The sequence below is a fragment of the Arachis ipaensis genome, chromosome B1 (assembly GCF_059453495.1).
Source record: "Arachis ipaensis isolate K30076 ecotype BB chromosome B1, ASM5945349v1, whole genome shotgun sequence".
Taxonomy (NCBI): domain Eukaryota; kingdom Viridiplantae; phylum Streptophyta; class Magnoliopsida; order Fabales; family Fabaceae; genus Arachis; species Arachis ipaensis.
In genome coordinates this window covers 70,821,104-70,893,192 of record NC_142436.1, presented here as the reverse complement: position 1 = coordinate 70,893,192, position 72,089 = coordinate 70,821,104, and the positions used below count along the sequence as shown (strand labels likewise).

At 38.3% G+C, this 72,089-nt stretch overlaps 1 pseudogene; it reads left to right on the top strand.

Moving 5' to 3' along the window:
• Nucleotides 1-45,015: 45,015 nt before the first annotated feature.
• LOC107608046 (uncharacterized) lies at nucleotides 45,016-46,228 on the top strand (annotated as a pseudogene).
• Nucleotides 46,229-72,089: the final 25,861 nt, after the last annotated feature.

Genomic DNA, 72,089 nt, shown 5'->3' with positions numbered 1-72,089 from the left:
AGTGAACTCCCTTCTTGCTATCTTTTGGTCATGCCATCTGTTTGTGTTTTCTTTGTAGATTTTTGCATTCTCATATGCTTGATTTCTAAACTCCTCCAGCTCATTGAGTTATATTAATCTCTTTTCTCCAGCAGTTTGCTCATCATAGTTTAACATTTTTAGAGCCCAAAATGCTCTATACTCAAGTTCAACTGGTAAGTGTCAAGCCTTGCCATATACCAGTTGGTATAGAGACATCCCAATGGGAGTCTTATAGGCTGTTTTGTAGGCCCACAGTGCATCATCCAGCTTCTTAGAGCAATCCTTTCTTGAGCTTCCAACAGTTTTTTCAAGGATTCTTTTTAGCTCTCTGTTGGAGATTTCAACTTGCCCGTTGGTCTGTGGGTGGTATGGAGTTGCCACTTTGTGCTTTACTCCATATCTGAGGAGGAGTGTCTCGAGTTGTTTGTTGCAGAAGTGTGTCCCTCCATCACTAATGAGAGCTCTGGGAACTCCAAATCTGCTGAAGATGTTCCTTTTCAAGAAACTTATCACAATTTTGTTGTCATTTGTTGCAGTAGCTATGGCTTCTACCCACCTTGAGACATAATCAACAGCCACTAATATGTAGCTATTTGAGTAGGAGGTTGGGAAGGGTCCCATGAAATCAATCCCCCATGCATCAAATAGCTCCAGCTCTAGTATGAATTGCTGTGGCATCTCATTTCTCTTGGTTAGATTACCAGCTCTTTGGCATTCATCACACCTTGACACTATTTCCTTGGCATCCTTAAACATTGTTGGCCAGTAAAATCCGGATTGAAGCACTTTTGCTGCTGTTCTTTCTCCACTGAAGTGACCTCCATATGCGGATCCATGGCACTGCCATAACACTTCCTGCCCTTCTTCATGGGATATACACCTTCTTAGGATTCCATCAGCACACTTTTTGAACAAATAGGGGTCATCCCAGATGTAGTGTTTGGCATCCTTGATTAGCTTCTTCCTCATGTGCTTATTGATGTTAGTTGGTAGTTCCCCAATAGCCTTGAAGTTAGCTATGTCTGCAAACCAAGGGGCTACTCGAATCATCATCAATTGCTCATCAGGAAAGCTTTCATTTACTGCTACTTGCTGCATTTCTTCTTGTTGTGGGATCCTTGAGAGGTGGTCAGCTACCTTGTTCTCTACTCCGCTCCTATCTTTAATCTCAATATCAAATTCTTGAAGCAGCAGAATCCACCTTATTAGTCTGGGCTTAGATTCTTGTTTGGTAAGAAAGTATGAGTGCTACATGATCAGTGAACACAATTACTTTTGAGCCAATAAGATATGATCTAAACTTATCAAAAGCAAAAACTATGGCTAAAAATTCTTTCTCCGTGGTGGTATAGTTCCTTTGATTCTCATTAAGGACCTTGCTAACATAGTAAATAACATGTACTAGCTTGTCTTTCCTCTGTCCTAGAACAGCACCAACAGCAAAATCAAATGCATCACACATTAGTTCAAAGGGAAGATCCCAGCTTGGTGGTGCTATAATAGGTGCAGAGGAAAGTTTCTTTTTAAGTTCATCAAAAGCTACCATGCACTCTCTATCAAAAAGAAATGGAGTATTTGAGACAAGTAGGTTGCTAAGGGATTTTGTAATCCTTGAGAAATCTTTGATAAACCTCCTATAGAACCCAGCGTGTCCCAAAAAACTTCTGATTGCTTTGACATTGCATGGTGGAGGTAATTTTTCAATTACTTCCACTTTTGCTTTGTCCACTTCTATGCCATCTTTTAAAATCTTGTGACCAAGAACCACCCCTTCAGTTACCATAAAATGGCACTTCTCCCAGTTTAAAACCAGGTTGGTTTCTTGACACCTTTTTAGCACAAGAGCAAGATGGTATAGGCAATCAGAATATGAGTTTCCAAACACAGGGAAGTCGTCCATGAATACTTCTATGAACTTCTCAATCATGTCAAAAAAAATGGAGAGCATGCACCTTTGAAATGTTGCAGGTGCATTGCACAATCCAAAGGGCATTCTCCTATAAGCAAAGACACCATATGGACAAGTAAATGAAGTTTTTTCCTGATCCTTGGGGTCTACAACAATTTGATTGTAGCCCGAATACCCATCTAGGAAGCAATAATACTCATGTCCTGCCAATCTTTCAAGCATCTGGTCTATGAAAGGTAGGGGAAAGTGATCCTTCCAGGTGGCTTCATTAAGTTTCCGGTAGTCAATGCACATACGCCATCCGGTCACTGTCCTTGTGGATATCAATTCATTCTTCTCATTTGTCACAACAGTGATCCCTCCCTTTTTAGGGACTACTTGCACCGGGCTTACCCAAGGGCTGTCTGAGATGGGGTAGATCACCCCTGCTTGCCACAATTTCAACACTTCTTTCTGAACCACTTCATTCATAGTTGGGTTCAGCCTCTTTTATTGTTGTCTTGAAGGTTTGGCATCTTATTCAAGTAAGATTTTATGCATACACATTGAAGGACTAATCCCTTTCAAATCTGCAAGTGTCCAGCCTATGGCATCCTTGTGTTGTCTCAGCACTTGGATAAGCTCCTCTTCTTGTTCCTTACTCAGACTTGAATTTATTATCACTGGGTGAGTGTTGTTAGCACCCAGATATGCATATTTCAAGCTGGGTGGTAAGGTTTTCAGCTCTAGTTTTGGTGGCTCTGCATCTTTATTGTCTGTAGTGGTTGGCATGATTGAGTTTCTCATGGTTGCTTGTGGTGGTTCTCCATCTGGTGCTTGTTCCAGCTCAATGGTTCCTCCATATTGTTCTTCTTCCAAGACTTCTTAAACTATCTATTCCATGGTGTCTACCAGTATGCATTCTCCTATGGATTCCTTGGGGTAACTCATTGCTTTAAAGACGTTGAAGACCATTTTCTCTTCATGCAACCTCAAGACTAGTTTCCCTTTTTGCACATCAATGATGGCTCCAGAAGTAGCTAGAAATGGTCTTCCTAAGATAATTGACGTGTTGGCCTCTTCTTCCATGTCCAGCACAATGAAATCAGCAGGGAAAATGAATTCTCCTACTTTCACTAGCAAGTCTTCCACCACCCCATATGAAAACTTAAATGTTCTGTCAGCCAATTGGAGTGCCATTCTTGTTGGCTTGGCTTCCTCAATCTATATCCTTCTCATCATGGTTAAGGACATAAGATTTATGCTAGCTCCCAAATCACACAAAGCTTTCTCAATAGTGATATCCCCTATGATGCAGGGGACTTGAAAACTCCCTGGGTCTTTCAGCTTTTGAGGCAGCTTCTTCTGTATAATGGTGCTGCATTCCTCAGTCAATACTATGGCTTTTTTGCCTCCCAGTTCCTCTTTTTGGTTATAAGCTCCTTCAAAAATTTGGCATAGAGTGGCATTTGTTCTAGTGCCTCAGCAAATAGTATGTTGATTTGGAGCTTTTTGAAGATCTCTAGGAACTTAGAGAATTGGCCATCCTTCCCACCTTTTTCCAGTCTTTGCGGGTATGGTGCTTTTGGCACATAAGGCTTCAAGACTGGTTTTTGTGGAGGTGGAGTAGGGATCTCTTCTTCATCCTTAGTCCCATGCTTTTCTGCAACTTCTTCATGATTGTCTTTGCTTGGGGTTCCTTCCTCCACAACCTTCCCACTTCTTAGAGTAATGGCTTTGCATTCCCCTCTTGGGTTAGCCATGGTATCACTGGGAAATGTGTGTGTGGAAAGTGGGATTTGCTTGGATAAAATCTCTACTTGTGCTTCCAACTTTGAGATTGATGTGCCTTGATTTTTCAGATTGACCTGTATTCTTCTTGATTAGCGTCTATCCTTCTTTCAGTTTGTGCTTGTCTGTCCATGAGGGTGGAGACTGCCCCTGTAATCTGTGATGACAGTTGTGCTATTGCAGCCTCCATCCTCTCAAAGTTGCTCTTGATTTCACATGGTTGCATAGTTGAGGATGGTGCATCTTGATTGAGGTTGTTGTGTATGGGTTGGTTGCTATGGTATGATGTGTTTTGTGAGTTATGGTAGGGTCTATGGTTCCCTGTTTGATGGTTGAGGTTGTGATTGAAATGCTGATTTGATGAATAAGGTTTGTTGTGGTCCTGGTTGTGGTTTTGTTGATTTCCCCACCCAAAATTTGGGTGGTTCTTCCAACCTGGGTTGTATGTCTTAGAATGTGGGTCATATGGTGGTCTGGATGAATTGTTCACATAATTAGCTTGTTTCCAGTCACCTTCAGATTCTGGTGCATTTCCTTGTTGTTGATGGGTTTGGTCTTGAATAACTGAGGCTTGATTAGCCTCCATCCTCTTGGTTAAAGCTGCTATTTGAGCTGCAATTGCCTTGTTCTGAGCTAACAAAGCATCAACAGAGTTGAGTTCTAGCACTCCCTTCTTCTGAGTCCTTTCTGAAGCATAGAAATACTCATTTTCAGCTACAGTCTCTATGACATCTATGGCTTCTTCAATGGTTTTCTTTTTGTTGAGTGATCCTCCTGAAGAATGATCCACTGCCTTCTTTGCTTCATAGGATAGCCCCTCGTAAAAGATATGTAGTTGTACCCACTCATTGAATATTTCTGGTAGGCATCTTCTTGTCAGATCTTTGAATCTCTCCCATGCCTCATAGAGTGTTTCTCCATCTTGTTGTCTGAAGGTTTGCACCTCAGCTCTCAGCCTGTTGATTCTTTGTGGAGGGTAAAATCTTGCAAGGAATCTGTTCACGACCTCCTCCCATGTAGTTAGGCTATCCTTGGGGAATGATTCCAACCACTTTGCTGCCTTATCTCTGAGTGAGAAAGGGAACAAGAGTAGTTTGTAGATGTCAGGGTATACCCCGTTGGACTTTACAGTATCACATATCCTCAAGAATGTGTTGAGATGTTGATTAGGGTCTTCTTGGGCACTTCCTCCATATGAGCAATTATTCTGAACAAGTGTGATGAGCTGAGGCTTCAGCTCAAAATTATTGGCATGAATTGTTGGCTTTAGGATGCTGCTGCCACAATTTCCTGGGTTTGGATTGATGTAGGAGCCTAAGACTCTCCTTTCTTGCCCAGTGATGACAAGTCATCTTAGCCTAGTTTCACTAGCCTTTTTCTTTTGTTTTCAATTGAATTATGCACTTTTCTTGAGCCAAAAGCAAGCCAATTGGGTAGATTTTCATGTTTCCTTTGATTTAATCAACTATGTATGAATTCATGCTATTTCATGAGGTTTTATGCTATAATTATCATATATTATGAAAGAATGAATATCTCATGATTTTGAGCATAGCTTTAATGTGTTTGGTTGATTAATGATAGGTGAAGAAAGCTTGGAGAAAGGTTGATGCAATGGCTAGGAGGAATGACTTGAGTCTTGGATAAATTATGAACCAGGAAGCAAAAGCTGGAGCAAAAGTTAGCCCCTAACTTTTTGGCTAATTTTTGGGCAAAAGCTGGAGCAAAAGTTAGCCCCTAACTTTTTGGCTAACTTTTGGGCAAAAGCTGGAGCAAAAGTTAGCCCCTAACTTTTTGGCTAACTTTTGGCATGAAAAACACTCCCTGGATGCACCAAAAGTTTGTGCCAACGTTAGCCCCTAACTTTTTGGCTAACGTTGGCGCTTGAAAAACTCCCTGGGCTAGCAAAAGTTTGCGCCAACGTTAGCCCCTAACTTTCTAGCTAACGTTGGCGCCATGAAGAACTAAGGGGAGGCCAACGTTGAAGCAAAAGTTAGACCCCTAACTTTTGCCCCAACGTTGGTATCAGCAAAACAAGGGTGCTGATGTGAAAAGTTGGAGCAAAAGTTAGACCCTAACTTTTACTCCAACTTTCACTCAAGCTTTCATGATTCCAACCCGGTTCAATTCGGTTCATCTCCAAACTCCAAGAGCAATCAACCAAGGCCTCTCTCAACCCAATTCCACCAAGAGCAAAAGCCCAATTGAAGGCTTGAAGACCACTTGAAGAAAGTGTATAAATAGATTAGAATTTAAGTTTTGAAGAGAGCTTCGCTTTTAGTTTTGCAGAAGAACTTTCTTTTCGGTTTTGGCTTGGAGCTCACTTTTATTTTTCTTAGCATTGTTGTTTTAATTCAAGAGAATTTGGGAGGAGAATTGATCTCTCTTCTTCCTTGTTCTTGCCCAGCACTCTTTACTTTTCTTGTCTTGGATTTTGGATGGAGAGTTGAAGAAATTCTGTTTCAATCTCACCTTGGGATCTTGTTTAATTTTCTACTTAATTAAATTTCAGTTTCGGTTAATTGTTCTTCATCTACTTTCTTTGCAATTTACAATTTCCTTTGCAATTGTTCTTGTTGGATCTAGGAAGGCATTGAGATCTAGACTTGGTGTTCTAGTCTCTTGGGTCCTGAGATCCGGATTTCCCATTTCCCATTCCCTGTTTACTGTTTTCATGCTCATTTACAATTCTGTTTCTAGATCTGATTCAATCCAAGTGTTCTTTTATTCCTCTGCTTGTTGCAATTTTACATTTCCTTGTTTAATTTCTGCAAATCCAACTCCCCATTCCCTTTACAATTCAAGCCATTTACATTTCTTGCACTTTAAGATTTTGCAATTTACATTTCTTGCGTTCTAAGTTTCTGCCATTTAATTTCTTGTTCTTTAAGATTCAGCACTATAATTTTCAGTTCTCTTTACTTTCATGCCAATTACCCATTCCCTTTACTTTCCAAGCAATTTACATTCTGCAAATCACAAATCACTCAACTAAATCTTGATTCGCTTGACTAAATCAACCACTAAACTAAAATTGCTCAATCCTTCAATCCCTGTGGGATCGACCTCACTCCTGTGAGTTATTATTACTTGATGCGACCCGGTGCACTTGCCGGTTAAGTTTGGGTGTTTTGGAGAAATTCGTTTTTCCGCGAAAATATCCCATCACCCAACATGATTCCCAGCCTCCTCTTCAACATGGTTATGTGCTTCTTCTTCCATAGTGGTTTCTAGATTTTTCTCCACTAGTTCCTCTCCAATTATGCCTTTGCCTCTTGCTTCCCTCCTTCGCCTAAGGAGGGTCCTCTCAATTTCACTATAAAAGGGAGATGAAGTCTCTCCTCTTCTACCTGTCATACAAGTGGCAAATAACCAGCAGAGAACAAGTGTATTGGGGAAAACCTTGTTGAGATTAGTGGTTAGCTTTGTTGGTGCAATTAATCGAACAGTTAGAAGAGTGAAAATATGGATGATGAATAAAAATAATCAAAGAAGAAAGAAATAGAACTCAAAATAAAAGGCGCTAAATAAAATAAAATGACAAGGAATCTAAATTGCTTAATCTAGCTCTCCAATCAATTTAATCACTGTCAAATTTAAGCAAATCCCCGGAAATGGTGCCATAAAACTTGTTGACTAAAATTCACACCCCATTCAAAAATTGGTGAATTAGTTCTTTTGGCAAGCGCACCAAAATTATTGTCAAGTAATAACCCACAATGGAGTGGGATCGTATCCACAGAGATTGGCAAATTCGAGCAGTTTTAATTAATTGATGAATTAGTCAAGCGGATCAATAAGATTGTGAAGTGCAGAATGTGACATAAATGTAAATGACTAGAATATAAAGAAAAGAAATAAACTGCGAAAATAGAAATGGCACAATGTAAAGTGCAGAATCATAAATGACTTGAATGTAAATGGGAATGGGGAATTGCTGAATGTAAAATTAAGCTATAAAGAAAGGGATAGATAAGAATGGGAAAATTCATTGAGATTGGGAGATGTTATCTCTTTGGATCAAATCTAGCTTATATCCTCTTCAATCATGCAACTCATTGACCTCTTGGAAATCATGATTGATTGAGCCCCAATCCCTTGGTGACTCAATCTCTCAGATCTTGATCAATAGCCAATTCCTTGGTCTAGTTGTTCATGAAGAGAGATATGCTTGGTCCCTGATTATACCACACACCATTATAGGTCCAAGTAGAGGGAGGATTATATGTCACATATCCAAACACCAAACCCAGATTTTACCCAAGTGTGAGAAGGGATTTCAAGCATGGTTTCATGTTTCCTTTCCCAAGGTTCCCATGAAACCCAATTGCATTCAATCTCTTTCCCAAGATAATTGAACACTAAGCATTAAGAACGAAATTCCTTCTAGCAAATCAAAGAGAAGATGAAGAGAAGAAGAATTTCACTATTATCAATCCATCAAGTACAACAGAGCTCCCTCTCTCAATGAGAGGGAAGTTAGCTACTCATAGCTCAAAAAGTACTCAAAAGTGAAGTGTAAAAGTGGATCTAAAACTAACTGCTCAACCCCCTCTTCAGTACTCCTTGGAGGTATTTATACTACTCCTAGTAAAATAAAAGAATTACAAAAGTGAAAAAGTAAAATTACATTTTGGAGGGAAAAAGAAGCTCAATAAGTGTGACCTTCCAGCTGGCGTGTGATTGGCGCTCTAGTGGTGTGTCACGTGCTCTTCAATTTTAGCTTGGCGTGCCATGCCCAGCCCTTCAAGTGGAACGCTCATCTTCATTAACAACCTTGGCATGCCACGCCTTCGAGCTCAAATGGCACGCCCTAGTCTTTTTTCACTTCTCTTTGCCTCTAGAAACTTGAACTAGCGTGGCACGCTCAGGGTTTGGCGTGCCACGCCCTTGTTCTATGCTGGGCTAAGCTTCTCTAGAAAGTGGAACTAGTGTGGCACGCCCAGGGTCTGGCATGCCACGCCCTTTTGTGAGTGAGTGGTTCCTCTATTTGGCGTGCCACGCCCCGAACTCAAGTGGCACGCCCCAATGCTTCTTTGCTCTCTGAATGGCACTGGCGTGCCACGCCTGGGATTCAAGTGGCACGCCTAAGTAGAGAATAGTGATTGACGTGCCATGCCTTCGATACCAAGTGGCACGCCCCATGTAATTGGCCTCCTTCATCCTTTCTGGAAACTTATACCAGCGTGCCACGCCTAAAGGCTGGCGTGCGACGCTCATGATCTGGCCTTGGTTCCAATAGTTGGCATGCCACGCCTCAGCCTTCAAGTGGCACACCATAGTGAGATGCTTGGGTTAGCGTGCCATGCCTTCGATACCAAGTGGCACGCCCAGTCCTTGCTTTTGGTCTCTTTGTGCACTGGCGTGCCACGCCTGGTTGCTTAACTGGCACGCCTCAGTGAGGTTGAGAGGTTGGCATGCCACGCCTTCGACTTCAAGTGGCACGCCCAGTCTTCAATTTCCTTCAGCCCCTTCTCTGGAATATTGTACCAGCGTGCCACGCCATGCTGTTCAAGTGGCACGCCCATGGATTTGTGAACTCTTCAAGCTTGGCGTGCCACGCCTGGGTTCTCAAGTGGCACGCCCAAGTGACTTCTTGGAGCTGGCGTTCCACGCCTTCGATACCAAGTGGCACGCCATAGTGGGGTTCTTCTTGGAATGGTGGGTTGGCGTGCCACGCCCCTTTGCTCAACTGGCACGCCCATAGTAGTTGATGGATTAGGCGTGCCACGCCCCTTTTGTGTCCTCCATTGTTGCTCTCTGAAATTTTATACTGGCGTGCCACTCCCAGTCCCTGGTGTGCCACGCCCACATGCATGCTTGGACTTCCCTTCTGGAATTTAGTACTGACGTGCCACGCCTAGCTCCTGGCATGCCACGCCAGTGTATTTTTGTGGCGTTTGCTCCCAAGTGGCACGCCAGTTTCACACGCCCAGCTTCTTGTTTGTCTTCTACCCATTTTTGATGCCTTTTTCACCTAAAATTTAGCACAACTCATCTCAAAGTAGTGTACCATAATATTCATCAAATAATGCATGAATTGTACCGATCAAATGAGATTTATGCTCTTTTATGGTCTTCTTTATGCAAGAAAGAAGGGTAGATGATGCAAGTCATCAGACATTCATCAGTATAATGACTATAATCAGCACAGATTCCGCATACTCTTTGGGGAACTAACTGTTGGCTCTGTTGTGGTGGGTGAGCTTGTTGTTGTTGGTTCAACTGCATTTGCTTCAGTAGGTTGATCATTTCACATATACTCTAGGTAAGAGCAGTAGTTTCAATGCTAGAGGAAACCTCTGCAATAGCTTTTGAGTGGCTGCGCCTCTACCTGTGATTCCTGGTGGACTCAGCTAAGTCACTGATCAGTTGCCATGCTTCATCTGCAGTCCTGTACTTTTTCATAGAACCATTACTAGCACCATCCAATGTAGTCTTATCCTGGGGGTTCATGCCTTGAGTGAAGTAGCTAATCAACACTAGTCTGTCAATCATGTGATAGGGGCATGCGACTAGAAGGTTCTTAAAGTGCTCCTAGTATTCATAGAGAGTCTCTGAGTCTCCTTGAACAATGCAGGAGATCTTTTTCCTCAGTCTATCTGTGACTTTAGCTGGAAAGTATTTTTCCAAAAATTTTTTTCTGAGTGTATCCCAGTTGGTAACAGTTGCTTCAGATTGGGAGTAGTACCACTCTCTTGCCTTTCCCTCAAGAGAAAATGGGAAGGCAGTTAACAGAATAGAAGTTTCATCTACACCATTATGCCTAACAGTAGAATAGGCTGTTTGAAAATCCCTAAGGTGCTTAATAGGCTCTTGAGCAGGTAAGCCATGAAACTTGGGCATCAAGTTGATTAGTGTAGTCTTCAGTTCAAAATCTGCAGCCAGATTTGGATGATGCACTTGATAAGGTTGCAGTGTAAAATCTGGGGCTCCAGCTTCCTGGAGAGTAATTCTCCTAGGTTCTGCCATGTTACCTACACGTAAATCAACTGGATCAGTAGTAAAGGAGCTTGTCTCGCTCTCAGATGGCGGTTCATATTCGCCCTCAGATGAGACTGGTGAATTGATAACAATCACTTCACCACACTCAGAGGCTAACCGACGTCGAGCTCGCCTAATATGTGAAAGAGTTCTTTCAATTTCAGGATCAAAAGCGGCTAAGCTCGGATCAGGCAATGAACGCGTCATTCAATGAGAGAGACATATAGCTCATGGTAACAAAATAAAAATAAAATATGTAAATAAATAAAAATATGTACACAAATTAATAATCTAGCACACTATTGCAACTCCCCGGCAACGGCGCCAAAAATTGATAGTGGTAGAAGTTGACCAGTTAAGAAATTAATAAACGAAATGCGTTGCAAGTACAGTTCTTAACCAGTTAAAACCCACTTCTCAATTTAAAAGGGTTGTCACAAAAATTAGAATTAAAAATACTGAGAGTATGAGTCCCAGGTCGTCTCCCAACGAGTTGCAGGAAAGAGTGCTAATTTATTAATCAGAAGTTTTCCAGAAAGTTTGAGTTGGATAATGAGTAATTAAAATAATTGTAAATTAAGGCAATGAAAATAAACTAAGAATAATTTTTAATATTAAAAGGGCTTGACTGGGGGGAATGATTAATTGGAAATTCTATCCTTGTTGGAATCTTCTCTAGTGTAATGTAAAGAGGTTGTTGTTTTCACTTAGTTAACCCTTACTAAATAAAGGAAAGTCAAGTGATTGAGCTAACTCTTATCCGCAAATCCTAGTCCTCTCCCTTGGAAAGGTCTAGCGTTAGTAGATACAGAATTAGCCAACAACGTCCAATTTAACTAAGCACTTGAGCATTCCAACTCAAGTGTCTCCTTCTAATCAACCCCCATGTCAAGTAGAAAATCTACTCCATTGACATGGATATAATACTCATAAAAATATAAGGAGACATAATAAATTAAATAAAATAAAATAGAGAATTAATAATTAATTAAAAGTAGAGGTAACTCTATATATTAATAAATCCAAAATGCAACATACTTATCTGAATAGGGTCAATAATCAACTAAAAAGAGTAAAGGAATAAAGAAACAAACTAAAGTGATGTCTTCAACGGAGGTAATGACTCTTCAACATCCAAAATCTAAAGCAAAAGCATAAACTATCAATGTAAAGCTAATCTAGATTCAGATTTAAAACTAAAAGTAATCCTAATATCCATGTATCTGAATGTGTGTGGATGCGTGTTGAGTCTCTGCATGTTCCCAAGCTTTAGTCTGTGTTTCTAGGCCAAAAACTAGGTCAAAACATGGCCCAAAATTGCCCCCAGCGTATTCTGTTATTTCTACAGATCGCGCAGGTCACGCGTACGCGTCGTCCACGCGTTCGCGTCATTTAGCGATTTCCCTTGTCACGCGAGTGCGTCGTCCACGCGTTTGCGTTATTCGTGCAGACTCCAATCCACGCGTTCACGTCAGGCACGCGTTCGCGTCAGGCACACGTTCGCGTCGCTGCAATTTTTTCATTTCGCACGCTTGCGTGAGCCATGCGCTCACGTCAGTGTTCGCTGGTCATCTCCTTAGTTTTTTGTGTTCCTTCTATTTTTGCAAGCTTTCTCTCCATTCTCTGATCCATTCCTGCCCTATGAGGACTAAAACACTTAACACACGGATCACGGCATTGAATGGTATAAAGGAGAGTTAAAATGTACTAATTATAGGTTTCTATGAAGCAAGTTTTCAACCACAAACAATACTATGAAGGAATATAAAATCATGCAATTCATATGAATAAGTAGGTAATGGCTTGATAAAAACCACTCAATTAAACACAATATAAATTATAAAATAGTGGTTTATCAACTGCACTTGTCTTAACAGATAAGAGGAGAGTGTCTGGCCCGCATTAGTACCCAAGATGCTGAGCCTCAGATGGTACACACTAATGAGGAACTAAATAAAGAAGAGACTCAAGAAGATGCTGGGAGCACATTGTTGCACACCCCTCTTATGGGAAGAAACCCTGAAGTACCACACCCTCAGATGCCCCAAAAGTGACTAAGGATAAGCAATTCTCACAATCCTTGGAAGGCTCTGAAAAGATGCAAATCAATATTCCTTTTGTTGAGGTTGTGGAACAATGGTCTCTATCTACTGGAAGAAACCTTTCTGATGCTAAGAGAGGCGAATTAGTGATGAGGTTACAGAAGGATTACATGGTTATCAAGTTCCTTCAACCTCCACTACCCCCTGACAAAGGAGGTACTTCCATGTAGAGTACAATATTAGAGCCTCCTTCCCTAGTGAAAACTCATACAGTTTCTCCAGACATCAAAGTTAAGTTTGGTGTTGGGCAATCATCACCCACCAAGGAGGAAGGTCCCAAGAGGAAAATGCATAGGGGATGGAGACACAATACAAGCCCTACCCTAACAAGCAAGGAGAATCAAGCTCACCATACTAAAAGAAAGCTTGTTAGGAGGAATTTAATTCTGAGAGCACTAATCTCCTCCTCTTCTCCCATGGAGTCATTTCTGTTAACCAACTGGAAGAAGAGGAAGAAAGTCAGCAATCGAGTGTCAAGTTAATGACATTAAAGAAGTGCTTGTTGGGGGCAACCCAACCATGAGTAGAGTATTTCTGTTCTTATTTCTTTTGTTTATTTTCATTTGAGTTTATTTTAGTTAACTTTTAGAGTTTTCCCTTACTTTTTAATGTTTGTGATCATGTGCAGTAGTTAGAACATAAATAAAAACAGACAGAGCTGAAAACAGAACATCCTGGAGCAGAGACCTTGCTGGCATTGCACGCCAGACAAGGAGCCAGAGTGGGCGTTCAACGCCCTCTAGGGAGCAAAAAGCTGGCGTTGAACGCCAACCAGGGAGCTAGGCTGGGCGTTCAACGCCCAAAAAGGCAGAAGACCTGGCGTTGAATGCCAGGAAGGAGGTTCCTCCTGGGCGTTCAACGCCACAAATGGGAGACAAGCTGGCGTTGAACACCAGCCATGGTGTACCAGTTGGGCGTTCAACACCCATATGCCAGATTGAGGATGAGGAGCGGGGTCATTTTTCAAGCACGAATAGAACGATCTAAAGGGGTGTGCAACCTAGAGAGATGGGCGTCTCTCTTTGATGAATGTGGTATCGAGGTTTGGTTCGTTTGGAAAAGAGGTCAATCTTAAGGGAGACCATGCAAATGGTTGAATTGAATACACGTTTTAACTTAAAGCGTTGAAAGAGAAATTCTTATACCAGTCTTTCTTTACTACTTAACTGAGCTTCTTTTAGAACGGGTAAAGGAAGGAGCTCTCCCTCCTAAGAGCTTTCCACCAAGCTTGTCATCAATTATCCTGGCCTCTCAGGACTAGTAGGTCCCACAGAATCCCCACCTACACCACCCTCTACTACTCTATTCTTCTCCATTGTTCATATTTGCTCGAGGACGAGAAAAACTCTTAAGTTTGGTGTTGCAAAAGCTTTGCTTTTTGACTTCTACCACTCCTAAAGGGCTATGAGGGAAGAACAACAGAGACAAGGAAGTGACATTGAAGAGATCAAGCACTACATTAGATCCTCAAGGAGGAGTAATAGCCGCCATCACTAAGGTAGATTCGTTCTCTTAATTCTCTTTTCCCATGTTACTTTTTTCTGTTTTCTATTATGTTTTATTGTCTGTTCTCTTGTTCTTGTTGCATGATCATCTATGTCTTAAGGCTATAAAATGTTCCATATATCTCGCACCTTACTTAAAAGAAAATTTTTTTTTGAAAAAAATTGAGAGATACATGAATTTCAAGTTTATAATAAGAACAGTTCAATTATCTTGATGTGGTGGCATTGTTTTTGTTTTCTGAATGTATGAATAAATAGTGCATATTTGAAGTTGGAATTTTAGAATATTGGCTCTTGAAGGAATGATGAAAAAGGAAAAGTATTATTGATAATCTAAAAAATCCAAAAATTGATTCTTGAAGCAAGAAAAAGCAGCAAAAAGAAAAAAAAAGCATGTTGCAAAAGAAAAATAAATAAATAAATATATATGTGTGTGTGTGTGTGTGTGTGTGTGTGTGTGTGTGTGTGTGTGTGTGTGTGTGTGTGTGTGTGTGTGTGTGTGCGCAAGTGAAAAAAGAAAAAATGGCGAAAAAAATAATAATAAATAAAGAGAAAAATCCATTACTGCTGAAAAATGCAGGAAAATGAGGATTGATTGAAAAAGCCAATAACCCTTTAAACCAAAAGGCAACGGTAAAAGGATCCAAGAATTTGAGCATCAATGGATAGGAGGGCCTAAAGGGATAAAATCCTGGCCTAAGCGGCTCAACCAAGCTGTCCCTAACCATGTGCTTGTGGCATGAAGGTGTCAAGTGAAAAGCTTGAGACTGAGTGGTTAAAGTCGTGATCCAAAGCAAAAAAAGTGTGCTTAAGAACTCTAGACACCTCTATCTGGCAATTCTAGTAAATCTGAATCACAATCTAAAAAGGTTCACCCAGTTAAAGTGTCTGTGGCATTTATGTATCCGATGGTAATATTGAAAAACAAAGTGTTTAGGGTCAAGGCCAAGACTCTGAAAGCTGTGTTCAAGAATAAAAAAGAACTGAACTAGGCGAATCATTAAAATCATCTGGATTCTAAGTTCCTAAAGAGACCAACATTTCTGAGTTTTAATGGATAGTGAGATGCCAAAACTATTCAGAAGCAAAAAGCTACTAAGTCCCGCTCATCTAATTGAAACTGAGCTTCATTGAAAACTTTGAAATTTATTGTATCTTACTTTCTTTTTATCCTATTTTGTTTTTAGTTTCTTGGGGACAAGAAACAGTTAAGTTTGGTGTTGTGATAAGCAGATATTTTATACGCTTTTTGGCATTATTTTCATATAGTTTTTAGCATGTTTTGTTTAGTTTTTATTAAGTTTTCATTGGTTTTAGTGTTAAATTCACATTTTTGGATTCTACTATGAGTTTGTGTTTTTGTGCAATTTTAGGTATTTTCTGTCCGAAATTGAGGAGCAGGAGCAAAAGTCTGATTCAGAGACAAAGAAAGCACTGTAGATGCTATCTGGATCTGACCGCCTTGCACTCGGAAGAGTTTCTCTGGAGCTACAAAAGTCCAAATGGAGTATTCTCAATGGCTTTGGAAAGCTGACTTCCAGAGATTTTCAAAAATGTATAATAGTTCATACTTTGCTTCAGATTAGAAGGCCCAAAATTGGCGTTCAACGCCGGCCTCCTACCCCCTTTCAGGCATCTAGCGCCCAAGGAGAAGAGACCAGCGTCCAAACGCCCAAAGAGGATCCCCTAGCCAGTGTTCAATGCCCTAGAGGCCTCATAGCATGTGGATCTCATCAAAGCTCAGCCCAAACACTCACCAAGTGGGCCCCAGAAGTGAATTTTAGCACTAAAAAGACTATTCTACCCTTACTAGTCATTAGTTTAGTATTTAAAGTAGAAGATCACTCTTTGTTAAGGATCTTCAGCCACTTTACACCAATATTTTGAGTTTTACATTGTATTTTCCTTTCAGTATGAGTTTTTAAACCTCCTAGGTTGAGGGGAGGAGCCCTGCTGAGTTTTATGGATTAATAAAAGTATTACTATTTCTGTTTAATCTGTGTTTAATCAATTCTAAGATGTATATTCATTCTTTATCAATATGAATGCATTGAACTGGCATAAGGTTACCACATTCTACATGGGTTCAGAGTCCGTCTTTTATGGGACAATGATGAACCATCAGCTTGATTATACATCTCTTAGACGGCTAATCCACGACTTCGTTGGGGACTTCTTGAGACACCAGTTCAGCCGAAGTATGGGGAGATTAGGGTCTCTGTGGTAGAGGCTAGAACCCAATACGCAGCATCCTCCGATCCGAAAGATTCGACCTTGTCTGTGGCGTTTTAAGTAGGATCACAAAGGAGAATGAACTACAGAAGCTTCACCCTTAATCAGAATGGATCCGCACTAACCCTGGGGTTCAGACATAGAGGAGTATTGGCGGCTGCTCAAACCAGCGTCAATCACATACAGCCTGCCATAGAATATATCATTCACACTTGAAGAAGACAGTAACACCAGAGTTTTTCTAGAAGGATAAAGCATCTCCAAACCTTAGCCAATTCCTTATCCTTGTTTACATTCATCTAGGTTTTAAGATTATCATTATAATTCCATCTTCCAAATCAAAATCAACAACTCTTCTATCTGCCTGACTAAGACCTACAAGATAACTATAGGGTTTTCAGATCACCAATGATACTTTTTCTTTTTCATCATTCTTTCAAGAGCCAGCATCCTTAATTTCAACTTCAAATATGCACTTTTATTCATACATTCAAAAAACTAAAGCAATGCCACCATATCAAAATAATTGACTATTCTTTACTGTAGAACTAAAAAATTTATGCATCTTTAATTCTTCTAGAAAAAATCCACTATTTTATTCATGTTTAGTGATGATAAGAGGAATACTCTATAGATAATTGGAAAATAAAAATTAATTAATACTAATGCTTTTTTAATTCTAAAAATTAAAAGACATAAAATAAATAAAGACTTAGATACTACTAATGATCATGTAAACCTAAATATGAGACATAGGAATTAGAATAACAAAAATATGAACAATAGGAACTAGAATAGCCACAGAGTTGAAACTTAACAACCTTCAGCTTGAGGGGCGCTGGGCTCTTCAGTTTGAGGGGCACTGTGCTCTTCAGGGGAGAGCTTCTGGCGCTTCAACTCCTTGATCTCACGCTCTTGCTTCTCTTGCTCCTTGATCAGCTTGCGAATCATGCTAGTCTGATCTTTTTGCTCCTCTTTGAGTTGATCTAAGGTACTTTGCAAATGTATCACAGATGCCTTCAGCTGGTCCTAATACTCAATTGGAGGGATCTCTTGGGGAGGCTCAGGTACCTTTCCTTTTGGGTTGATCCTCTTGTATCTTGGAACTCTCCATCACCTGCTTGGTGATTGGGCTTTTCACTGGAATAAAATTGTCCTTATGGATCAAAACCTTAGCCTATTGGCATAGGCGAAAGATGAGATTTGGATAAGCCAGCATCGCATTAGTAGACATCCTGTTTGCCAACTTGTAGATCTCATGGGGGATTATTTGGTGGACTTCTACCTCATTCCCCATCATGATGCAGTGAATCATCACAGCTCTTGGAATAGTAACTTCAGAGCGGTTACTTGTGGGGAGTATAGAACCCCCAATAAAATCTAGCCATCCTCTAGCAATTGGCTTGAGGCTCGCCTTTTTCAGCTGGTTTGGCTTGCCTTTTGCATTCTCAATCCATTGAGTTTCAGGTAGGCATATGTCCTATAGGACTTGATCCAGCTTTTGGTTGGCTACCACCCTTCTATTGTATGATTCAGGATCATCCCTTTGCAAGGGTAATTTGAAGATCTCTCTCACCCTATCCAGATGAAAATACATGATCTTTTCCCTGACCATAGTGTGAAAAGTATGGAATGATGTTCTATCTTTCTTTTGCTTATTTGTCATCCATAGATTTGCTTAGAATTCATGGATCATGTAGTATCCAATATTAAACTCGGGATTAGTTAGAATCTCCCAGCCTCTCCTTCGAATTTGCTCTTGGATCTCCGGATATTCTTCTTTTCCTAATTTGAATCCCACCTCAATGATTACTGGCCTTTTACTCATTATCTTATGATAATGTTCTTCATGTTGCTTGGTAAGGAATCGAACAGGTTTGAAAACAACTGTTGAGTTATCTTCTTTCTTGTTCTTTGGGGCGATCTTGCCACTCTTTGGAGCCATGGGATTTGAATTTTGATGAGAGACAGGGCTCCTTCCACACCAAACTTAGAAAAATTTCTCGTCCTCGAGCAAAAGGTAAGAAAGGAAGAAGAAGAAAAGTGAAGTAGAAGAGAGGAGGAGAATAGAATTCGAATGTAAGGTGGTGAGTGAGGGAGAGGGGTATGGGCACATATATATAGGGAGGGGGGAGGGATTTTCAAAAATAATCTTTGAAGAAAGATAAAGAAGTTTTGAAAAAGATAGAAAAGATAAGTTGTTAAATTTGAAAGATAAGAAAAAGATATGAACAAGATATAAAAGATATAAAAGATAAGATAAAAAAAGATTTTAAACTTTAATAAAAGATATGAACAAGAATTACTAAAGATAAGAAAAGATTTTGAAAGAATTTGAAAACAAGTTGAAAAAGATATGAATTTTTGAAAAAGATTTGAAAATATGTTAAATTTGAAATTAAATTGAAATATTTGAACAAGATTTGATTTAAAAATTAAACAATAATTAAAATTGAATTTGAAAAAGATAGATTAAATAAAGAAAATATAAGAATTTCGAAATTACCTCCATGTTGTCTTGCTGGCGTTTAAACGCCTAGAATGCCTGCATTCTAGCATTTAACGCCATATTGCTCCTCCTTCTTGGGGGTTAAACGCCCAGCTAGGGCTCCCTGACTAGCGTTTAACGCCGGGCTTGCTGCCTCCACGGGCGTTTGAACGCCCAATTACCACCTCTTTCTGGTGTTTAACGCCATAGATATCCCTTTCTCTAGGATATTCTGTTTGCTGTTCTGCATCATTCTGTCTCTGTTTAAGCACTGTTCATGATCACTAACATTAAAATTAACCTAATTAAAACATAATAAAAAACTAATTAAAAGGAAAACTAATTAAAACAGAAATAATTAATAATATATGAGTGATCATTGGGTTGCCTCCTAGCAAGTGCTTCTTTAATGTCTTTAGCTGGACTTCACTGTACTTAACTTAGTAACAGTGTTGAGCCTCCTGGCTCTATATCTCCTTCAAGGTAATGCTTAACCCTCTATCCATTGACAGTGAACCTGTTTTCTTTACCTTGAAGTTCTATGTGCCTGTAAGGTGATACACTGGTAATCACAAACGGTCCGGTCCAACGGGGTTTGAGTTTCACAGGGAATAGTTTGAGCCTTGAGTTGAAGAGCAGGACCTTGTATCCTGGTTTAAAGACTCTGGAAGATATCTTCCTATCATTCCACCTCTTTGCATTTTTTTATAGATCTTTGCATTTTCAAATGCATCTAAGCAGAATTCGTCCAACTCATTTAGTTGGAGAAGTCATTTTTCTCCTGCTGCTTTAGTATCAGGGTTAAGGAATCTAGTAGCCCTATAGGCCTTGTGTTCTAGTTCCACTAGCATATGACAGGATTTTCCATATACTAGCTGATATAGTGAGGTTCCAATGGGGGTTTTGAAAGCTGTTCAGTATGCCCATAGAGCATCATCAAGCTTTTTAGCCAATCCTTTCTAAAGGTGCTTACTGTCCTCTCTAGGATTCGCTTTATTTCTCTATTTGAGACTTCAGCTTGCCCATTTATTTGGAGATGATATGGTGTTGCTACTTTATGGCGAACTCCGTAGCGGCTTAGGGCAGAATCCAGCTGTTTGTTGTAGAAATGAGGACCTCCATCACTAATTAGTGTCCTAGGGACACCAAATCTGCTGAAGATGTTCTTTTAGAGGAACTTTATTACTACTCTGGTGTTATTAGTGGGTGTTGCTATTGCTTCAACCCACTTAGACACATAATCTACTGCCACAAAGATGTAGGTGTTAGAGTATGAAGGTGGGAAGGGTCCCATGAAATATATGCCCATATGTCAAACAACTCAATCTCTAGGATTCCTTGCTGAGGCATGCTGTGACCATGAGGGAGGTTGCCAACCCTTTGGCAACTATCACAGTTACGGACAAACTCTCTAGAGTCCTTGAAGAGGGTGGGCCAGTAGAAGCCACTTTGGAGAACCTTGGTGGCTGTCCGCTCACCTCCAAAGTGTCCTCCATAGTCTGAGCCATGGCAATGCCATAGGATTTTCTGTGCCTCTTCTTCAGACACATGTCAGTGGAGGGAGAAGAAGTCCCTGCTACTGGTTCAATCCTAGACAAGAGGTCAGCCACTTGATTTTCTGTGCCTTTTCTGTCTCTAATTTCTATATCAAACTCTTGCAGGAGTAATACCCATCTTATGAGTTTGGGCTTAGAGTCCTATTTAGTGAGCATATATTTTAGAGCGACATGGTCAGTATAGATGATGACTTTAGATCCTACTAAGTAGGATCTGAACTTGTTAATGGCATAAACCACTGCAAGTAGCTTTTTTTCTATAGTAGTGTAGTTTTTCTGCGCGTTATTTAGTACATGACTAGCATAATAAATGACATGCAGAAGCTTGTCATGTCTCTGCCCCAGAACTGCGCCAATAGCATGATTACTGGCATCACATTAGTTCAAATGGCAAGTCCCAATTGGGTGCAGAGATGATAGGACCAGTGACAAGCTTGGCTTTCAAGGTTTCAAAGGCATGCAGACATTCTTGGTCAAAGACAAATGGGACGTCAGTGGCCAAGAGATTACACAGGGGTTTTGCAATTTTCAAAAAATCTTTTATGAACCTCCTGTAGAATCCTGCATGTCCTAGAAAACTTCTGATTGCCTTGATATTAGTAGGTGGAGGCAATCGTTCGATCACTTCCACCTTAGCTTGATCTACTTCTATTCCGTTGCTTGAAATTTCATGCCCAAGAATAATGCCTTCAGCACCATGAAGTGGCATTTCTCCCAGTTTAGAACTAGGTTTGTCTCTTGGCATCTTTTCAGAACTAGGGCCAGATGATCAAGGCAAGAGTCAAATGAGTCTCCAAAAATAGAGAAGTCATCCATGAACACTTCAAGGAACTTCTCTACCATATCAGAAAAGATGGATAACATACATCTCTGAAAGGTGGCAGGTGCATTGCACAGGCCAAATGGCATTCGCCTATAGGCAAACACGCCAGATGGGCATGTGAATGCTGTCTTTTCTTGATCCTGTGGATCCACTGCTCTTTGATTGTACCCGGAATATCTATCCAAGAAACAATAAAAAGCATGCCCTGTTAGTCTTTCTAGCATTTGGTCAATAAATGGTAAAGGAAAATGATCCTTCCCGGTGGCGTCATTGAGTCTTCTATAGTCAATGAACATACGCCACCCTGTAACTGTCCTTTTAGGGATCAGCTCATTCTTTTCATTATGAACTACTGATGCCTCCCTTCTTGGGAATAACTTGGACAGGGCTCACCCAGGGGCTATCAGAAATGGGATAAATAATCCCAGCCTCTCAGAGCTTAGTGACTTTCTTCTGCACTACTTCCTTCATAGCCGGATTCAGTCGCCTTTATGGCTGCACCACTGGTTTGGCGTTATCCTCCAGCAAGATTTTATGCATGCATCGGGCTGGGCTAATGCCCTTAAGGTCACTTGTAGTCTATCCAAGGGCAGACTTGTATGTTTTGAGCACTTGAATTAGTGCTTCTTCTTCCTGTGGCTCTAAGGCAGAGCTTATGATTACAGGATAAGTATCTCCATCTCCCAAAAATGTATATTTTAGGGAAGATGGTAATGGCTTGAGCTCAAGCTTTGGAGGCTTCTCCTTTTCCTTTGGAATTTCCAAAGGATCTTCCAAGTTAGGTTGTTCATTAGTAAGGATGTCATTCAGCCCTTCCTTGAGATTCTTAGCCATGTTTTCTTCTTCCACTAGGGAATCAATGAGGTCAATGCTCATGCATTCCTCTGGGTTGTCTTGAGGCAGCATGGTGTTTACAGCATTCAGGACGAACTTTTCATCATTCACTCTCAGGGTTACTTCCCCTTTTTCAACATCAATGAGGGTCCGTCCTGTAACTAGGAAGGGTCTCCCTAGAATTAGGGATGCACTCTTGTGCCCTTCCATGTCCAACACCACAAAGTTAGTGGGAAAAGCAAAGGGTCCAACCCTGACAATCATGTCTTCGACTACTCCTGATGGTATTTTAATAGAACCATCAACAAGTTGAAGGCATATGCAGGTTGGTTTGACTTCCTCAGTCAAGCAAAGCTTCTTTATTAATGAAACAGGTATTAGGTTGATGCTTGCTCCAAGGTCACATAGAGCTGTCCTTGTACAAGCATCACCTAGAGTGCATGGTATCACAAAGCTTCTAGGATCCTTAAGTTTCTCTGGTAAGCTATTTTGAATGATTGCACTGCACTCTTCAGTGAGGAGGACTGTTTCTTTCTCTCTCCAATCCTTCTTATGACTCAAAATATCCTTCATGAACTTAGCATAAGAAGGTATCTGTTCAAGAGCCTCTGCAAAAGGGATTTTGATCTCTAATGTTCTGAGATAATCCGCAAAGCGGGCAAACTGTTTATCTTTTTCCTCTTGATAGAGTTTCTGAAGAAATGGCATCTTAGCTTTATACTCATCAATCTTGGTTAATGAAGGTTGAGTACCTTGTGAATTGGAAGGGGGGTTACTAGCTTGCTTAGGAGGGTTGTTATCAGTATATGACTGGCCTCCTTTGCTTGGGCGTTCAACGCCCATATTGCTGCCCCCTTCCTGGTGTTCAACGCCAGGGACATTATCCCCTGTTGGGCGTTCAACGCCAAGGATTGATTCCTTTTCTTGTCGTTGAATGCCATTGACATTCTTCTTTGGGCATTCAATGCCTTTAGAGATGTCTGGGACATCAGCCTGGTGTCCCTCTATTTGCTTTTCTTTCTTGTTGTACTGAGGTTGGGTGTTTAAAGATTTCCCATTCCTCAGTTGAATAGCTTGGCATTCCTCTGTTATCTGCTTAGATAACTGCTGCCTTGTTTGACTCAGCTAGGCTTCTACATTCCTGTTAGAAGCTTGAGTTTCTCGCAAAGCCTCTTACAATTTTAGTAGTTGTTGGGCAAGGGCGTTAGTTGCTGAGTCAATGGGCCATCATGTTCTGGAGGGTTAGGTCCAGTAGATATTACCTTAACCTCTCCTTTCATAGAAGTCTCAGCAAATGTGTACAGATGTTGATTAGTGGCAACTGTCTCAATAAGCTCTTGAGCTTCTTCAATGGTCTTTCTCATGTGTATGGAACCACTAGCAGAGTGGTCCAAAGACATTCTAGCCATGTCTAAAAGTTCATAGTAGAAGATGTCTAACTGTACCCATTCTAAAAATATTTCAGTGGGACATTTTCTTAGCATCCTCCTATACCTCTCCCAGGAATCATAAAGAGGTTCATTATCTCTTTGCTTGAAGCCTTGGATGTCCAGTCTCAACTGGGTTAGCTTCCTTGGAGGGAAGTATTGGTTTAAAAACTTGTCTACTAACTATTTCTAAGTTTTCAAGCTAAATTTGGGCTGGTTATCTAACCACCTCTTTGCTTGGGCCCTTACAACAAAAGGAAAGAGCAATAGTCTGTAGACATCTTGGTTTACTCCTTCATTGTGTACTGTGTCAACAATCTTTAAGAAATCTGCCAGGAACTCTGTAGGTTCTTCTATGAAAGTCCAGAATACTGGCAATTTTGCTGCACTAAAGTAATGAGTTGAAGGTTTAGTTCAAAGCTATTTGCTCTTATGTGAGGTATGCTAATACTTCTTTCATGGAAGTCAGCAGTGGGATTTGTATAGGACCCCAGAGTTCCTCTAAACTCTTCATTCCCATTTGGGTTCATGATGTAGAAAGGTAGGAAAAGAATAATTGAGGAATAAGATGTAAATTGTAATTAAATTTTTTTATTTAAATTTGAAAATTAAGGTTAATTAATTAAAAAGAATTGAAAATTAGTTAATTAATTTCGAAAAAGAGGAGAGAGAAATAGAAGAAGAAATTTCGAAAATAGAAGAGAGAGGAATTAATTAGGAAGTTTTGAAAAAGAAGAGAGAGAAAGTAAGTAACTAATTAGGAAAATTTTGATTTTAAAATTTGAGATTAGAAAAGATAAGATAAGGAGGTTAAGAGAAGAGAAGTTTTTAAATTAAAAAGATTTGAAATTTAAATTTTAAATTTGAAAATTAAATTTTGAATTAAAGTTTGAAATTTGAAACTTAAAATTTGAAATTTGAATTTTAAATTTTGGAATTTTAATTTGAAACAAGATAAGATAAAGATTTGAATTTTAAAGAAAGATAAAAAGATAAGATAAAATTTTGAAAAAGATAAGATTTTTGAAAAGATTTGATTTTAAAAACATTTGATTTTGAAATTTAAATCTAAGATAAGATAAGATAAAAATTTTGAAATTAAACTCTAAATTTTTATTTAAAATTTTCAAAAATTTAATTAAATTAAAGATAGAAAAGATAATTTTTTTATTTTTGAATTTAATGCGGAAAGAGAAAAACACACAAAAGACACCAAACTTAAAATTTTTAGATCTAAAGCACCTACTATGCGAAAATCAAGAAGAAAAACACAAAGAGACACTAAGCATAAAAATTTTAAGATTAAAATAAAAAGAAAACACAAGAGCACTTTGAAGATTAAAAATAACACCAATAACAAAACTCAAAGAACTCAAAGAGCAAAAGAACATGCAAAGAGCACCAAACTTAAAATTTTTTGAAAACCAAACACAAAATTTTCGAAAAATTAAAAGAAAAATACAAGAAGACACCAAACTTAAAGATTAACACAAGATTTGAACAAAGAAACTAATTTTGAAAATTTTTAGAAAGAAAGACTCAAACTTTTGGAAAAATTCAACAAGAACAAAAACAAAAGACTCAAACCAAAAACAAAGATTAAACAAAGTAAATAAAATTTTTTTGAAGAATATTTTTGATTTTTTCGAAGATAAGGAGAAGAAAAGAAAATAAAAGAACAGCTAACAAAATTAAAGATAATACTTGATCTAGGGAACAAGATAATCCGTCAGTCGTCCAAACTCGAACAATCCCCGGCAACGGCGCTAAAAACTTGGTGCACAAATTCCCACACTTCGTACAACTGTACCAGCAAGTACACCGGGTTGTCCAAGTAATACCTGAGCGAGTCAAGGTCGATCCCACGAGGATTGTGGTTTGAAGCAAGCTATGATTATCTTGCAGGTCTTAGTCAGGCGAATCAAGAAGTTGTTGGTTTGAATTTGGTTAAAACCATAAAAGAAATAGTGTATAAAATACTTTGTGAATTTGAATCAAATCAGTAATAGGAAGATGGTTATGGATTGGAGTTGCTTTGTCTTTCTGAATTAACTCTGGTATTACTGTCTACTTTGCTTGTGAATGACTTCTTCTATTGTAGGTGGTGCACGAAATTGTGATCTCAGGCAATGGCGCCAAAAACTTTGTATGCACGTCTTAATAAATCGTTTTTCATTCATAACTTCGATACAACTAACCAGCAAGTGCACTGGGTCGTCCAAGTAATAAACCTTACGTGAGTAAGGGTCGATCCCATGGAGATTGTTGGTATGAAGCAAGCTATGGTCATCTTGTAGATCTCAGTCAGGCGGATATCAAATGGTTATGGATTTTTCGAAAATAATAATAAATAAACAGAGAATAAAGATAGAAGTACTTATGTATATCATTGGTGAGGATTTCAGATAAAGGTATAGAGATGCTTTCGTCCCTCTGAACTTCTGCTTTCCTGCTGTCTTCGTCCAATCAGTCCTACTCCTTTCCATAGCTGGCTTTATGTAAGGACATCACCATTGTCAATGGCTACTTTTCATCTTCTCTGTGAAAATGGTCTGATGCGCTGTCACTGCATGGCTAACCATCTGGAGGCATCACCGTGGTCAATGGCTGCATCCTATCCTCTTGTGAAAATGGTCCAAATGCTCTGTCACAACACGGCTAATCATCTGAGGTTCTCGATCATATTGGAATAGGATTCACCCTCCTTTTGCGTCTGTCACTACACCCAGCACTTGCGAGTTTGAAGTTCGTCACAGTCATTCAATCCCAGAATCCTACTCAGAATACCACAGACAAGGTTTAGACTTTCCGGATTCTCATGAATGCCGCCATCAATCTAGCTTATACCACGAAGATTCTGATTAAGAGATCCAAGAGATAATCATCCAATCTAAGGTGGAATGGAAGTGGTTTTCAGGCACGCGTTCGTGGGGGAATGATGATGATTGTCACGTTCATCACATTCATGTTGAAGTGCGAATGAATATCTTAGAAGCGGAATAAGTTGAATTGAATAGAAAAACAATAGTACTTTGCATTAATTCATGAGGAACAGCAGAGCTCCACACCTTAATCTATGGAGTGTAGAAACTCTACCGTTGAAAATACATAAGTGAAAGGTCCAGGCATGGCCGAATGGCCAGCCCCCAAAATGTGATCACAGGATCAAAAATACAATCCCTGATGTCTAATACAATAGTAAAAAGTCCTATTTATACTAAACTAATTACTAGGGTTTACAGAAGTAAGTAATTGATGCATAAATCCACTTCTGGGGCCCCACTTGGTGTGTGCTTGGGCTGAGCTTGAAGTTTACACGTGCAGAGGCTTCTTCTGGAGTTGAACGCCAAGTTGTAACGTGTTTTTGGCGTTCAACTCTGGTTCGTGACGTGTTTCTGGCGTTTAACTCCAGACTGCAGCGTAGAACTGGCGTTCAACGCCCTTTTGCGTCATATAAACTCGGCCAAAGTATGGACTATTATATATTGCTAGAAAGCCCTGGATGTCTACTTTCCAACGCAATTGAAAGCGCGTCATGTTGAGTTCTGTAGCTCCAGAAAATGCACTTTGAGTGAAGGGAGGTCAGAATCCAACAGCATCAGCAGTCCTTCTTTAACCTCTGAATCTGATTTTTGCTCAAGTCCCTCAATTTCAGCCAGAAAATACTTGAAATCACAGAAAAACACACAAACTCATAGTAAAGTCCAGAAATGTGAATTTAACATAAAAACTAATGAAAACATCCCTAAAAAGTAACTAGATTCTACTAAAAACATACTAAAAACAATGCCAAAAAGCGTATAAATTATCCGCTCATCACAACACCAAACTTAAATTGTTGCTTGTCCCCAAGCAACTGAAAATCAAATAGGATAAAAAGAAGAGAATATACTATAAATTCCAAACTATCAATGAAACATAGCTCCAATCAGATGAGCGGGACTTGTAGCTTTTTGCCTCTTGAATAGTTTTGGCATCTCACTTTATCCATTGAGGTTCAGAATGATTGGCATCTATAGGAACTCAGAGTTTAGATAGTGTTATTGATTCTCCTAGTTCAGTATGTTGATTCTTGAACACAGCTACTTTATGAGTCTTGACCGTGGCCCTAAGCACTTTGTTTTCCAGTATTACCACCGGATACATAAATGCCACAGACACATAATTGGGTGAACTTTTTCAGATTGTGACTCAGCTTTGCTAAAGTCCCCAATTAGAGGTGTCCATGGTTCTTAAGCACACTCTTTTTTTGCTTTGGACCTTGACTTTAACCGCTCATTCTCAAGTTTTCACTTGACACCTTCACGCCACAAGCACATGGTTAGGGACAGCTTGGTTTAGCCACTTAGGCCAGGATTTTATTCCTTTAGGCCTTCCTATCCACTGATGCTCAAAGTCTTGGGATCCTTTTTATTACCCTTGCCTTTTGGTTTTAAGGGTTACTGGCTTTTTGCTCTTGCCTCTTGGTTTTAAGAGCTTTTGGCTTTTTCTGCTTGCTTTTTCTCCTTTTTTTTCTATTTTTTTTGCCATTTTTTTTCTGCAAGCTTTGTTTTTTGCTACTTTTTCTTGCTTCAAGAATCATTTTTATGATTTTTTAGATTATCAAATAACATGTCTCCTTGTCATCATTCTTTCAAGAGCCAACATATTTAACATTCTAAAACACCAACTTCAAAAGACATATGCACTGTTCAAGCATACATTCAGAAAACAAAAAGTATTGTCTCCACATCAAAATAATTAAACTAAGTTCAAGGATAAATTCGAAACTCATGTACTTCTTGTTCTTTTGAATTAAAGCAATTTTTCATTTAAGAGAGGTGATGGATTCATACGACATCCATAACTTTAAGACAAAGTTACTAAATACTAATGATCATGTAATAAGACACAAACATGGATAAGCACTTAACATAACGAAAAACAGAGAATTTAAGAACAAGGAATGAGTCCACCTTAGTGACGGTGGCATTTTCTCCTTGAGGAACCAATGATGTCCTTGAGCTCTTCTATGTCTCTTCCTTGTTTTTGTTGCTCCTCCCTCATTGCTTTTTGATCTTCTCTAATTTTATGAAGGATGATAGAGTGCTCTTGATGTTCCACCCTTAATTGTCCCATGTTGGAACTTAATTCTCCTAGAAAAGTGTTGATTTGCTCCCAATAGTTTTGTGGAGGAAAATGCATTTGAGGCGTCTCCGGAATCTCATGGTGATGAGCTTCATGCGTCTCTTGAGCTCCATGAATGGGCTCTCTTGTTTGCTCCATCCTTTTCTTAGTGATGGGCTTCTCTTCCTCAATGGGAATGTCTCCTTCTATGTCAATCCCAGCCGAATTGCATAGATGGCAAATGAGGTGAGGAAAAGCTAACCTTGCCATAGTGGAGGATTTGTCAGCCACCTTGTAGAGTTCTTGAGGTATAATCTCATGAACCTCCACCTCTTCTCCAATCATGATGCTATGGATCATGATGGCCCGATCTATAGTAACTTCAGACCGGTTGCTAGTGGGAATGATTGAGCGTTGAATGAACTCCAACCATCCTCTAGCTACAGGCTTAAGGTCCAGTCTTCTCAGTTGAACCAGGTTGCCTTTTGAGTCAATCTTCCATTGAGCTCCTTCCACACATATGTCCATGAGGACTTAGTCCAACCTTTGATCAAAGTTGACTCTCCTTGTGTAGGGGCGTGCGTTCTCTTCCATCATTGGCAAATTGAACGCCAACCTTACATTTTTCGGACTAAAATCTAAGTAATTCCCCCGAACCATGGTGAGATAATTCTTTGGGTTCGGGTTCTTACTTTGATCATGGTTCCTTGTGATCCATGCATTAGCATAGAACTCTTGAACCATTAGAATTCTGACTTGTTGGATGGGGTTTGTTAGAACTTCCCAACCTCTTCTATGGATCTCATGTCGGATCTCCGGATACTCATTTCTCTTGAGTTTGAAAGGGACCTCGGGGATCACCTTCTTCTTGGCCACAACATCATAGAAGTGGTCTTGATGAGCTTTGGAGATGAATCTTTCCATCTCCCATGACTCGGAGGTGGAAGTTTTTGTCTTCCCTTTCCCTTTTCTAGAGGATTCTCCGGTCTTAGGTGCCATCAATGGTAATGGAAAAACAAAAAGCTTATGCTTTTACCACACCAAACTTAGAATTTTGCTCGCCCTCGAGCAAGAGAAGAAAGAATAGATGAAGAAGAAGAAGAAAATATGGAGGAGATGAGGGAGAGGTGTATTCGGCCAAGAAGAGAAGAGAGGGTTGTGTTGTCTGAAAATGAGGAAGAATGGAGGGCTATATATAGGGAAGGGAGGGGGGTAAGGTTCGGCCATAAGGATGGATTTTGGATGGGAAATTGATTTTGAATTTTGAAGGTAGGTGGAGTTTATGAGGTAGGTTTATGGGGAAGAGTGGATGATGTGAGTGGTGAAGTAGTGATAGGGAATAGTGTTTATTGGGAAGAGAGGATGAACATTGAGAAGAGGGAAGAGAGTGAGTGGAGGTAGGTGGGGATCCTGTGGGGTCCACAGATGTTGAGTTGATCCTGTGGAGTCCACAGATCCTGAGGTGTCAAGGATTTGCATCCCTGCACCCATTAGACATGTAAAATGCCTTTGCATGCAATTCTGGCGTTTAAACGCCGAATTGATGCTTGTTCTGGGCGTTCAACGCCCAGATGCAGCATATTTCTGGCGTTGAACACCAGCCAGATGCTTGTTTCTGGCGTTCAGCACCAGCTCTTCTTCACTGCGCATTTCTAGCGTCTGGACGCCAGGATGCTGCTTGTTTCTGGCATTCAACGCCAGATCCATGCTTTGTTCTGGCGTTGAACGCCAGCCAGATGCTCCTTACTGGCGTTTAAACGCCAGTAAGATCCTCCTCCAGGGTGTGATTTTTCTTCTGCTGTTTTTGATTCCGTTTTCAATTTTTATATTTATTTTGTGACTCCACATTATCATGAACCTAATAAAACATGAAATAACAATAAAAAATAAAATTAGATAAATAAAAATTGGGTTGCCTCCCAACAAGTACTTCCTTAATGTCAATAGCTTGACAGTGGGCTCTCATGGAGCCTCACAGATGTTCAGAGCATTGTTGAGACTCCCTAACACCAAACTTAGAGTTTGGATATGGGAGTTCAACACCAAACTTAGAGTTTGGTTGTGGCCTCCCAACACCAAACTTAGAGTTTGACTGTGGGGGCTCTGGTTGACTCTGTTTTGAGAGGAGCTTACTGTGCCTCTTTTCCATGTTTACAGAAGGATGACCTTGAGTTTTAAACACAAGGGAGTCCTCATTCAATTGAAGGACTAGTTCGCCTCTATCAACATCAATCACAGCTCTTGCTGTGGCTAGGAAGGGTCTTCCAAGGATGATGGATTCATCCTCATCCTTCCCAGTATCTAGGACTATGAAATCAGCAGGGATGTAAAGGCCTTCAACCTTTACTAACACGTCCTCTACTTGTCCATAAGCCTGTTTTCTTGAATTGTCTGCCATCTCTAATGAGATTTTAGCAGCTTGCACCCCAAAGATTCCCAATTTCTCTATTACAGAGAAGGGCATGAGGTTTATCCCTGAACCAAGGTCACACAGAGCCTTTTCAAAGATCATGGTGCCTATGGTACAAGGTATTAGGAACTTTCCAAGATCCTGTTTCTTCTGAGGCAATGTCAATTGATCCAGATCACTTAGTTCATTGGTGAACAAGGGAGGTTCATCTTCCCAAGTCTCAATACCAAATAATTTGGCATTCAGCTTCATGATTGCACCAAGGTACTTGGTAACTTGCTCCTTAGTAACATCCTCATTCTCTTCAGAAGAGGAGTACTCATCAGAGCTCATGAATGGCATAAGGAGGTTCAATGGAATCTCTATGGTCTCTAGATGAGTCTCAGATTCCTTTGGTTCCTCAGAGGGAAGCTCCTTATTGATCACTGGACGTCCCAGGAGGTCTTCCTCCTTGGGATTCACGTCCTCCCCTTCCTCTTTGGATTCGGCCATGATGGTTATATCAATGGCCATGCACTCTCCTTTTGGATTTTCTTCTGTATTGCTTGGGAGAGTACTAGGAGGGATTTCAGTGATCCTTTTACTCAGCTGGCCCACTTGTGCCTCCAAGTATGGACTATTATATATTGCTGGAAAGCCCTGGATGTCTACTTTCCAACGCAATTAGAAGCGCGCCATTTTGAGTTCTGTAGCTCCAGAAAATCCACTTTGAGTGCAGGGAGGTCAGAATCCAACAGCATCAACAGTCCTTCTTCAACCTCTGAATCTGATTTTTGCTCAAGTCCCTCAATTTCAGCCAGAAAATACCTGAAATCACAGAAAAACACATAAACTCATAGTAAAGTCCAGAAATGTGAATTTAACATAAAAACTAATGAAAACATCCCTAAAAGTAACTAGATTCTACTAAAAATATACTAAAAACAATGCCAAAAAGCGTATAAATTATCCGCTCATCAGTAGGCTGTATGTGATCAACGCCGTATAGCCGCAGTCATTAATCTCCTCTGCTTCAGATCAAACGCTGGGTCAGCGGTCAGTCAATCTGAGTGGGGGAGAAGCTCTAGCAGTTCATACTCTTTGGTTATCCTACTCAAAATGCCACAAACAAGGTCGAATCTTCCGAATCAGAGAATGCTGCTCCTTTGGGTTCTAGCCTTTACCACAGAGACCTTAATATCCCCATAAATTGGCTAAACTAATGTCTCGAGAAGTCTCCAACAAAGTCGTGGATTAGCCGTCTGAGAGATGTATAATTAAGCTGGCAGTTCGATGCTTTCTAGTCACGTATTCACACGAACCCAAGAAGACACGGGTGGTTGTTAGGCACGCAGTCTTAGTATGATAAATGGAGCTGATTGTCACGGATTATCCCATTCACCATGTTGAAGAGCGAGTATACATCTAAAAATTAAATCAAACACGGATTGAAGAGAAATAGTAATACTTTTATTAATTCATAGAACTCAGCAGGGTTCCTCTGCTCAACCTAGGAGGTTTAGAAACTCATACTGATAGAGAATACAACAATAGAATTCAAAAAATACTAGAAGAGATCCTAAACAAGTGTGATCTTCTTCCTTAAATACTAAACTAATGACTAGTAAGGGTAAAACAGTCTTTTTAGTGCTAAAACCCACTTCTAGGCCCACTTGGTGAGTGTTTGGACTGAGCTTTGATGAGATCCATATGCTAGGAGGCCTTTAGGGCATTGAACGCTGGCTAGCAGGTTCTCTTTGGGCGTTTGGACGCTAGTCTCTTCTCCTTGGGCGCTGGACGCCTGAAAGGGGGCAGGAGGCTGGCGTTGGACGCCAGTTTTGGGCCTTTAAATCGGAAGCAAAGTATGAACTATTATATATTTCTGGAAAGCTCTGGAAGTTGGCTTTTTATAGCCATTGAGAATGCTCCATTTGAACTTTTGTAGCTCCAGAAACGCTCTTCCTAGTACAAGAAGTTCAGATCCGGACAACATCTGCAGTGCTTTCTCTGTCTCTGAATCAAACTTTTGCTCCAGCTCCTCAATTTCAGTCAGAAAATACCTGAAATTGCATAAAAACACACAAACTCAAAGTAGAATCCAAAAATGTGAATAAACACTAAAACCTATGAAAACTTAATAAAACTTAAATAAAACATACTAAAAACTATATGAAAATAATACCAAAAAGCGTATAAAATATCCGCTCATCAGTGATCACCGAGCATTCTTTAGAGGGATCAAGGAAAGAATTTTTCCCCAAGAGGCAATAATTTCAAGAGAAGTGGTTACATTCCACAATTCTACCAGGGTTAGAACAACTTTCGGAAGTTCAATAACAACAACAACCAAGGAAGAGGAAAGGGGAAGCAAGCTTAGGTTCCTCCCAACGACTTGACTTGCAGGAGATGTGGGAGTTACCCTCCGAACACTCCGTGTAAAGCTAGTTTGGGTTTGTGCTACTACTGTAGTGGAGCCGAGCATATGTCGTGGACTTGTTCAGAGAAGAAGAACCATGATGCTGGGAGAGCTCAGCAACGAGGTCGAGTTTTCACTATGATAACAGATGGTGTTGCTAGGTCTAACACACTTATCAGAGGTAAATGTGAACTCGGTAATAAAATCTTGGATGCTTTGTTTAATACTGGGGCATCACATTCATTCATATCATTTGAGAAAGCTAACGAATTAGGATTGAAAATCTCTGTTTTGGCATATGATTTACAAGTGCATACTCCTGCCTCCGAGGCTGTGGTAACTAGGTTAGGTTGTTAACAAGAATCATTTCGAATCAAGAATAGATAGTTTAACCATGACTTGATATATTTGCCAATGACTGTACTTGATTTAATTCTGGGTTTGGATTGGCTGTCGAAGCATCATGTACGATTAGACTATTTCGAATGATCAGTGCAGTTTATGTCTAAGGGGTCAAAAGGACCGATGGTAGCAGCGGGCTATTACTTGAATTTTGTTGTGGTGAACTGTAGCGGGAGTGAGTGTCTGGGTTTTGTGCTGTTAGCTGCAAGCTTGTTGGGAGAAGAATAGAATTTGGGTCAGATTTTAGTAGTGAATGAATTTCCTGAGGTATTCCCCAAAGATATACTAGAATTTCCTCCTTTTTGAGAAATCGAATTTGCGATAGAACTGGTGCCTGGAGCAAGACTAATTTTGATTGCGCCATACCGGATGTCGCAGTTGGAACTGGCAGAACTTAAGGCTCAGTTAGAGGAGTTGATGAATAAGAATTTCATTTGGCCAAGCGTTTTCGCGTGGGGAACATTGGTCTTACTGGTGAAAAAGAAGGATGGGAGCATATGACTGTACGTGGACTACCGACAACTGAACAAGGTGACAGTAAAGAACAAATATCCATTGTCGAGGATTGCCAACCTGCTGGATCAATTACAAGGAGCTGAATTTTTCTCAAAGAATGATTTGAGGTCTAGTTATCACCAGATAAGGGTGAGAGATGAAGACATCCCTAAGACTGCTTTTGGAACTCATTATGGTCATTTCGAGTATACTGTAATGTCTTTTGGGTTAACAAATGCCCCTGCTATGTTCATGGATTACATGAACAGAATATTCCATCCTTTCTTAGATAAGTTTGTGGTGGTATTCATCGATGATATTCTAATCTATTCTAAGACGAAGAAGGAGAATGCAGAACACTTGAGGACCGTGATGCAGAATCTAAAAGAAAGAAAACTTTATGTGAAACTTTCTATATGTGAAATCTATAAGGAAGAGGTGAAATTTTTGGGTCACGTAGTAAGTAAGCAAGATATTGCAGTGGATCCTTTTAAGGTTGAGGTAGTGATGGATTGGGGATGGCCTATATCGGTGATAGAGATTAGGAGAATTTTAGGTTTGGCTAGGTATTATCGGAGGTTTATTAAAGGTTTCCCACAAATCGCGTTACCTATGACGAAGTTAACTCGGAAGGATGCACCATTCGTATGGACATCAAAGTGCAAGGAGATCTTCCAAACTTTAAAGCAGAAACTGACTACAGCACCTGTGCTAGTGTTGCCTGAACTCAATGAGTCCTTCAACGTTTATTATGATGCTTCATTAAAAGATCTGGAGTATGTACTGATGCAACACCGAAATGTTGTAGCTTACGTTTCTCGTCAATTAAGACCGCACGAGGTGAATTACCCGATCACGACCTGGAACTTGCTGCGGTTGTATTTGCGTTGAAAGTGTGGAGGCACAATCTTTACGGGGTTAAGTTTCGAGTCTTTTCTGATCATAAGAGCTTGAAATACCTCTTTGATCAAATGGAACTTAATATGCATTAGAGGAGATGGATTGAATTGCAAAAGGATTATGATTTTGAACTGAGTTATCATTCGGAAAAAGCTAACATGGTGGTGGATGTGCTGAGCCGAAAGTTCTTAAACATTGCTTGGATGATGATCAAGGAGGATAAGTTATTGACAGAGTTTAAGAACCTTAGCTTGGTCATTAGAGAGGTAGCCGGGAATGTGTGCTTACATCAGTTGCATATCTCAAGTGATTTCAAGGCTGAGATTCAGAAGGCTCAACAGAATGATTAGGAGTTACAGAAAATGTTACAAAGAATAGAATAGAGGAAACAAAGAGAGGTTACTCGAGACAGAGAAGGAGTTTGGAGGTATAGATGAAGAATTTGTGTGCCGAATATGGGAGACTTAAGGTGAGATGTGCTAACAGAGGCTCACAGGAGTAGATTCTCGATTCATTCTGGGGCTACCAAGATGTATCATGACCTGAAGGCGATGTTTTAGTGGCCAAGATTGAAAAATGATGTAGCGGTTCATGTATCTAAATGTTTGACTTGTTAAAAGGTGAAGATTGAACATCAGAAGCCGTCTAGAATACTGCAACCCTTAGATATTCCACAGTGGAAATGGGAAGTCATCACCATGGATTTCGTGTCTGGTTCCCTAGAACTAGAACGGGATTTGATGCGGTATTTGTAATTATTGATCAGTTGACTAAGTCTGCTCATTTCTTGCCTATCCGTGTGAGCTATACCTTGGAAGAGTTGGCACGTTTGTACATTAAAGAGACTGTAAGACTGCATGGTGTGCTTATAGCTATTGTATCTGATAGAGATCCTCACTTCAAGGTTTTGGGAAGCATTCCAGAAAGCGTTTGGGACTCGATTATGCCTAAGTATCGCGTACCATCCTCAAACCGATGGTCAATTTGAGAGAATGATACAAACTCTGGAAGATATGCTGAGAGCTTGTGTGCTGGACCAACTGGCAAGTTGGGATCAATACATGCTGCTAGTAGAGTTTGCCTACAACAATAGTTACCATGCGAACATTGAAATGGCTCCGTATGAGGCTCTGTATTGGAGAAAGTGCCAATTTCTACTATGTTAGTATGAGGCCGGAGAATCGAGTTTGTTGGGGCTTGAGTTGGTTACAGAGACGACGTAACAGATTAAGAAGATTTGATCTATAATTATTACCGCTCAGAGTCATCAGAAAAGTTATACTGATCAGAAGATGGAAACCTTTAGAGTTTGAAGAGGGCGACCATGTGTTTCTAAGAGTTATTTCAACTACAGGTATCGAAAGAGCGATAAAGACAAAGAAACTAAATCCCTGATACATCTATCCGTTTCAAATTCTAAAGAGAATTGGGTTGGTGGCATATCAGATAGCTCTACCACCGTATCTTTCGAACCTGCACGATGTATTTCACATTTCGTAGCTTCGGAAGTATACTTTTGATTCAAGTCATGTCTTAGAACCTGAATCAGTTTAGTTGAAAGAGGATTTGACGTTTCAATTGATCCCAGTTAGGATTGATGATGTCAACATCAAGAAACTCCGAAAAAAAGAAGTACATCTAATAAATGTTGCTTGGAGTCGAGTTGGAGTAGAGGAGTACACCTGGGAGCTTGAATCGAAGTTGAGGAAGGACTACCCGCAGGTATTATCAAGTAATTGAATTTTGAGGACAAAATTCCAAATAAAGTGGGTAGGATGTAAAACCTTGTGAATTAATAAATAATTAACTAATAAATTAATTATGAGCCAAAGAAATTAGGAAACTAAATTTTATAATTTGGAGAAGTAAAAAATATTTAAAATACGAATTAAAACGCTAATTTTAAAGATTTTGGCCTAAAATTGGGTTAGAGGACTGGACCGGTTGAACCGAACCTATGTTGGTCCTAAGCCCAACCATAAAACCCTTCTCCACACTTAATGAAGCCATTCAAAATCAGAAACACGTTGAGAGAGAGGGAGGGAAACAGTGAAGAGTGAAAGGGAACCAAAACCCTTTTTCACCTCAAACTTCATTTGATCGTAACTTTCAATCCGAAGTTCCGATCACCGCACCATTTGGAGCCGCGCGATCATCTTACCGAGCTTTTCAAATCCATCTGAACAAAGTGGTAAGATATTTGAATTTCTCACCCGATTCTTCATTTCATCCATTTTTTCCATTTTGGTTTATGGGTATGGAGAAATTTTGTATTTTTTATGATTTAGGTGTATCTAGCAGTGAGAAATTATTGGATTTCTCCCTAATAATCCGTGGGTAAGGTGAAGAACCACTAACATCTTGTGAATTATTGAATTAGTAGAACCTAGTGTGATTTTGGTAAATTATGTAAAATTTAGATTGAATTCATGTGGATAGAAGTTGAATTGGCATTTTGAGTGCATTGAGAAGTTTGGAAAACTAGAGCATTTGAACTTTTGGTAAAAACTGATTTTTTGACCAATTTTAGCGGGCCATAACTTAGCCTCCAAACCTTCAAATCTTGTGAAACTTATCTTGAATAAAAATTAGATCCGAGAGGTTTATAACTTTTGAAGAACAGACTGAAAATAATTTTTAACAAAAAAGTTATGCGCGTTTGAAGTTTGGTATGAAAAACTAATTTTCTGAACTTATAAGCTTTTTGGAGTTCTGATATGCATGTGTATGCGGAAGGGTCCACGCGGTGCGAGTATTGAGCTCTGCTCAGTATTCCCGCGTGCCGGACAGTGCATGCATATGTGGAACCGTAATATTTTCAAATCTTGCGTACGCAGAGGTTGTTCGCGTACGCGACCTCCTCAGATTTTGAAAACCATGTGTATGCGGGTGGCATGCGTACGCATGACCACACTATTTTTCCAAAGTTGTATTTTTGGGTTTTTAACCATTCTTCTAGCTTTTCAAACCTCTGTAATCCCTATTTAAGATCTGATAGCTAGTTTTAGGCTTCGAAAGAAGAGCGAACCTATTGAGGGAGTTAGTTTGACATTGTGGAAGATTTGCGAAGTGAATAATTGTATTATTAAGGCGTGGGTAAAGTTGTATGAGATATGATAAGGAGGATCATTATCATGATGAATTGTGATTGTGTGAGATATGAATAAGGGTGATGATATTATTGATGAATTGTGATTGATAGATCCATATGGCGCATATGCATTTAAATTATCTGAGACACGAGTTTTTTTAAGTAGATGCAGTAGTTTGCCTCCACTTACTCTAAGTTGAGACTTGATACTCTGTTGACCCTCTGTCGCAAGATGTGACTGGACAATTTAACTCCCCAGATTCCCCCAATGAGATGATAAATGAATGATTATATACATGCATAGACTCTTGGGATGTGCGCACACAGGGACTGTCTAAGGTTCGTTACCAGACATGTTAGGTTCGGCTGTATAGCCGATAAATGATATTATCGGTCATAGGGCAGACATGCATCATATACACTTGTATGTTTTATTTGAGTATGCTGTTGTTTGGGCTTGCCTATTTGCTTAACTATAATTAATTGCTACTTGACCTATTTGCAGTATCTGTTTCTTGTATTTTTGTTTTCCCTACTTGTCCTTTTTGTGTTTGTTTTTTATGTTTGTTTCTGAAAGATCCCTCGGGTTGGTGGACGAGACGCCGAGGGTTGTTCCAATTGGTTATTAAGATGTTTGGAGAGAACTTTTGAGAAAGAGTTAGCTTAGAATCCTTAGATATAGTCACCTTATTTCTGGCTTAGTGAGAACTCTAGGATTTGGTTTGAATTGTTGGAGATTTTGGAATGCCTTTGGCTTCTCAGGACCTTATGTATTATCTATATGGGAACCTTTGCCATACTGAGAAATCACGGTTCTCATTCCATACATGTTTTGTTATTTTCCAAATATAAGACGTAAGCCATCTCACTAAGCGTGCTGAAGACTCTTTAGCAAGTGAAGATCTACTTTTGGGGGACATTTATGTTTTGTAATTAGTATATATATATATGCAGTACTCTCCACTTTTATATATAAGACTTGTATTGTCTCTCTTAGAGATTGATTTTGGAGAAACATGATATATATATATATATATATATATATATATACTCTGGCCGACCTTTGCTTCGCAGGTTGAGTTTGGAGCTTGCTATATGTATTTTTTTGAAACTCTGTAGATGTATTTGTATTATCCTTTCTGTATACTGTTATTTATCTCTTCTATATGCTTAAATATTTCGAGTGCGATGCGACTTTCAAGTTCTGTTTTGTTCAACTTTTCCTTCAAAGCTCCTAGTTAAATTATTCTTTATATATACATAAGTACGTATTTTGTCTTTTAGAGGTCGTAATACCTCACCACCTCTAATTTACGAACTTAAGCATAAAGCTCTATGTGGTAGGGTGTTACATACTTTTTGTAACACTTACGAAGGACGAGGCATTGGCAAATGACTTTGGACGTAGTAACAATCAAGGAAGGGAGAGTTGTTAGCGGTGACAACGCGAAGGACGGTGAGGGCGGCGAAGATCTTGGTGACGCCGGGAAGATTTGGGATGAGCTATTGAGGGAGGTTGGGTGAGGGCGAGAAGGAGAAGAAGAGAAGGAGGAAGAGGGAACCACGGTGGTGGTGATTGTTGATGGCAAAATAGAGGGAAAAGATGGTGGTTCTGGAGATGGCACGATGGAGGAAGAAAAAGAAAAAAAAAAGAGGAAGTGGAAGAAGAAAAAAGAAGTTGGTTCGGCGATGGAAGTGCCGCGGTGATGGTTATCAAGATGAAGCTCGATGATGATGGTGCTGGAGATGATGGTGACTGGCGAAGAGAAAGAAGAATAAGAAGAGGAAGAAAAGAGGAAAAAAAGGAAAAGAGAAGAGGATAGTTTTTTATTTTTTATTTTTATTGTTTGCAAAAAAGGAGTTTTTAGTCTCTGTAACTATTTGGAGTTGACACCTGACACACACCTAACACGTCAGACGGGTAACCTGTTGCCAACCGGACATAAGAGTCGATTTGTCCAATTTTATTAATGGATAGAAGTTGAATTGTGGTTTAAATATTGTTAGAGTGCAATATGTCTTATAGGTAAAATGTTAGAGGCTAAAAAATGTATTACTCTTATAATTAAAATATTACATAATTTTGCCACAAAATAATTTTGCGACCAATTTGACTCATAGTTAAATGGTGCCAGTATTATTGTTTAAACATAAATAAGTAAATTATCTTGACTAGTTTTTTTTTTTTTTTTTTGGTAGTATTTCTGCTATTAAAAATATACTAATTTTACAATTGAATTAATCAACTACAACTAACAAGTAACAACCGTAAAAATTGAAAAAGTCTAAATTGCTTTTATGCTTAAATTCTGATAACAGATAATATAAAGACATTTTTTTTTGGCAATTAATTTTTCTATGGAAAGGTGGGTGAAATGTAATTATATGACAACACATGGGATAATACACATATATTAGGAGAAAGAATGTCCTCAAAGGGAGTTGGAAAAATCACTTGCACTTTGTTTGGATGAGATGATTTTGGAAAGAAAGAAAATGGGGGAGAAGAAAAGGGACAGAAAATTTGATTTTCCTTCGTTTGGATCAGGAAGGAAAATGAACGGAAAATAAAAAAGTATGCCTGGGCCCATTTAAAATTTTTCACCTCATAGTTGGGCAGAAAACTGAGATAGAAGAGAAAATATTAGTAAAAAGACACAATTACCCTTTCAATTATAGAAATTACAATCCCTAGTTTCAATCTTTTCGGAAGAAGAGAACAGCTATCGTTGTCTTAACTGGTTGGCTTTCTTCTTCTTCAGCACTGGCAGCGTAGCTTCCCATCCGCGTCCACGTTGCTACAGCAGTTTCGTTATCGTTGTGACAGGTGAAGCACATCTTCAACCAGGCATCCTCAACAGAAAGGTGAGTTCTTTGTTCAGTTGTAGTAGGTTTTTTCAAAACGAAATGGAAAAAATCATTATATCATATAGATTGTATTCCTCTTTTGTTTTTCAATTGAAATGTTCTGATTTTACATTTCATGGATGCCGTTTATTTTTGTAGTGGAAAAAGAATCCATAGATTGTATTCCTCTTTTGTTTTTCAACTGAAATGTTCTGATTTTACATTTCATGGATGCCAAGAACCCATAGATTGTATTCCTCTTTTGGTTTTCAACTGAAATGTTCTGATTTTACATTTCATGGATGCCGTTTATTTTTGTAGTGGAAAAAGAACCTATTCTTCGTTGTCTGTTCTTAAATACTTCATTCGTTCTAACTCAAAAATTCAACGATATATGACCCAGTTCACGTTTGATCCTAGAAAAGACTAATTTTTAACTCATCTAGTATTTGAAATGGTTTGCCTTGGTTTTCATATCATCAGATTTTTTCTCAAACTTTATTACATTATGCCCTTTTTTCATGGGGTGGTCCAAATATGAAGAAAAGAATTCAGGCAAGTGACCATAAAATTTAGTTACATTATTATTATTGAGACCATGAAAAGTGTGTGTGAGAAACAAGTAGAAAATGCTAAAAATTTACCTCTTAAGTCTTCATCAATGATCAATTATACACTAGATAATCAGGCATTGGAATTTAGGAAAATTTACTAAAAAATGAAAAAAAAATTATACATTATGATTTGTGAAAACAACATATTAGAAAATAGAGAGTATAAAAAAAGATTAAGCTCCTAATGCATATAATGTAATTCTAAATCAATCTACTAATTAAACTTGGAGCTTCGACCGATTAAATCATTCAATTAATTTGAGCATGCATTTTAAACACAATTCTTTGTAGGTTAGCATGAAGCAATTTTTTGAAAGACACAAGCCAGCTTTTCTTTCTCTTTTTTACTTTCTTTTCATGTAAATATCATCAACAATAGCTATCAGATATATCATTCATAAAGGGAGAGATTTCACAACCTTTTCTTTAGTTCATGCATCATTTGCTTAGTTTATTAGGTACTTGCTTTGTAGATGATTCTTTTTGTAGAATTAAAAAAAATTGAAAAAACTCCCATTGCATATCTTTAGAAAATTAACATGAATCGAAATTAAATTAATTTAGTCAAAGATTGGTGGTGGATAAACCACGACAATTACAATTATTTTAGATATTAGATATTAAATTGGATATATCATAAAAATCAACTGCTTATAATTTGTCAATTTATTATATATGCCATAAGAAGAATCTTTATCTTAATAATTCAAAAAACTCTAGGACATAAGAACGTATACTATTTTTAATATAGAGAAAGCAATTACAGAGTGTATAGAATATGTACATATGCTTATTAGTTATCACAATATTTTTACATATTTGATTTCTTAATTTTTTTGTTAATTTTTTCTCTTTTTTTTAATTAATTTGATTTGTTTATTATATGCTTAAATTACAACCAACGGTAAGGTGAACTGAATCAATGTTATGGATATAGTTTACTCAAAAGTCCATCACTTATTAAGTAGATCCACCTGTTTAGATTTTATTTTTAGGTGTTGTGATGCATGTACCTAATTATTACAATCATTAATGGGACAACTTATTCCTTTTCTTTTTAGTTTCTTTTTTTTTTTAGTATCAAAATGAATATACAGACATAAAGAATAGGAACATATTATCAGTTATTACCGTGGAATAATTTCCTTCTTTAGTCTCTTACAATTTTTACTCGCAACTTATTTTTTTATGTTTTTCTCATTGGATTTTGGTGTTAAACCAAGGTATTTATTAATATATCATGTCATTTACAGCTTGTTTTTATTGTTTATGGCAGCCAGTTTTGGAATCAAGTTTGACATTGAGGAGCTGGAAATAAGTGCTTCATATCAAGGTATTTTCGTGTTTATAACATGACACCATAGTGTTATATAAAATTTTATTTTCAATTATTTTTTATATTTCGATAAATGAATTGTTAAAATATAACAACATATGTGACTCTCTAGTTACTTTCTTTATTGATATGTCCACCCTAAACCTTATATTTTCATAGATGGATAATGAAAATATCGAAGATGCGAATCTCGAAGATAGAACAAACGTCATATATGATTCAGAATTTCAAGTAGGTCAAATCACTTCTACTGACCTATATCATCCTGAACCAATACAAATACCAACTCGTGTCAGGGAAGAGTTAGAAAATAGACAACATATCTGTGTCACATCTCTTTCTTGTGTTGCAGTGCATCAGTTGTATCTTTTGGAATTAATATCACAACATAGGCCTAGGCAAATTAATGACGACAACTTGGAAAGAGAACTTAGGCGTACTCAATTAATGACACAATTACTGGAGTCTGAAAAGTGCCGAGATGTCATACGTATGGGCCCTGAAGCATTTAGGCAGTTGTGTCAGAAATTAAGAGGAACTGGTAGAGTAAAGGATTCAACTCGTTCTACGGTTGAAGAGCAAGTCGCTAAATTTCTACATATTATAGGGCATAATGTGAAAACTAGAACCATGTCTTTCTTCTTCCACCGGTCAGGAGAGACAATTAGTCGTCACTTTCACAATGTCCTACATGCTATTCTATCGTTAGAGGGAGACTTCTTCAGGCAACCATCTGGTGAGGAAGTTCCTTATGAAATACTTAATAATAGTCGATTCTATCCATTTTTTTAAGGTACTAACTCTTTTGATTTACTTAGTCACATTTATATAATTATCAATGAAATAATTATAATACTGTTATGTTAATAAGTCAATATACTTTCCCAAAAAAGGATTGCATTGGAGCCATAGATGGAACTCATAGTCGTGTGAAGGTACCAAGGGTGGACGCCCCTTGTCTTCGCGGACGAAAAGATCACCCAACACAAAATGTTTTAGCAGCCTGTGGTTTTGATATGAAATTCACTTATGTGTTGTCTGATTGGGAAGGAACTGCCTCTGACTCAAGAATATTGAAAGATGCTTTAAATAGGGAATATCTACTTCGAATTCCCGAAGGTCTGTGCTAATATAATTTACGAAATCAGGTACATAAAGTTAAATTTATAGTCATAGTGTGTTATACTTTAATTTTTGTATGCAACTGTTGTAGAAAAATTTTATCTAGGCGATGCTGGATTCATGCTGAAGCCTGGGATACTTACACCATATAGAGGTGTTCGGTATCACCTGAAAGAGTATTCACTACGTGAGCCACAAAATCCTAAAGAACTATTCAACCACCGGCATTCTTCATTAAGAAATGTCATCGAAAGATGTTTTGGAGTTTTAAAGAAAAGATTCCCAATTATAGCTGTCGACACTGAACCATATTATTCATTTGAAACTATGAGAGATATTTTTTTGGCATGTTGTATACTGCATAACTTTTTGATGGGTATTGATGTTGATCAATCTATAATTGATGAGGTTGACAGAGAATTGCTACAAGAACGCAATATAGATAGATCACAACCAATTCAACAATGTGATGAGGAATATAGGCATGCAGCATTATTACGAGATAACATTGTGGTTGAAATGTGGAATGTGTATCAAACATTATGAGTGATTATACATTTGATATATTTGAATATGTATATATATGTGTAGTTTATTGTCAAAGTTGTTTAATTAGATTTTTTAAGAAAATGTTACAGGTTAAATAATGCCAAATAAAGGAAATAAAACAGAAGCAACTCAACCTTCTAAAGACAACTTAAGATGGTCTGATGAGATGGATGAAGCTCTGCTAAATGCGTTAGCAGAAGAAGCATTGAAAGGTAATAGACACGATGGCTCGTGGACAACTAAAGCATATGCGAATGTTGTGAAGACTTTGAGTATAGCTATAGGCCCGCACATAACGAAGAACCACATCAAGAATAGAATGAAGACACTGAAAGATCATTTTGCTGAAGCGTATGACTTATTTCATCACTTAAGTGGATTTGCATGGAATCCTGTAACTAGAAAGTTTGAAGCTGAAGAAGAAGTGTGGCAAGACTTTATTAAGGTATCATACTTTTTTATTACTTATATCAGTGATGAAGTGAGTCACAAAATAATTTTAACAATTTTTTATGTAGGAGAAACCTCAAGCAGAAAAATGGAGAAAAATGCAAATTAAGCATTATGATATTTTGAAGGAGTTGTTCGGAGCTGATAGAGCTACTGGTAAAGGGGCTACTACTTCACGAGAAAGGATTCAACAACTTGATAGAGATCCCATTGACTTGAATGACTCTTTTGAAAATGTTGGATTTTCTGACATAGATGTGAATACGGGACATGATATCCCAACATTTTCTGCTAATTTAGATTCACCAAGTGCTCCTCATGGTCAGCCAAATCAATTAGAAGGGAATTCAACTTCGAGAGGTACAAAGCGTAAGTCTCCTATGAATGATTTTTTGGAGGCACAGTATGAGAAAGTTGCTTTGGGAATTACTACCATGGCCAATGCTGTAAAAGAGGGTAGTTATCTGTCTAGCAAGCTACATGACGTGGCTCAGAGGCAGGTTGAATCAGCTGAGAGACAAGCTTCTGTGGCTGAGAGGCAAGTTTCGATCGCCGAAAAATAAGTCTCATTAATTGAAAGACAAGTTGCGATTGCTGAAAAAGGATTAGCTATTATGCAACAAAGTAGGCCTCGCATTTACAGTGAATCAGATGTATGGGATATGTTGACTGAATTGGGTCTAGTAGGTTCATTTCGGATGCAATGTTATCAGTTTTTATGTGAAAATGAGCAAAAAAAGCGCCAAGTTTTTGGGATCCCACCTGAAATGCGACTGGATGCACTTTTTCATTTCATGACTGCTGCTGGTGTTCGCTTAGGAGATATGGTACTTCCAGAAAATATTCATCATTACAGGTAAAATTTTTATATGCACTTAATCTCTGGTTAACTTGAGGTTATTGCGTTTAACAATTGATTATGTGTTTCTTATTGTCGTAAAGTATGACTATATCTTCATATATTTGAACAAGAGATCATTTTCTGTTTTATTTATATTAACACATGGTTGAAAATCACTTTTTGCTGATACTTTGAGATTGATTGGTTGTTTGAATAGAAAGATATCAATAAAATAGATTATCATAATCAACTCTGATCTTTGTGTTAATTTGTCTTTGTTGTATATGCTCGTGCAGGAATCCTAAAACTTGAAAATGTTTGGGACCAATGAGTACAGAGGACAATTAGAAATTCATCATGTGTTAATATCTTTAACTCGGAAAAACTTTATTTTTTTGAAGTAGATGGGTATAGATGACTCAAGCTATGTACAATTGATTTTTTGGACGTAGACCTATGCTGATTACTCCGACCATGAAGAATGACCTTTTTGGAAAGTGTTGTGTGGTGATAAAATGGTACTATATTAGAGTCCTGGTCGTTGTTACGTTTTTGGTGTTTTGTTATATGTTTATAGAAATTGTATATGATTTTTTGTCACACGTAGTAAGAAAGAAATGCTAGTCACTTTTGATAATATTTTATTTTGTAAATATAATTTAGTAGAACTTTTTCTTAAATATGATTAAGGAGATTAATGATGTAGAGTATGAGTAGTTTTTATTATTCTTTTAGGAAATTATTTATTTATATGTATTTAAAAAGAATGATACTAATTTTTATTTACGACATTCAACGACAACAGAAAAGGATAAATTCAAAAAAATATTATTATTAATAAAGATAACACTTTAAAATTCTTAAATGTAATTGGGATCACTTTTTTTTTATTTTAGAAATAATTTAAATACATTGGTATATTATAATTTATATATAATATAAGGAAGGGTATTTATGTAATTTCACTTGTTTATGATTTTCTCTCTTCTTACTTTTCCTTTCATCCAAACAAAAGAAAAATTTTCTCCCATTTTCTTTCCATCTATTTTCTCTTCATCCAAACAACATAAAAAAAATTAACTTTTCCTTTTATTTTCTTTCCTTCTATTTTTTTCCTCTCATTTTCCATCGTCCATCCAAACAAAGTGTTGGTGTGATTTTCCACGATACCATGTAACAACGAATCATACCTTGCAATATCTTATCATAAAAAAAAAATAGAAAACTGAAATCGCACACTACGATCCTTTTTCAAAAAATTAAAATCACATCCTACATTTTACAAAATAAAAAGTAAAAAAAAAAAATTGAAATCATGCACTTAAGTTTCGCATTTCAAAATAAAAAAATAAACTGAAATCGCACTCTATAATTTTGTATTTCTAAATTAAAAAAAAAATTATAGAATATCCTCTCTTACTTATTTTTTTTGAAAAACGATATTTATATTTTAAAACAAAATTACAAAAATAACAATATCTTTTAAATTCACACCTTTTCGCCCCTTAGCAACTTGTTTTTGCTTTTTTTTTTTTTTCATGATTATTACTTATTATTATTTATGTTGTGATAATCAAATGAGTACTTTTCACTTTTATTAAAGTAGATATCATGTGTTGTAGTGGAAGGCCATAACTCATAAGATGCGCAGGTACATGCTAGGTTCATGCAGGGCTAAAGTTGTCCAAATCCGAATCTAAATTAAATCCAGTGTGGTATATATGAAAATTATGCATTGGTTGGAAAAGTAAAAGGCCTACGTGATAATTACATTTTACCCTAACATAGATAGATAGCAGCTTTTTTTTTTTCCCTGTGGAAGGGTACGAACATTCACAACCACAAATCCAAAGGTGGTTTCTGATCCCCAAAACATGACCAAATCATCAAAAATGATTCTCCAAACAGTGCCGAATTATAAACTACCTAACATGTGGAGCTCGATGCAGCCATGCTTGCACCCTCAATAATGCTATTGCTACCTTATGACCTAACCATTCTCGATTCTCCATTCTCCACTCCAAACCTGAATTTGTACCATTGACTGAGACCATGGCTCCACTCCAACCCCATAAAGCTGCTATTCATCGATGTCAATTATTATGATTTTAAATTATGGTTATGGTACAAATTAAGACTTGCAAGGAAAATAAACACGTAGCAAGGTAATTCACTTTTTTTCAACTAAAAAAAATAACTAATTATTTTTCTGTTCAGATTCAATGTATATTATTCATCCATATATACTATTCTTAATATAAATAAATCACAGCAAGTACAACTTTTCTTCCCTAATTTAAAAAAACAATCAGCAATACTAAATAATTAGTAAATATTATTATTTTTAACTAATATTTAGTCAATAATAATTTATACATATATTTATAAATATTTATACACAAAAATATATAATTTATATTTATATTTATCAGAATTTACATATATAAATTAATTTAATTTATATTTATTTTTTATAATTTATACATATAAATTAATAAAATTTATTTATTAAAAATAATTTAATATTTGTATTGACTAAATAATAGTTAAAATTACTAAAAATTATTACTTTCTTAGAGTTTCTGTTAAATAATAACTACAATTTATTTTCGTTATTTTTAAATTCTTCATAAATCACAGTTGTAACAATTGAACAATTGAATTTTTCTCCTTTTTTTCAACTACGAGTTAAACTTTTTTTTAAAACACAAATAAATTTAAAGATGTCAATTTCAAGAGAAATAATAGACATAAAAAGGTTAATTTTTTTGTATATTGAAAAAATGTTAGTGTAATACTTAATCATTAGATTTTATGGTATTTTTTAAAATTGTGGAAGTAGGACAATACGTCCCTTTGTATTGACAATACGCTCCCTTTGTATTGTATATTAAAATATACAATACAAAAGAGGTGTATTGTCAATACAAGGGGCGTATCCTACTCCCACAATTTTAAAAAACACCATAAAATCTAATAATTAAGTATTACACCAACATTTTTTTAATATACAACAAAAATAAAGCCACATAAAAAAACATTGTAAGTGATGCGATTTAACATTTAAAATTAACCAATCCTAATAATTAGAAATTTTACTTTCACTTAATCGTCACTAACATTCCCACTTTGAAGAGCTCATCCCCACTGTTTCTAGAATCTCGTTTACTTTAATGGAGATGAAATTAATTGTAAGAGAAATTTTAATAGTGTTTTTGAAGTATTATTTTTTATCTTTTTAAAAAATAAATTAATTTAAAATTTAAATTTATATTAAAATTAATAAATAAAATAAAATTAGTCTTATTTTCGAGAGATGATATTATTTTAATAGAAAATTAATAAAATTTTATTATTTGTATAATTATTGTGATGGAATAATTACAAATAATATAAAACTTTAATTAATTTGTGATCGAACATTAAAAATTTAGAATGACAAATCTCACAAATCACTGTGACATATGACCTCATAAATATCGATATATTATTTGTTAGATTCAAAATAAAATTAAACTTAAAATTAGCATTGAAGATACATATTACTCAAACACCAACATTTATTTGATTAAAGAATTTCTATCCTCAAAAAAAAATAATTCCATTTAAACTAAGTCAAAAGGTCAAATTTATTTAATATTAGTGGGTGTATATAGCTGTTGGCATTTAACATAGAGAACAGATTTTTTAAATTTTTTTTTTGTAATTTTATTATAAAATATAATTTTTTATTATACACTCTTTAGATAGAACTAAGAGAAAGCATATAGAAAATAATGTTAAATGATAAGAGATCGTATTTTTACAATAAATTGAAAAAAAATGAGTGGATCTATTTTCTTTAATACAAGATCTGATGTGATCCCGAATTATAGGATGTTGCCAAGGTTATTTGTTAAAAATAGTAAAAATAAAAATATATAGATTAAATATTATTTTTTATAATTTTTATGGATAAAAATAATTTTATTTTATTTTTAGAACACTTTTTAATTATATAATAAAAATATTATATAAATATTAAAAATTAAAATATTAAATTAGCATTATATATTTATGTATGAATATATGTATTATTTAATTTATTTTTAATATATATTTTATAAAAATAATTAATTTTTTGTGTAAGTGGTTAATTTTAATAATTCTAAAATAGAAGAATGGTGAAAAATGTAAGCTACCATTATAGACTGCAGTTGAGGAGTGAGGACCATGATCTGAATCCACATCACACCATCCATGACTACACTGAATCATCGATCTCACTGCCCTTTAATTTGTAGCAGCAGTAGTACAAAAGTGGGAACCAATCACAAGGTTTCAAAGAAACCAATGGCTGTGTTTGCTCCATTTGTTCTGATCTTTTGCATGCTAATGGGGTCCACCGTCACATCCTTACCCATTGCGAGGAATTATTGAACTTCATCACCATCATCATCAATTATATATCACATGTAGGCTGTAGCCGTTCCAGCAGTACCGATTCTCGGATATTTGGTCGTACAATATTATGTCAGTACATATTAGATATTTTTATGTATTAAATATTTTTTAAAAAAGATTATTAACATGAAATAAAATTCAATAATAATTGTGTATTATTTACGTTTATTTTTTTACGTATTGGTATAATTTTGGTGTAATACTCAATCATTAAATTTTATGGTGTTTTTTAAAATTGTGGGAACAATACTGTTACGGATCTGGCCTACGGATCCTACACCCAGAACGGTCTCCGAACCCGGTTACCAGGGTCCGACCCGCTTCGCCCTTCCAGAAGGTCCGGAACCAACCCACTAGAGCTCCTAACCAACTTTCGAATTCAAACGTCTCCCTTATCTTAGCCAAATAAGATAAGATAAGATAAGATAATTCAAACGTCTCCCTTATCTTAGCCAAATAAGATAAGATAAGATATTCACCATCACCTATAAATAGAGGACCCAGGTCCCTCCAAGTATTCATTCATTCTTCACACCTTCTACCTCTTAGATCCATTCTGACTTGAGCGTCGGAGTGTCTTTGCAGGTACCACCCCCCATTGCTCCAGGCAAGTGATCCGGCATCTGCATCAACCCGCAAGTTCTCGATCCATCTCTCAACCCGTACCAGAGACATCTTGTATATTGGCGCCGTCTGTGGGGACTTTGCAGCGTTGTGGCGGCATGGCGGATAACCAGAAGAGCAATCATCAAACTCAGATTTCTTGCGTGTAACTGAGAGCAAAAAGGAATAATGTTTCCTTAACTTGCATCACCTTTACATATTTATGCACCCTTTCGCCCTACTCCAACGGCGAAATTCCAAAGGAATAATGTTTCCTTAACTTGCATCACCTTTGCATATTTATGCACCCTTTCAACGGCGAAATCCCAAAGGAATAATGTTTCCTTAACTTGCATCACCTTTACAGGGATAACACACCTTCGCCCTACTCCAACGGCGAAATCCCGAAGGAATAATGTTTCCTTAACTTGCATCACCTTTGCAGTGATAACACACCTTCGCCCTATTCCAACGGCGAAACTCCAAAGGCGAAATCCCAAAGGAATAATGTTTCCTTAACTTGCATCACCTTTGTAGTGATAACACACTCTCGCCCTACTCCAATGGCGAAATCCCAAAGGAATAATGTTTCCTTAACTAGCATCACATTTGCAATGATAACATACCTTCGCCCTACTCCAACGGCGAAATTCCAAAGGAACAATGTTTCTTCAACTTGCAATCACCTTCTTAGTGATAACACTCTTTATACACCCTCGCCCTATTCCAACGGTAAAATTCCAAATCCTCCGAGCCCAAAGTCTCACCTCCCTTTAGTGGGACACCTCCACCTCTTGGACCCTCTCATTCACCACTCCCTCATCCGTCCCTCCAAGCGCCATGGCCCCATCTTCTCCCTCTATTTTGGCTCCACGCCCACCGTTGTTGCTTCTTCTTTTGAACTCTTCAAGCTCTTCCTCCAAACCCACGAGGTCACCTCCTTCAACACCAGGTTCCAAACCTCTGCCATCCGCCGCCTCACCTATGACAACTCTGTCGCCATGATCCCCCTTCGGACCTTACTGAAAATTCATAAGGAAGCTCATCATGAACGACCTTCTTAAACGCTACCACCCTGGCCAAGCTCAGACCTCTCAGGAGCTAAGAGATCAAGAAAGTTCTCAAGGTTCTTGCATAGATGCGGGGGACAGCCAAATCGTGGCGGCATGACGGAGAACCTCGAGGAGTAATCCTCCACCCAACACCCCAACTCCCGAACTCCAAGATAATACTCCTCCCACCTACGGGAGGATAATGAGCGCGGCACATCGCCAACCAACCCCAACCCAGCAACAACCAAGAGAGGACAATCGTCCTCCCACTGAAGCTCGGCCACCCGACGGCCTAGGAGAGAAGGCGGTCCAAATAATCCAAGAGCTGTGCCTCAGGGTGCAAGACCTCAAAGGCCGAGTTACACCCAAAGAAAAGCACAAAAAACGGAAGTCACGCAACCTCTAGATCAAGATCTCGCCATGAAACCAGGCACGGCGGATCGCCAGAACGGTGACATGCCAAGAGATACAATCGCAGCATCTGCCGTGACCACGGACACGACAGGATGCCTGAACGACGACACAGCAAAAGGTATGATCGCAGCGTCCCACGCAACCCGGCTCATCAACATGAAACGGACAACGACCGACGACATCAAGAGGCCAAACGCACAAGAAGTGACCACGTGATAATGGGAGCCACTCCCTTCATTGAAAGAATTCTGAAAGCAAAACTCCCTAAAGGCTTCGAAAAACCTACGGATATGAAGTACGACGGAACCAAGGACCCCCAGGAGCACCTAATGGCCTTCAAGGCCAGGATGAACCTGGAAGGGGCTGCTGACGCGGTCCGAGGTAGGGCCTTCCCAGTAACCCTAGCCGGGCCAACGATTAAATGGTTCAACGCCCTCCCCAACGGATCCATAACTGGCTTCCACGATATCTTACGGAAGTTCATGGCGCAATTCACCACCAAAATCACCAAAGCTAAACACCCCATCAGCCTATTAGGGGTCACACAGAAACAAGACGAATCCATATGAAAATACCTGGACTGCTTCAACGATGAATGCCTAACGATTGATGGACTCACGGATTCCGTCGCAAGCCTCTATTTAACCAACGGGCTCATGAACGAAGACTTCTGCAAACACCTCACCACCAAGCCAGTATAGACCATGCACGAGATCCAAAACGTCGCCAGAGACTACATAAATGACGAGGAGGTTAGCCAGGTCGTCGCCGCCAATAAACGGCAACACGGCAACACCCCACACGGTAACTCGACTTCCCGCCATAATCCGACGCCCAGAGAAAGTCAAAGAGACCAACCCAAACAAACCAACACAAACCGACCACCCAGGATCGGGAAATTCTCGAACTACACCCCCCTGACAGCCCCGATTACCGAGATATACCACCAGATAGCGGATCGGGGTATTATCCCAAAAGCCCGACAACTCAGAGAAAGAACGGGCGGCAACAAGACCCTTTACTACGACTACCACCGAGGTTACGGGCATAGGACACAAGACTGTTTCGACCTTAAAGACGCCATCGAACAAGCTATAAGAGACGGCAAACTCCCAGAGTTCGCCAAAATCATCAGAGAACCACAACGCGCGGAAAAAGACAGGTCGCCTGAGAGGGAAGGACGCAACCCAAGAACACAAAAAACAACCTCCCAGGGAAAGTCCAGAAGACGACCCGGCCATAGTAGTAAATGTCATCACGGGAAAGGATGTGTCAGGCAAGTCAAGATCAACACTAAAAAAGGACCTCAAAGTCTTGGCCGTCAAAGATCAAGCCCCAGCTACCACAGCCGACAAAACGATAACTTTCTTGCCCGAGGATTGCCAGCACGGCACCTCGGCCGAAGACGCACCTTTCGTCATCTCGGCGAGACTCGGAACAGGACTAGTTCGGAGAATACTGGTGGACACCGGCACAGACTCCAACATCCTCTTCCGAGGTACCTTCGACAAGCTCGGGCTCCGCAACGAAAATCTCCAAACACACCGCAACGGTGTCACGGTACTCGGAGACAACTTCCTCAAGACAGACGGTTCCATCATTCTTCCCCTTACCATAGGGACGGGAAGCCAGAAGAAGACAATCCTGTCAGAGTTCGTGGTCCTCAAGAACTCCACCGCTTATAACGTCATCCTCAGAAGAAAAACAATCAACGACCTCTCCGCCGTCATCTTTACCAAATACCTTCTAATGAAGTTCACGGCAGAAGATGGCTCCGTCGGAACCATCCACGAAGACCAGGAAACCGCGGTAGAATACGACAACACCAACCTAGCCCTACGCAAGAGATCCCGAGACGCGGCAGGAATCTTCCTTTCCGATCTCGATGCACACCAAAATCCACGCAGAACCATGGGAGGAAACGACAAAGAAGCAAAGTAGGGCCTTGCAGACAAGGTCAGGAGTATAGCACACCTACATGAGCTAGCCCTAAAATAAAGAATAAGCCTAAGGTACAATGGCAGCACGGTACGACGAGACTTCGGACTAGGAGACCTCGTCTTATGACAAAACAACATCGGTCTACCCACTCCCAATAAAACGGATATCCAAATAATAATAAAACGGATATCCAAATAAGTAAACGGCTACCCGGGAATCGAACACCCCGAGGCCAACAAAACGGATATCCAAATAATAAAACGGATATCCAGATAACTAAACGGCTACCCGGGAATCGAACACCCCGAGGCCAACAAAACGGATATCCAAATAATAAAACGGATATCCAAATAAGTAAACGGCTACCCAGGAATCGATCACCCCGAGGCCAACAAAACGGATATCCAAATAATAAAACGGATATCCAAATAAGTAAACGGCTACCCGGAAATCGAACACCCCGAGGCCAACAAAACGGATATCTAAATAATAAAACGGATATCCAAATAAGTAAACGGCTACTCGGGAATCGATCACCCCGAGGCCAACAAAACGGATATCCAAATAATAAAACGGATATCCAAATAAGTAAACGGCTACCCGGGAATCGATCACCCCGAGGCCAACAAAATGGATATCCAAATAATAAAACGGATATCCAAATAAGTAAACGACTACCCGGGAATCGATCACCCCGAAGCCAATAAAACGGATATCCAAATAATAAAACGGATATCCAAATAAGTACACGGCTACCCGGAAATCGATCACCCGAGGCCAATAAAACGGATATCCAAATAACAAAACGGATATCCAAATAACAAAAATAGTGACTCGTGAATCAATCACCTGCAAAGCCAACAAAACAGGAATCCAAATAAGCTAAATAAACAAAGTCTTGAAATCGGTCCACCAAGAAGCCTAAAATAAGTTCACAATAACGGCCCAAAAAAGGCCACACAAAACAAGCATGAGCTGACGCTCTTCCAACTCGCGGAAAGCCATACTGACCAACATCCTACCAATTGGTGCATCCCTCACAGTCTCCCGAACTACAGAGAATCGGACTCTCCAATGACTTAGCATTCAGACCAAGAAAGCATACTCTCATGCTCCGGGGGCAACTATTCCAGACCCGATCTCCGGACCCTTCTTTAGAACGGTCATCAAACCCGGCATGTGATGAGACGCCCAAACAACGCGCTCCTCGCCTGACCATGAAACGGCTAGGAACTCCCCAAATCCTCGACCTCGATCGGAAAAACCAAACAACGATCTCCTTGCCAAACCACAACGGCGAGGAAAAGGTTTCTCCAGCGATGAGACCGAGCACCCTCACTCTCTCGCTCCGGGGGCAACTGTTACGGATCCGGCCTACGGATCCTACACCCAGAACGGTCTCCGAACTCGGTTACCAGGGTCCGACCCGCTTCGCCCTTCCAGAAGGTCCGGAACCAGCCCACTAGAGCTCCTAACCAACTTTCGAATTCAAACGTCTCCTTTATCTTAGCCAAATAAGATAAGCTAAGATAAGATAATTCAAACGTCTCCCTTATCTTAGCCAAATAAGATAAGATAAGATATTCACCATCACCTATAAATAGAGGACCCAGGTCCCTCCAGGTATTCATTCATTCTTCACACCTTCTACCTCTTAGATCCATTCTGACTTGAGCATCGGAGTGTCTTTGCAGGTACCACCCCCCATTGCTCCAGGCAAGTGATCCGGCATCTGCATCAACCCGCAAGTTCTCGATCCATCTCTCAACCCATACCAGAGACATCTTGTACAAATACAATACGCCCCCTTTGGATTGACAATACGCCTCCCTTGTATTGTATTATTTTAATACAATACAAGGGAGGCGTATTATCAATCCAAGGGAAGCGTATTATACTGTTCCCACAATTCTAAAAAACACTATAAAATCTAATGATTAAATATTATACCAAGATTTTTTCAATATACAAAAAAATTAACCTATTATTTATGCTTGAAATTTACCAAAAAGACGATCTTTCATTAAAGAAAGTAATAAACATGGTTATGAAGATCATTCGATTCGATCGAAAAGTTAATTAACGAGTAAAGTATCGTTTTTGTTCTAAATGTTTGGAATAAATTTTAAAATTATCTCTAACAATTAAATTGTTCTATCTAAATCCCTAATGTTTTAAAATTGACTTAACATTATCCTGTCGTTAGAGATCTATTAATAAAATCGAGGGCGGGACAAAACTGAGACGATTTTCAAAGACTTAAATAGGACGAAAACGTTAGAAAAACAAAAATATATATATGAAAATAAATTTTAATTTTATCATTCAATAATATCAATTTTTTATGGTAGATAATTATTTAATTATTTTTTTAATTTTATTCTTAATCATATTATTTTTTTAAGTAAATTTATTTTTGATTAAAAATAAAATTAAAAAATAAATTAAATAATTATTTGTCATAAAAAATTAAAATTATTGAAGAAAAGATTAAAATTTATTAAAAAGTTAGAAATTTATGTAAAATAACATTTTAATAAATTTTAAATTTTTTCTTTAATAATTTCAATTTTTTTACAAAAAATTATTATTTAATTTATTTTTTAATTTTATTCTTAATTAAAAATAAATTCACTTAGAAAACAATAATTTGATTAAGAATAAAATTAAAAAAATAATTAAATAATTATCTACTATAAAAATTTGATATTATTGAAGAATAGAATTAAAAATAAAGTTTAGGGTAAATTACTGAAATAAATCATGTGCAGCCCAAAATTACCCAAATCCCCCAAAACGAAATTTTCTTCGTGAATGTCCCAAGACACATTTCTATATAAATCGAATTTAATAAATTCGATTTACAGAAAATAGTACTAAATCAAATCAAGTAGATTCGAATTGCATGCAACCTGAGAAAGGCCATAAATCGAAACAATAAGCTTCGAACTAGAAATGACCGTAAATCGAAACAATTGCATTCGATTTATGAATGCATGTAAATCGAACCAAATGAGTTCGATTTACAAAGATTCGAGAACAAGAAGGTAATTCGAATAAAATGAATTCGATTTAGTGTTTGTTTCAATATGTGATTAAATCGAATCTATTTAATTCGATTTATACATAACTAATCTCTATATATGCAAGCTCAACGTGAAATTTTAAGAATAGTGAGATTCACAGTGGCTAGTGATGAGAGTTTTGTAGCTCTTGTGCACTATAGAAGGTCCATTAAGAAAAAAACGCGAGCAGGTATTAAGTTCACTGATAAAGACCCGCTGAGTATTTTTCTCAAACCTTCCACGAGTTTTGCTGAGTTTAAGGATACTATACTCTAGAAACTAGGTCTGCTTGGCGTCAAACGGGTGGAGAAATTGTTCTATAGAATTCTGATATCTGTGCTACGCGATGATGTGAAGTATGATTCATTTGTTATTGGCAGTGATGAAGACTTGCAAGTTCTGCACCATTGTCGCCGTCAGTTTCCCGAGGTGAGGACTGCGGAACTATTGGCTAACCTTGTAGATGTGGTATCTAGTTCTGGAGGTTCAAATAGGAATCCTCAATCCGTAGGACATCTAGCTGCTCTAGTTCCATTCCTGTTCGTGCCTCGTCGGCTGTGCCGGTCATTACACCTGAGGCAGGTTTAGTTGCCTCTCCTTCCTTTGCATTTAATCTAAACCGTGGTGGTGACCCCGGATTTGGTGAGATTGGCCTGTTGGGGGAGGAAGCATTTGCGACGCTCGGACCTGCTGCAACGGTCCCACTCGTTGGAGTGATTGGAGTACCCGATGGGGTTGAGGATGCACTGCATGATGATGATGATGATGTGGAGTCCGCCACAATAGCAGATGATAGTGATGATGACACACCACGGCCGACCTCAGCTGTGGGTGGGGGAGCATCTAGTTCGGGTACCAATCAGTAACCCCCACACTTCTCAGCTTTAGACATGGATGCCATGGCACCTGAGGCGGATCCGGGAGTACCTGTTAGGTTCGGTGCTAGGGAGACACAGAATACATGAGTTGTATCTGAATTTCAAGTGGGTCAGCAGTTTCAGGATAAAGAAGAAGTCGTGTTAAGCGTGAAGACATATAGCATTCGTCGCAGGGTTGAGTACAAGGTATTGGAGTCCGATAATCGCAAGTATTATGGGAAGTGCAAGGGGTTTGGAAGCGGGTGTGCATGGCTCATTCGGGTTAGCCTCTACCATCGTAGAGGTATTTGGGAGAAAAAATGATACAATGGTCCTCACACATGTCTAGCCACATCGATATCTAGTGATCATAGAAAGCTTGATTATCATGTTATATCGGCCTTCATATTGCCGATGATTAGAGCTGATGCTACCATCTCGATCAAGGTACCGCAGAATGCCACGGAGGCACATTTTGGGTTCAGATCAACTTACATGAGGGTTTGGATGGCTAAACAGAAAGATGTGGCCCAGATTTACGAAGATTGGAAGGAGTCATACAATGACTTACCACGATGGGTATTGGGTGTTCAGATCACAATGCCAGGTAGTGTTGTGGTGTTAAAGACGAGTCCTGTGCGGGTTGGTGGGCAGGTGGATGAGGGATCAGCTTATTTCCATTGGCTTTTCTAGACATTTCCACTGTGTATTGAGGCGTTTCGACATTGCAAGCCATTGGTTTGTGTGGACGGTACCCACCTGTATGAGAAATACAGCGGGACACTATTGGTCGCGATTGCAAAGGATGGCAACTCCAACATTATTCCTATTGCATTTGCACTGGTGGAGCTTGTCATATCCAATAGGCACAATGGGATTAAGGCTGCACTGGAAGCTGCTGACGGTGGCTGGCTTCCGCCTACTGCATATAGGGCTTTCTGCATCCGACACATGCTTGCCAATTTCACGCTAAGTTTCAAGGGTAAGGATGCATGGAAGTGGTTAGTGAATGCTGCTTATGCCAAGACCGAGGTCGAGTTTCACTACTGGTTTGATATTCTTCATGCCGAAGATCCTGCTATGTGCAACTGGACTAATCGGATTGACTATGCACATTGGACTCAGCATCGGGACGATGGTCGGAGATTCAGGCACATGACTACAAATATATCTGAGTGTGTGAACTCGATCCTCAAGGGTGTGAGGAACTTTCTGGTCTATGCGTTGGTGAAGGCCACTTACAGAAGATTGGCCGAGCTATTCGTCAGGAAAGGCAGAGAGGCCGAGGCACAGTTAGGAACTGGACAGAAATTTAGTCAGCATCTGCTTAAGGAAATCGAGGCGAACCTGAAGGCCTCAAGGTGTTTCACAGTGACAATTTAGTCAGCATCTGCTTAAGGAAATCGAGGCGAACCTGAAGGCCTCAAGGTGTTTCACGGTGACTCTGTATGACAGAGACAACTCAGAGTTTACTGTGGCAGACACCACGCCGACGGGGAATTTTTCACTGGGCACATACAGAGTATCCCTCACCGACCAAACATGTGATTGCAGCTATTTCCAGGCACTTCACTATCCATGTCATCATGCCTTGGCTTGCTGTGCGTATGCATGCCTGACCTGGACCACCTACGTACATGAGGTGTACTGCCTTAGCTCTGTATTTGATGTTTATCGCCTAGGGTTCACACCTCCAATTCCAGAGGGGTATTGGCCACCGTATGATGGTCCGACCGTCATACCTGACCCTGCCAAGAGACGTGATCGCACGGCCATACCTCCTAACTGTCTCATCGTCTGCCCCCTGTGGCAGCTCACTAAATGTCTCCTGAATCCATGTACACTTCACCGTGAACTTGTCGATGCAGTCCGCAGGAGGCAAAACACCAGCAGCTTCTCAAACCATACCCACGCTGGCTGACCCCCTCAACATATTGAGAAAAATCCGTAAGGCATCCACTAACATACTGACCGTCGATTGGGAGCCCTAACTAGTACACATCCTGGAGCGTGATCGTGCACTCCCCGAACAGCATGTGAAAAGTGTGCGTCTCAAGCCACCATCTCTCCACGAATGCACTGACCAATGGCTCGTCCAATCGAAACCATGCCTCTTTCAGTCTTGCAAGATGGTATAATCCTGCCATCTATAAGTACGGAACGATCCTATCATCCAACGTCATACCGTGTTGCCGTCTCATGCTGCTGATGCAGCGATGGGACTGCACAAAAAAAGAAAATTCCTTATCACAACATGCACAATACAATCTTCAACAAACGAAAAACATGAAAACGATAAACACGACATGATCTTTCTTTAAAAACTTGTTTACAATAACAGAAAATTATTAAAAAGCTTATTAAAAAACTTAAAAAATCTAACATTTCCTCACATCTCTAGTCATAACTATCTAAGTCAAAGAATCAATAAACTTTTTTCTGTCGCTACTCATTAACCAAGTCTCGTCGCACATAAGAATAAGAACTTTAAAAATCTAACATATCTTACATTCCAAAACAACCTTCTTAGTTATCATCTCCACTTATCAAAATCTAACCGCCTAATAACTCACTAGTCTATACCATGCAGTTTAATTAAAATAATATTTTAAATCCTAATCTCTAATTATAGACTCTAATGAACTACCACACATACATGTTAAAATTAATAGAATAACTATTGTATGCTTAAAAAAGAAAAATTTTTTTTACTAACCTCGAGGTGGATGGCGTTAGCAATATACGCGACTCCATCTAGCCGATATAGACGACTCGGGTCGTCTTCCATGTCTCCAGCTTCCATCTTTCCTTGGCGGCTATCCGTAAATCTCGGCTCTGGGGTGGTGGGGTTGGGTGTGGGGTTCGTTTTTTTTGTAGTGCGAATGAATGAAATTCGATTTGTTTATATATGGTGAACGAGTATAAATCGAATCCATTAGATTCGAACTACTTAGGATGCAGAATGCTTGTAAATCAAATTTATGGATTTCGATTTACAAATACCACTAAATCGAAACGATTGGCTTCGATTTACCATGGGGTTGCTTCACGTGCCTAAATCGAACTCATTTGGTTCGATTTACATGCATTCATAAATCCAATGTAATTGTTTCGATTCGATTTGTTTATATATGGTGAACGAGTATAAATCGAATCCATTAGATTCGAACTACTTGGGATGCAGAATGCTTGTAAATCAAATCTATGGATTTCGATTTACAAATACCACTAAATCGAAACGATTGGCTTCGATTTACCATGGGGTTGCTTCACGTGCCTAAATCGAACTCATTTGGTTCGATTTACATGCATTCATAAATCCAATGTAATTGTTTCGATTTATGGTCATTTCTAGTTCGAAGCTTATTGTTTCAATTTATGGTCATTTCCAGTTCGAAGCTTATTGTTTTGATTTATGGCCTTTCTCAGGTTGCATGCAATTCGAATCTACTTGATTCAATTTAGTACTATTTTCTATAAATATAATTTTGATTCATATAGAAATGTGTTTTGGGATATTCACGAAGGAAATTTCGTTTTGGGGGATCTGGTTAATTTTGGGTTGTACTTGGTTTATTTCAATAATTTACCTTAAAGTTTAACTAAATTAAACATTAAAGGATTTTGATACATTAAAGATAAAAGGTACAATTTATACTTTATTGTATATGTATCATTTTTTTTCTTTTTTGTAAGTTTATGTACTAGTCATTTTACAAATATTTTATGATGAGTAAAAATCTTTAAGAGTAAAATTATAAAAAAAAAATTATTTAAAATGGAAATAATGTGATTAAGTGTAATTTATTTAGATGTGATTAAAAAATAATTGAATAACTATGTACCGTAAAAAATTGATATTATTGAAAGATAAAATTAAAATTTATTTCTATGTATTGTTTTTGTCCCCAACGTTTTTGTCCTGTTTAAGTCCTTAACGTTTCAAAATCATTTCAATTTTATCCTGTCGTCAAGATCCTTAATGGTAGGACAACATTGAACCAATTTTAAAACGTTAGAGAGTTAAATAGAACGATTTAAATATTAAAAATAACTTTGAGACTTATCCCAAATATTAAGAACAAAAATAATATTTTACTATTAATCCATTGATAATCTGTCCGGTTCAATTTGTTATCATGAGGACTGAACCTGCATTTGAACCAATTCACAGTGGTCAAAGCCGCAAAAAACCAGTGAGTTTAGTGAACTGCTTGTAGATCTGCGGGGATCCACAGGCAAAATGTATTTCACACTTCACATAGTCCGAACCTGTGACCTAAAATTAACAAGCTTACAACTTTAACACCAAACTAAGTTTAAATTTACTATTACGTGCACAAATTTATACAGCTATTTAAATTTTCAATCAAATATTATTTTTATATGTATTTATGTTTATTTTTAATTTTATGCGCACTTTTCTCAAATAAACAAATTTTTTAATTGTACATAATTATTAAAATTATTAAATTTTACTAAACATATATAAATTTAAAAATAAAACAAAAATATTTTTATTAACCTGACATATTTTCTCTATCTTTATTTATATCATATTCATTAATGTTTCTGATAAATACTTGAAGAATATAATGAATATAAATAATTTAATGAATTATTGAAATATAGAAATAACAATTAATTTAATCTAAAAAATTAAAAAATATTTATTACGAGCAAAAAAATAGAATTTTATATAATTATTTAATTATAACCGAGTTAACCTCAATTCAACTGATCATCCAACGGTTACATTAGAATCCGTTAACCAGTATTCTAATTGGGTTAATTACCTACTTGATTTCGATAAATATAGTATTAAACATAAATTTTTCGACTTTCTATTTAATAGAAAAAAGTTTACAACATTAATGATTTATAATTTAACAAAATTACACAACATTTTTATTTTTAACATGTCGTTTATTATACATATCTCAAATTAAATTTTGTAATTTTTAATATTTAAAGTTAATTTTTTTTAGTTAAGATGTAAAATATTTATATCTTGTATAATCCCACACTTTTTATTTGTATACACATTACTAAATTAAAAAGTAAAATAATAAACACATTATCATTAATAGATTAAATTATTATAACTATTGTACTTGTTTCAAATTAATTTCTAATTTAATTATCATGAAATGTTAAATTTATACAGTAATAAGCCTACACCAAAAAATAGTTAGAAAGCTGGTTATGGAGGTCCGAAAATTAAATGTGAAGTTTTTCAATATTTATTTTTGCACAAACTTAAATTTAGGAATGGCAATGGGACAAATAAAGGCAGATTTTTATCCTACTTGACCCACTCCGCCTAAAATAGCCTGTTTAAAATTTGTTTCATCCCTACCCATGGATAATAAAAATCTATATCCTAATCTATTTCTGTGAGTATCTGTTCCACCTCTATCCACTTTTATTAATTATTAAAATTCAACAAATAAAATTAAATTTCAAAATTTATATAACTATAATTATATACATAACATAAATTAAACTAAAAATTTAAGAATGGTACAATATTATTAATAATTTTATTAATTTTATATATATATATATATATATATATCGAAGTGGGTAGAGACAAGTATTCCCTAAATCTAATCCTGCAAAAAAATTCGACCCATATTGAGTCAGGTAAGTATTCAACCTGACTAACTAGGGACAGATAGGTACCCGCAAATTTGGATAGTGTTACATCCCTTATTTAAATTATGCCGCCATCACCTAGTCCAATGATAGCATGTAAATTCCAATTCTAAGAAAAAAATTGTAGGAGAAAAAAAAAGGAAATTTATAGGAATGGAGAGGTTGAAGAGTTAGAGAAGAGATTGGAGAAAGAACTCAAAAAAGAGGAGAGTTATTAGAGGGAAAAATTCAGATGTAACTGATCGAGGAAGAGAGACTGCAATATAAAGTTCTTTCAGCAGAAGTTCCAATCTAAAAATTGAAAAGATAAAATCTAGGGATTAGTTGGAACAAATGGAGTACTAGCTTCTGACCCGAAAAGTATTGCAAGGATAGCTAAGACTATTTTAAGGAGATTTTTTCAGCCACTAATCAAATAAATCCGAACCTTTTCTTTGAGAAATTATTTCAGCCTATAGTTATAGCTAACATGAACTATATACTGTTGAGAAGTGTATCTGTGGAGAAAACCAAGAAAGCAACTTTTAGTATCTATACTCAAAGTACACTTAAGTATAATAGGTTGACAGCAAAATTCTTTTAGGCATACTAAAATGTGATGTGTAGAGATGTCTATAGAGCTGTGTACAACTTTTTTTTGGTGGGGAGAGGGGAACATAGTCGAAAAATGCTAAAGGCCTCCAACCACACTCAAATATATTTTATCCTAAAGACAAGGATTGTTCGCATCTGGCACAGTATTGGATGCAGTGGTGACAGCGAGTTAGTGTAAAATTCTGAAAATTAATAAATACTTAATTAATAAATTCAATTATTATTTAAATAAAATAGAAAATTAAATTTGATAATTTAGAAGAGTAAAAATAATTAAAATATGAATTTTAACACTAATTTTAAAGAAATTGCCCCAAAATCGAGCCAACGGGTCGAATCAGTTAGACCAAGCCAAAACTGGATCCAAGGCCCAACATATAAAATCAACAACTCAATCTTCCCTCCCTCAAACATAAGGGAATCACGCTGAAACTTTGGAGAAAGGGGAAAAACAAGAACCCTAACCCACTCTTGATTTCAATCTTCAATATCTTTCAATCCGGAGCTCCGATCGTCGCACCATTTGCAGCCACGCGACCACCGCGTCGAGCTCTACAAAACTCACAATACAAAGTGGTAAGTGCTCTACTATTTCTTACTCAGCATTCCTCCTTGCAATTTCAAAAAATTGGGTTTTGATTTTGAGAGATTATGTGATTTTGGTATTTTAGGATTGAATTAGCTTTGGGAATTTGTTGGGTCTTGTCCCAAATGATCGTGGATAAGGTGAGAAACTGCTAACCTTTGTGAATCATTGATAATTACGAACCCTATGTTGATTTTGAGTGATATTGTTTGGTATTAGATTAAATTGTACGTGTTGGGATATCTTGGGATTGTATATACATATGTATTTATACTCCAGCCGGCCTTGACTTCGCAGGTCGAGTCTGAAGCTTGATATTCTGTATATTTTGGCATTCTGCTTTTTCATGTACATATGATTTACCCTTTCTTTTTATCTTGTTATCCGTTTACGTGAGCGATGCGCTTTTCTTTTCGCAGATTTGTTTAAGTATTTCTTCAAGGCTCCTAGTTACGCATTGTTTCAACTATTACCTTTGTATATATTTTATTTTAGAGGTCGTGATACTTCACCACCTCTATTTTACGACTTAAGCGTAAACCTTTGTGTGGTAGGGTGTTATATTATGGTATCAGAGCAGTTCGTTCCTGTAGAGTCTGAGAATGGACTGACTGTGCTTTTGGGCATACTCTGGGTGTCTGTATATATTAATTAGGATATCTAACTGATATATGTGGCATATGATTTCATGAGCATGTATTTGGGACTTTGAAACACTAGACTTGAGATGTTGTGATTGATCACCATGATATCACTTGTTTCGTGTGAATAGGGACCAGATGGCGACTCATGGATGCGAACGCGGCTGAGGGAGAGATAGGACTAGTAATATGGAACCCAAAATGACTGAAAATAATCTCGTAAACTTTATGGCTACATTAGGGACTATGGATACTACTATGCAGGCCACCACTCAGGTACTTAGTTAACAAGCTGGGAATGAAAATGGCAAAAATGGAGATAATGGGCAGATGACGCTGTCGACTTTCCTAAAGATAAATCTACCGACCTTCAGAGGAACCATGAATCCCATAGAACCTGACAATTAGTTTCAGGTGATGGAACAAGCTTTACAAGCCCAACAAGTGCTTGAAGATCAATGCGTTGAGTTCGTGACTTATCAGTTAATGGGTGAAGCTCAATATTGGTGGCAAGGTACACGACATCTTCTGCAGCGAGACAACGCTGTGATACCCTGAGATACATTCCAATTTGAATTTTACAAAAATTATTTCCCTAACTCAGTCAAAATGGCTAAGGAGCTTGAATTGCTACAATTGAAGCAGGGTCAAATGTCGGTAGCTGAATACAGAAACAAATTTGAGAAATTGTGTCGATTTTCTAGGATTTTTTAGAATGCTCGAGAATATTTCAAAGAATTGAAGTGTATTAAATACGAGGGTGGACTACAGAGTGACATGCTGAGTATAATGGGCCTGATGGAGATCAGCATTTTTTTTGATTTAGTAAACAAGAGTAGAGTTGTGGATGAATGTTTGAGAAAGGCTACTACGGCAGAGGATGATAGCCGAGAGTTCCAGCGAAAGGAGCACAATCAGAATTTGGCACCAAGGGGCCAGGACTTCAAGAAGAATGGGAGCTACCGTCCCGACAAGCCCCGTAGGAATGGGCCAGGTCCATGTTACCATTGTGGGGAATTAGGACTCATCTCTCGATATTGTCCACATGGGAGAACCTAGGATGCGGGTCAATCGCAACAGCAGGGTTGAGGTAATTACAATAACCGGATTTAAAGTGCAGTATATGATTTTGGAATACAACATTTATTTATAGCCTAAGATAGTGAGAAAAACCTAAGACTAAAAACATCAATCTTAGTGTTAAACTTAGAACCACACTTAAATCTACCGCGTAAGGTTTTACCGTTTGAGCTTGATAAACCCATATTTTATGATATATTTTATGCTCAATTTAAGTGATTTATTTAATCTTTCACCCACTTATTCATGTAAATTGCATGGTTTTACTTTCCCTTCCTTATTATGTGATGTATGTGAAAAACATGTTTCCTATGCTTTAAAAATAATTATTTTAATTACCTGTTATTACCATTCGGTGCCGTGATTTGTGTGTTAAGTAGTTTCAGATCTTCTAAGGCAGGAATGACTCAAAGGATGGAAAGAAAACATACAAAAATGGAAGGAAAGCACAAAATAGAGTTTTTGAAGAAACTGGCAGCGACGCGAACACATGGACGACTCGGCCGCATGCCCAGCGCGAAAAGGCAGCGACGCGAATGCGTGACTGACGCGGACCCGTGCCTTGAGCAGAACGCATATGATGCGCACGCGTGACCGAAGCGAACGCGTGATAAGGAAAACTCCCAGATGACGCGACCGCGTGACCCACGCGGACCCGTAACAGACGCCACGTGCAGAAACTGCAGAAAACGCTAACAGCAATTTTTGAAGCCCTTTTTCGCCCAGATCCAAGTCCAGAAAACACAAATTAGAGGTTATAAAGTGGGGGAATGCATCCATTCAAAGAGGTCGCCAATTATTCACTTTTCATAATTTAGATGTAATTTTTAGAGAGAGAGGTTCTCTCCTCTCTCTTAGGTTTTAGGATTAGGATTTCTTATTATTTCAATTTAGTATTTCAACTCTCTATCAGGTTCAATATTCCTTTTACTTTATATTTCTCTTTTACTTTCAGATACTTTAATGCTCTCATTTAATTACTTATGTTGTCAATTTGGCTTATGAACTTTTCATGTTTAGATTGATTTTCTCTTATTAATGCAATTGAGGTATTTTAGATTTGTGATTCTTATTTAGCTTTTTATATCCTTGGCTTTAATTGATTAACTGGAAATTCTTGAGTCATTAAACTTATCGTGATTGATTGTTATGTTCGCTAATTGAATTGAATTCTACTAACTCTAGTCTTTCCTTAGGAGTGGGCTAGGACTTGGGAATCTAACTAATTAGTTCACTTGACTTTCCTTTGCTTTAGAGAAGGTTAACTAAGTGGGATTGACTTCAATTCTCATAAGAATAACTAGGATAGGACTTCCGAATTTTCATACCTTGCCAAGAGTTTATTTTATAGTTATTTATTTTACTTGTCATTTAAATTACATGTTTTTTACCTTCAAAACCCCCAATTTACAAAACTTATAACCAATAATAAGAACATACCTCCCTGCAGTTCCTTGAGAAGACGACCCGATGTTTGAATACTTTGGTTATCAATTTTTAAGGGGTTTATTACTTGTGACAACCAAAACGTTTGTAAGAAAGGACTTTTGTTGGTTTAGAAGCTATACCTGCAACGAGGATTTATCTGCGAATTTCTAGACCACGCAAAAGTTCTCTCTTCAAAATGGCGCCATTGCCGGGGAGCTGCAAACGTGTGCCTTATTATTGGTTATTGTAAATATTTTTATTTTACTTGTTTATTTGTTTTTGTTCTTCTCTTTTATTTCTATTTAGCTACTATGATCTCTCACCCCTCTCGCTTTGAGTTTGGTTCTGAATTTGTTGAAAGGAATAGAAGTTATAACAGGAATATGCATCAAGGTCTAAGCAATCAAAGATGGATGGAGCCAAGAGGATCTGATCAACCCTTTCGGCAACAACACCTTCCAAGATATCATGGACAAAGACTATTCTACAATGCATACCAAGCTGATAGATATGGTGGACCTCCTGGTAGTTACCAACAAGCCCCACCCTGTGCTTATACACCATCCTCTCAACATAACTTCGAACCACCACACTCACAAGCTCCTTTTCACCGTTCACCACCGTGTGATCCTTATTTACCCCAATTTCAATCCAATTACTCCCAAACACCACCACTTCCCTATGTACCATGTCCATATCCATCACCTCAAGAATCACAGGCTCGCCTCAAGGAAACAGTAGATCAACTTCATACAACCCTTCATTAGCTGGAGCAAGCAATAAATCAATTATCTTCCAGATGTTTAGACACTCAAAGAACTCCAATAGCTTTATGTGGACAATCTAATGACGAACGTAGCATGAAGGAGACACTGGAAACCCCAGTGGGTAGTAATAAGCATAACTTTGTTCTGGAACAATTGGAGGAAGCTCAAATTATCCAAGAAGAAGAAGTACTGATTGAAGATTTAGGAGATGCTGAACCTCCATGGGAATCCAGAGTTATGGAAAATTCCGTCAAGGACGTTACAATTGATGCTAAGGAGGATAGTGCACAACCCCCAAGGCAGGTATTTTATGAAGAACTAGACGGAATAACCCAAGACGCAAGTTTCCTTGATGATGATAGTCACAAGTCAAGTTCTCCTAGTAATGAACTTGCATCCGCAAGTGAATTCTCTGAGATTGAAGAATCTTCCCCAAGTGAATACGAAGATGATGCAGAGGTAGATTTTTCTCGACCTCCGACTTATGACTTGAGTGATGAGGAAGACATGGAAGACTTTGATCAGGACGCAGTTGTAGTTGAAGAATCTTGTAAAGAAGTGGAGGAATTCACAGAAGAATATAAGGGAGTAGAACTTACAGAACCACTGGAAACACCTATCCCAAGGCCATTACCACCTAATACAAGCTTCAAGTGGGTACAATCCTTAACCTTTATCTTTATTTTTCCACTTGAATATGGTTTGCTTAAAACAGATGGCCATCTTAGAGCTCTCTGCGGCTTTAAGAGTAAGTGGGAAATGGCTCGTGCTAAGAGCTGGTGTGCAAGATTCAATAAGGTTCCACGCTTCAATTCGAAGTGTACGGATTGGTATCATGTTCAATCGAATGGGTCTCGGAAAACGTTTGGTCACCTTGGTGAGAATCTAATTTCTAAACCGCCCAGATGGAAAAATATAGATCAAGACAAAGGCGGATTTAAAAACAAAGTTTCGGATCCTGGAAAATATTCTGATATTCGTCACCCCAGGAGCCTGAGAATCTGTTTGAAGCTGCTCAGAAGCTTTACATGCCTAATTTGGGACCCCGGAGGCTGTTGGCATTCCAAACATTGGTGGAGATTTTTGGATGAATTTAAGCACAAGCCACCATAACAGGAAGCTCATCAAATGTCCAACTTAAGGACTTTAACTAAAAGTGCTAGGTGGGAGACAACCCACCATGGTATGGTCGTTTCTTTTTCAATTTTTATTTCTTGTTGTTTGTTTTTTATGTTATATTATTTTTATTTTTATTGAACCTGGATATTATTCATAGCATTTGCATTAAGCATTGCATACTGCATAATTGTAAAAAAAAAAAGATAAGCGCGCGACGCGACTGCGTTGCTCACGCGTTCGCATCAGTTGCGAAAACTACCTCCCACGCGCCTCGTTAGTCACGCGAACGCGTGATCTGGAAATCGGCATAAAAATCCAACGCCCAGAAATCTGGGCTGGAATCGTGCGGCTGTTGTGCATTTAGCACAAAACGGCTCACGTGTTCGCGTCCATCACGCGAACGCGTCACTTGCAAAACACCCATCCCACGCGAAAGCGTGAGCGACGCGTCCGCGCCGCGTGGTTAGCATGGCACCCTAAATGGAGACAGAGAGTTGCGCTGAAACGACGCTGGAATTGTGCGTTTAGCACAATTTTTAGCGACGCAGTCGCGTGCCTCACACGACCGCGTCATTCATCTTTTACCTATTCCATGCGATCGCGTCAACCACGCGACCGCGTCAACCCTATTTCACCCCAGCCACGCGTTCGCGTGGACTCAAATCCACTAACCCCCAGTCACGCGAAACCTACCCCTATCGCGCCCCCATTCTCCTCCCCCCAACCCCCCTCTCTGCTCCCCACCAAAAACACCACCACCCCCAACCACCTCCGCCGCCATACCACCCAGACCCACCGCGACGACCACCCCCCTCCTTCTTCCTTCTCCCCTTCCCCTTCTTCTCTCTCTTCTTTCCCCCACTCCGCCACTGCCCCTCCCCACCACGGCCAGCCACGACCACCCTGCCACCAGCACCGCCTCCCACCACCACCACCCTCACCCCCATTCTTCTTAAACCACCCCCTCCATCATTAACCCTACCCGAAACCCCCTGCCACCATGAACAGCCGCCCACCACCGCGCCAACCTCCTTGTTCCACCACCACGCTGCTGTACCCCCTCCCAGCACCGCCACTTCACCACTGCCATCTCTCTGATCCCTACCTTAGTTCATATGCATACCAGGTTCCGCCGAACGGCACCTTTCTATCATTCGTAGTTAGTTACATATTTTTTTTAGTTTATGTTCAAAATTAGGCTAGTTAGAGATGCATGTTTGTAGTAGATTCTAGGTGGTTAGGTAGCTAGGATGTGGTTAGTGGATTTAGGCCTGATAATTGCGCTGTTCTTACTACTTGTTTTATAAATTTCGCAATCCTGATGTTGCTGCGATATTCGTACTATTCATATGCTGTTCTTCCATGTTTCGTGCTGCTCTTTCATGTTCATATTGTTTGTGTCTATTTGCAGCTTTATTTACATTTATATGAACTGATTTTTCTGCTGTTTATTACCCGGAAACATCCAATTTTAGCCGGAATGCTGCCCAATTTTTTGCAAATTGTTTCATTTTTACATTCAGGAATTAGTTTTGGCAATTTTCAATTTTGCACTACTTAGCTACAACTAAACCAATTCATGAATGCACGGGCCAGCATTCTTTTTCCTTTCAATTTTCTGGTTCATAAAAT